Here is a 69,236-nt window from a genome sequence, read left to right as displayed (position 1 = left end):
TCCTCTTCCTCTGGTGATCGCAAAAAAAGGCGCTCGAGATCACGGTCACCCGAAAGGTTTGGGTTTATGTAGAATAAGAATGGCTGTATTGACATGTGTGATGGTTTATTGTAGTTATCCAAGGACTGAGATTCACTGGGAAACAATTGAATCTGAGCAGTTATTCTCATACTAAAAGTAGCTTCCTCACTTGCCCTACTCTTACTTTTGTTAACCCCTCTGTAATTGCTTTTTCTAAAATAATTTTCCCCCCTCCAATGAAAGTCCTCCTGGTAGGAGCATGTTCTGTATAAAGACCCGGCTCACACGTCTTTCAGTTTGTGACAGTGTTAATGTGTTCATTATTGAATTATTGGATTATTTTCTTAAGTAAATACTGCATTGAAATAGAAACTGTTTTCTACTCTCAGTATTAAACTTAGACTTTTAGTGTTAAATTAGCGGCTTAAAGTTACTTGCATATTCTTGTAAGGCCCCCATGAGATATACTTGGCTTCCAGCTATGGTAGGATGCTGCTCAAAGTGGGTGCCAGGATGAATCTGAGCTCATTTCTGTGCATGCTTTCTCCATTTGTATCTTGCAGACGCCGCAGATCTTCCTCCGGATCCTCCCATTCTGGTTCCCGTACGAGTTCTAAAAAGAAATAATGTGTAAAAGCTCACACTTACAAAAACCCACCAAAATTCCAGTCAGTGCATGAGACATTTTTAAGAAGTTGGTGTCTTACTTGGTCAGAAGTGCTCAATCTGCTAGTAGAGGTGCATGTCTGTCCTGGCTTTCTGGCAAACTGCAGCTTTGTTCATCCATCACCCAAACCCGCAGTAGCATTTTAAGCCATAAACTCCCCGGCACAGGGGGAAGTTCTGTGGTGTGGGGGGGTTTTATTGGTTTTCAAGATCAGTTCCTCCACTCCTGGCTCCCTCAGCTGGAGGAGTAGGTTGGGAATGTCCTGGCACAGCTCTTTGTGCAAGGAAGAAGCCGTGAGTTTTCCAGAGCAGGATGGAGCTCCCGTGGGACCACAGCAGGGGCAGGGCTGGGGGCACCTGGGGCCAGCAGTGGGGCCTTGGGCTGAGCAGTTTTTGTTTTGCCACGTAGCAGTGCCAGTGCAGATGGACACCCCTCTCTAGCAGCTCAAACCCCCAGTCCATCATGATTCCAGAGGGAATTAGCTTCATTCCGGGCGAGGGAGGACGTTTGCAGCCAGCACAGTGCTGTGGCTGTGGTGGTTTCCAGAGCCCGGACTCCGGGATCCCTCCTTCCAGACGGATCAGTTGGGATCTGCTCTTGGGCTGGAGCAGTACGGAACTGGCTCCTTGGAATCGAGGGAAGCTTCTGCAGGCCGCCTGTAAAATTTCCTTTGGGGCTGACTAAAATTTTCAAGGTATCTTAATTTTATTTTTTTTTAAAAATGAGAATGAATAAACTGTGTAGAAAGTCCTGGCATCTTCAACGTCTTCTTCATCGATCATTCTTTTTCCCTTCAACATAATTTATGGCTTAAAATGCTTTATGGAATCCATTTGAGCATAAAACTTGGTCTCTCTTGAGCTCCGTTTGGTTAAGAAAGGTTTAAGTTTCTTCAGTGCCATCACAAGGTAAGTATGGTAAGGAAAACTCTTTAATCAAGCAAAGAGCAATATACCTTCATTTATTTCAGTAATAAAACTGCCAGATTTGCTGCTTGTTTTGATAAACTGCACAGAAACAAACGGAGCAAAATGGAAAAACTCCGGCTTTTTTTTTCCTCTTCTTTTTTTTTTTTTCTTTTTTTTGAACCATGTCGTACGGACTGGTCTAGAAGCAAAATGTTTTTGGTGTAGAGGTATTTTGATAAATCTCTTTGCAGAAAAATGCAGTTTCTTCTTTAATGCTTTCTTTTCTCTCTAATTTCCATGCTAAATGTGTGTAGGTTGCACAAGAGCAGGTTAGTCTGTAACTGTGCCTCTGACTTCAAACTGTAAAACCAGATCAAGTAGATGCTCTGTTGTTAGCCTTGGGTTTTCTTGTGCTTTGTATTCCAATTGTTGCTGTACTTAACAGATGGGAGGTTTTAAATTTAGCAACTGATAGGCCACAGGCAGAGGAGGAGGAGGAGGATGGTCCATTTGGCTTAGAGAACGTGTAAGGCAAAATGATGCTGTAGACAAGTGTAAATAAAACCTGTGAGTCAAGTGTGCTCGAGTGCTTTGTCTTGGGGACACTCAGACTTCCCTGTCACCCGCTCTGACCCTGATCCCTGTCACCTGCGCTGACCCTGATCCCTGTCACCCACGCTGACCTTGATCCCTGTCACCCACACTGACCCTGATCCCTGTCACCCACACTGACCCTGATCCCTGTCACCCGCACTGACCTTCATCCCTGTCACCCACACTGACCCTGATCCCTGTCACCCACACTGACCCTGATCCCCGTCACCTGCGCTGACCCTGATCCCTGTCACCCACACTGACCGTTATCCCTGTCACCTGCGCTGACCCTGTTCCCTGTCACCCGCACTGACCCTCATCCCTGTCACCCACACTGACCTTGATCCCTGTCACCCGCACTGACCCTTATCCTTGTCACCTGCACTGACCCTGTCACCCACACTGACCCTGATCCTCATCAGCTCACCTGCCCCATGGATCCTACATGTTCACATCGTTGCAGTCCTTTAAGTCTTAAAAACGATTTCTAATTTTAACAGCAAATGAGCTTTTACAAAACTTCCAGGTGTTCTCACAGGCTCATGGAATATCTTGGGCTGGATGTGACCCACAGGGAACATTGATCCAGACCCCCCCAACAATCCCACTCTGGGCATCTCTGGCAGCATCCAAACTCTTTCGGAGCTCTGGCAGCCTCGAGGTCGTGCCCATTCCCTGGGGAGTCACTGGGCAGTGCCAGCACCCTCTGGGAAAGAGCTTTTCCTGGGCTCCACCCTGCCCCTCCCCTGGCCCAGCCTGGGGCCGTTCCCTCTCACAGAATCACAGAATGATGAGGTTGGAAGAGACCTCTAAGATCATCAAGTCCAACCCATGCCCTAACACCTCAACTAGACTACAGCACCAAGTGCCACGTCCAGTCTTTTTCTAAACCCATCCAGAGATGGTGACTCCACCACCTCCCTGGGAAGACAATTCCAGTACTTTATTATTCTCTCGGTGAAACATTTCTTCCTAACATCCAACCTGTACCTTCCCTGACGTAGCTGGAGGCTGTGTCCTCTTGTTCTGTCAGTGCTGCCCGGGGGAAGAGACCGACCCCACCTGTCCACAGCCTCCCTGCAGGGAGTTGTGGAGAGCCATGAGGTCACCTCTGAGCCTCCTCTTCTCCAGGATAAACACCCCCAGTTCCTCCAAACGTTCCTCACAGGGTTTGTGTTCCCAGCCCCTCTCCAGCCTCGTTGCCTCCTCTGGACGCGCTCAGGAGTCTCAGCGTCCTTCCCAAACTGAGGGGCCAGAGCTGGACACAGCACTCGAGGTGTGCCCTCACCAGCGCCGAGTAGAGGGCAGAATGACCTCCCTGCTCCTGCTGGCCACACCATTCCTGATCCAGGCCAGGAGCCATTGGCCACCAAGGCACACTGCTGGCTCTCCTCCTGTCCCTGTTCCCTGGAGCACAGCCCGACCCCCCGGCTGTCCCCTCCTGGCAGGAGCTGTGCAGAGCCACAAGGTCCCCCCTGAGCCTCCTTCTCTCCAGGCTGAGCCCCGTCCCAGCGCCCTCGCTCCCTCCCCAGCCCGTTCCCGCTCCGCTCCCTCCGGCCCTGCCCGCTCCCGCCCCGCCTCTCCCGGCCCCGGGGCGGCTCCCGCCCGTCCCTCACATAAAGCGGCCGCGCGGTGCTGCCGGCTCCGTGCCCGCTCCATGCGGGACCTGCCGGCTCCGGGATGAGCCCCTGGCAGCAGCGCCCGCCCAACGCCAGCGCGGCCGGCGGGCCGGGCCCGCGGGGGAACGGCACGGGCCGGGCGGCCGAGCGCGGCAGCGCCGTGTCCGTGGCCATCCCGCTGACCATGATGCTGACGGGCATCGTGGGCAATGCCCTGGCCATGCTGCTCGTGTCCCGCAGCTACCGCGCCAAGGGCAGCCGCAGGAAGCGCTCGTTCCTGCTGTGCATCGGCTCCCTGGCGCTCACCGACATGCTGGGCCAGCTGCTCACCAGCCCCGTCGTCATCTCCGTGTACCTGTCGGGCCGGCCCTGGGCGGCCATGGACCCCTCGGGCCGCCTCTGCGACTTCTTCGGCTTCAGCATGACGGTGTTCGGGCTGTGCCCGCTGCTGATCGCCAGCGCCATGGCCGTGGAGCGGGCGCTGGCCATCCGCGCCCCGCACTGGTACGCGAGCCACATGAGCCCGCGGGCCACCGAGCGCGGCCTGGCCGCCATCTGGGCCGCCGGCGTGGCCTTCGCGCTGCTGCCGCTGGCCGGGCTGGGCCGCTACGCGCTGCAGTGGCCCGGCACCTGGTGCTTCATCAGCACGGCCGGCGGCAGCGCCTTCGCCGCCGCCTTCGCCGCGCTGGGGCTGCTGTCCCTCGTGGTCACCGGCGCCTGCAACCTGGCCACCATCGAGGCGCTGGTGTCCCGCTGCCGCGCCAAGGCCGGCGCGGCGCAGCCCGGCTCGCGGTGGGGCCGCATCGCCACCGAGACGCTGCTGCAGCTGCTGGGCATCATGTGCGTGCTGTCGGCCTGCTGGTCACCGCTGCTGGTAGGTCCCGGGCCGCGCGGCGACCCCCGGGCTGCCCTCGGCGGCCTCTGGGGCAGGAGCCAGCGGGGGAGGCTCCGGGGGTCACTGCTCCCGGGGACATCCACGGACAGCGCCTCGGGGGGACCGCGGGGACGGGGACAGAGCCGCGGGTGCAGAGGGTGGGACGGGGTAGGAGAGGAGCTGGGAGAGGTCCCCGAGGAGAGCCGAGTGCAGGGAAACCGGAGATTAAAGGAGGAGAACAAGGTTCTTGTGCGGAGGAGAAAGGGGGGATGTGAGCAGAGGCTCTGGGAGCAGGACGCTGCAGCCAGGTGGGATTTAGGGGCTTTTACTTGCTCCCGCCTTGCAGCAAAACTTCAGACAGTGGTTTTTGAGAAAACGCACAAGCCGTGACTCTGTGAGTGCCTTGTGGCTGGCAGCCCGCTGTGTTGGATTTACAGCAGCCTTCTGGGCTTGTCCAGCCTGCTCTTTAAGGATCTTTGCATTGCTTTCCACTATTTTATTATTCCTTCCTTAAGACCCCCTCCTCCTGGTGCAGGAGTGGGGGAGGCAGAATCCACATCTTTGCTGTGTGGGACCAGGGCACACCCGGGGGTCTGGAATCCCAAAAGGCTGGGTTATTCTGTCAAGGACTAATAGGATTTTAGGAAAATTGGTTCTTGGGCTCTCTGAGCAGGATGGGCTGAAGCTGGTTGAGGAAATGCTGAGGTTATGTGAAAGGTTCTTTCTGGACAGAGAAGGGGTTTTCTTGTCCTGTCACCCCTGAGTGTTCCACCAGCCTTGCAGCATGAGAGGAGAGCCCTGAGATGGGGGAAGCATTTCCTCCTCCCTCATAACCAGGTAAATCAGTAAGGAAGCAGAGATTCCGCTTGGTGGTTTGGTGCCCTGGGCATTTCTGTGGTTTCAGAGGCAGGAGTCAGCCCACAGGCACGAGGGAATTCAGCAGCACTTCCCTTCCCTCGGCAGCAGCAACACTTGGAGGTGTGGAACTTCTTCTGTGGAGTTCTCACAATCCAGACTCATGGCTGCAAGGATATTTTTATAAATACACCTCCATTTTTATACCTTAACCTCCATTTACATGCACCCCAACTTGTTCTGTGCACCTCTGAAGTGCAGGTCAGGAAGTAGAGACCAGATTTTTGGAGAAGTGACCACGGAGAATGCAGAAGCCTTTTCAGTGAAAAGCCAGCTCGTAGCAATCATTTAACCCGTAGCTGCTGCACTCAGCAGTTGTAAGAAACAGAGCTGAAATGGAAATCTGGCACTTTACAGAGGAGTATTTTTTGTTTCTGTGGTTTTTTTTAAATCAACTGAGTTTTGTAACTGAGAACTGATGGATCCTGGCAGCTGCTGCTGTGAGGTAAACAACGCCCTCGCCATACACACGGTATTTTTAGAGCTGATCTGTTGATGCAAACGACAAAATCAACTGTGATTTAGCAGCAGAGGGAAAGCTCTGACATTGTGGCTGTGCTCTGGAGGGCTCCTTGGAGTGTCCTGCACGTCTGGTTCTGTGCTGGCTTGGGAAGGAGGGAGGAGAGCAGACAGTGCAGGAATTGTTTCGTTTTTCCAAGCACACAGGAGCTTGCTGGATTCACAGAGAACACCCCAATCCAGTGTGGTGTTGCTGGTTTCCAGCTCACACTGACCTTCTGTTTGTTTTGGAGCATGCACTGACAGGACACAGGGAATGGCTTCCCAGAGGGCAGGGTTAGATGGGATATTGGGAAGGAATTCCTGGCACAGGTGCCCAGAGCAGCTGGGGCTGCCCCTGGATCCCTGGCAGTGCCCAAGGCCAGGTTGGACACTGGGGCTGGAGCTCCTGGGACAGTGGGAGGTGTCCCTGCCATGGCAGGGGTGGCACTGGGTGTGCTTTAAGGTCACAAACCAGTCTGGGATTCTGGAATTGCCCCTGAGCTGGAGGGAAGCAGACAGATGACGCCGAGGTGAAATGGAGCAAGCTGTTCCTTGATTTCACAGAAACGCCGCTGCAGCACAACCGGGAATTATAATAATAATTTCAGAGTCCCGGGCTACAAAATTATTCCTTCCCAGAGTTGTTCCCAAGTTATTTAAAGCCAAAATGCTCAGAAGTTCTGCTGCTCTTCCTGTTAAAATACTTCTGCTCCTTATCCCTCCTGGCAGACAGAAATTACAGACGTCTAAAACCACACTCATGATAACAGTGAAGTTTTAGCTGCTCTTGTTGAATAAATCCAATCATCAGCATTTTGAGCCAGATTTTTAATGGCATGAATTATGTTGACTTTATTCCACCTGATGTTCCTCTGCCTTGTGCAGGCTTTTAATCCATTTAGAAGACCAATATAGGCCATGATAAACAACCTCTAATGATACCAAACAAACAAAATTTCCAGTAGAGCAGCTGTTGGCCCAACAACTGCTCCAATAAAGGGATATTACGTAATAAAACCAGAAATGAGCAGCAGCTGTGTGCTTGGGAAATGTATTTTTATTAGCCTGGTAGTTTTGGAGCTCCAGCTAAAAAAGAGATGGCAGAGTCTGGACAGGGACAGTGTGTGAAGAGCCAGGGAAGGGGTCAGGTTCTGGCAGTGTGGGTCTGGTGCTCTAGTGGCTCCTGATGTGCTCTGGGTCTGCATCCATGTTTTTACAAAGCTCTACATCCCTGTTTTCACAAGGCTCTATCGATGGCCACTTCTGTCAATGAAATGTCGTGGGTGGAATCTTCAGCTGCTTCTGTTTAAAGAAACAAAAACAATTCTCCTGTGCTGTCCATGCTGCCCTGCCCTCCAGACTCAGCCCAGGCTTTCCAAGGTCAACAATGGTTATTGATCTGGCACCCAAAATATCCCTATGCATGGAAAAATCCTCCCTGGAGCCTCTGCTCCCGGTCACTGTGGCTCCGGCAGTCCCAGCCTTGGGGGACAGCAGCAGCCCAGCTGTGACCTTTGTGGTGACACAGCTCTGAGGAGGCTTCCTGTGGGATTGCAGGTTGGCCTGGCTCTTTCCAAAGGCCAGGACTGGCAGCGATTCCCAGCGCGAATCTGCTCCCTCGGGCTGTTCCCAGCAGTTTTGGGCCTGGCTGCCAGTTTATCTGGGGGCTGGAAGGGCTGGGAGTGCTGGAGGTGCCCCGGGGCAGCGCTGGGGGTGCATCCATGTCCATGGCACTGGGAGCACACACAGCACGATGGACAGCCCCAGTTCCACAGGGATCCCAGGCAGCACGCTCGGACAGCTGGGGCCTCCAAGCCATGCCCAAGAAAGATCTGAGAGCAGAAAAAGGATCTGTTCAGGAAAACGAGGTGTTCAGGAGCCCTCCCACAGAGTCCCAGTCCCGTACAGGCTGGGGTTGGGAGGGACCTTAACCTCATCCAGTTCCACGGGCAGGGACACCTTCCACCAACCATCCCCGGCTGCTCCAAGCCCTGTCTGGGCCGCTTCAGGGATGCAGGGCAGCGCCACAGCCGTGGTGACAGGCAGGCAGCAGCCCCTTACCCGTGTCCCTTCTCCGTGTCCCTCCCCAGATCACCATGCTGAGGATGGTGTCGGAGCCCGCGGCCGGGCCGTGCCGGGGCGGCTCGCAGCGCTGGGAGCTGCGCAGGGAGTGCAACCTGCCGCTGACGGCCGTGCGCCTGGCCTCCCTCAACCAGATCCTGGACCCCTGGGTGTACCTGCTGCTGCGCCGCATCCTGCTGCGCAAGTTCTGCCAGGCCGCCAGCGCCGTGTCCCACTGCTCCAACGCCGAGTGCGGGCACAGGGACAGGGCCCTCACCCTGTCCGAGGAGATCCGCCGCACCGCGGCCCGAGGGGACATCCACCACGGCCTGAGGGGACATCCACCGCGGCCTGAGGGGACATCCACCACGGCCTGAGGGGACATCCACCGCGGCCCGAGGGGACATCCACCATGGCCTGAGGGGACATCCACCATGGCCTGAGGGGACATCCACCACGGCCTGAGGGGACATCCACCATGGCCTGAGGGGACATCCACCGCGGCCTGAGGGGACATCCACCATGGCCTGAGGGGACATCCACCATGGCCTGAGGGGACACTGCACCGCGGCCTGAGGGGACATCCACCATGGCCTGAGGGGACATCCACCGCGGCCTGAGGGGACATCCACCACGGCCTGAGGGGACATCCACCATGGCCTGAGGGGACACTGCACCGCGGCCTGAGGGGACATCCACCACGGCCTGAGGGGACACTGCACCGCGGCCTGAGGGGACATCCACCATGGCCTGAGGGGACACTGCACCGCGGCCTGAGGGGACATCCACCATGGCCTGAGGGGACATCCACCATGGCCCGAGGGGACATCCACCATGGCCTGAGGGGACATCCACCATGGCCCGAGGGGACATCCACCATGGCCTGAGGGGACACTGCACCGCGGCCTGAGGGGACATCCACCACGGCCTGAGGGGACATCCACCACGGCCTGAGGGGACATCCACCATGGCCTGAGGGGACATCCACACTGGCCTGAGGGGACATCCACCATGGCTTGAGGGGACATCCACACTGGCCTGAGGGGACACTGCACTGCGGCCTGAGGGGACATCCACCATGGCCTGAGGGGACATCCACAGCGGCCCAAGAGGACATCCACGCTGGCCCGAGGGGGACATCCCACAAGGTCCTGAGGGGACACCCACCGCGGCCCAAGGGCACATCCACAGCGGCCCAAGAGGACATCCACGCTGGCCCGAGGGGGACATCCCACAAGGTCCTGAGTGGACACTGCACCGCGGCCTGAGGGGACATCCACAGCGGTCCAAGGGGACATCCACAGTTCCTGAGGGGACATCCACAGCGGCCCGAGGAGACATCCACAGTTCCTGAGGGGACATCCCCACAGCCCTGGGAGCTGAGGCGCACCTGGAAGCCCTCCTGGGAATCTGCTCCGTGCTGGCACCCCCTCACGGTGTCACTTCTTGGACCCAGAGTGCCAAATTCTTACTGCAGGATGCCAGAAGCGCTGGGATACAGCAGGACAGGATGCTCCATGGTCACTGGTGGCTGAGCTGGGATGAGGACATTCCACGGTGCCTCATGGCAGAATGAGATAAAGACATTCCATGGTCACTGCAGAACGGGATGAGGACATTCAATAGTCACTGCCACTCGTGGCTGAGATGAGCAGTGGGAGGTCTTGTGGGCCTAAAGTAGAGCCTGATGGGGCCTCTCTTGCTCTAAGGTGGAAAAAAATTACTTTGCTGACAGGCAACAGATTCTGGAGATGGATCTACTGAAGGGACTCACTCCTGAGAATGTTTAGTACTAACTTTGTCTCCTTCAGACAGTCCTTCCTCCTTTTTTCTTGAGGGGCAAGGGGAGACAGAGAAACCACAGGAACAAGGGGAAAAAAATTTTGATTGGATTTCAGTGTCTTAAAACTGAGCAGAGGTTGTGGCAGTGATGGAAAACCCATCCCTTCCAAGAACTGAAGGCAGCTCGAGAGTCCTGAACCACAGATGTGTCCTGATAAACACTCGTCCACGTGGCAGCTGAAGGGAGCTTGAGGAGGATTAGCAGTCCCAATCCATTTGTGCCACATCTGGGGCTTGTTTTTTAAAAAGCTGTGTCTTAACGCATTTTCTTCACCCTTTTGAAGCTGATGGCCTCTCATGTCTCCTGTTTTGTGGCCTTCTGGGTGAAGTTAAATGCAAATACAATAAAATATACTTGATATTCCATGTGCCAGGTACTGTGGAATTCAGGGGTCTTACAAGCAAATGAAGTCCTGTATCTGTGAGGAATTTATTGCACAAAACCTTTGCTTTTGCTCTATTTAATTTGTTTATAAAAGTAACTCCTCAGCAAAGAATCTGTGCCTTCACTTTTTTTCTGCATTGTCTGATTCTTGTCCACATAAATCTGGTTTTATCCAGGTGATGTCTGAGTCCAGCCTAAAAGCCAAGGTTTAGCTTTAATTGAAGACCCAGCCTAAAACTAATGGATGAAAAGCATTTTTTAGTTAGAGTTGCTGGGCCCTGCTCTGTGCTGAGCTAGTCCTGGGTGTAACAGCTGCAGGTTCATCAGTGCTTCAGTTACTGGGTGGTGCTTTGAGGGAAAATACACGCTCTTTCTGCTTTAAAAAGTGCCTTGCTGTAGTCAGACTGTTTTGCTGGAATGATTTGGGGCTGGAAAAAGCCTGTGGTGTGCAGAGGATCCCTGTTGTTCCCTCTGTGTACTTTTCCTTTGGGAAAGAGCTCAGCAGAGCCGCTCGCTTGTGAAATATGTCGGGATGACCTCAGCTGCCTGCATCAGCCCTGGCCGGCACATTCCTGGCGCCGGGATTGTCTGGGATCAGGCTGGGATGGAGAGGAGTTCTGGGAGGAACAGGGAATCCACCCCTGGGATCCGCTCCTTTATAGGAAGAGCGGGGTGCTGTGTCTCTGAGCACCATGGATCCTGCATAAAAAACCAGGAATGTGACAGTGGAAGGGTCCTCAAGGGATTCAGGGCAGCTGATTCTTAATTTTGGGGTGGTTTCTCTCCAGTTCACATAAAACAATGTCTTTTTCATGCATATTCACAGCGTTTGGGATGGGCACTTCTGTCCCTCCCTGCTGGGGTAAAATTAAGAAGCTTCTTCATCAAAATGGGAAGGGATGGGAGCTTTGTCCAGATGGGAAGGGATGGGAGCCTTGTCCAAATGGGAAGGGATGGGAGCTTTGTCCAGATGGGAAGGGATGGGAGCCTTGTCCAAATGGGAAGGGATGGGAGCTTTGTCCCAGTGGGAAGGGATGGGAGCTTTGCTCAAATGGGAAGGGATGGGAGCTTTGTCCCGATAGGAAGGGATGGGAGCTTTGTCCCAGTGGGAAGGGATGGGAGCTTTGTCCCAGTGGGAAGGGATGGGAGCTTTGTCCAGATGGGAAGGGATGGGAGCTTTGTCCAGATGGGAAGGGATGGGAGCTTTGTCCAGATGGGAAGGGACGGGAGCTTTACTCAAATGGGAAGGGACGGGAGCTTTACTCAAATGGGAAGGGACGGGAGCTTTTCTCAAATGGGAAGGGATGGAAGCTTTGTCCAGATGGGAAGGGATGGGAGCTTTACTCAAATGGGAAGGGATGGGAGCTTTGTCCCGATGGGAAGGGATGGGAGCTTTACTCAAATGGGAAGGGATGGGAGCTTCCCGTTTGTTTACAGGAGAGGAGGAGTGGGAGCTCTGCCCTCCAGCCATGGCTCTGTGAGGGGCTGCCCTTCCTAAACCCGATCCAAGGAGCTGGAGTGCCCCTGGGAGCTTCTGTTGCCATGTTCATGGCACGGGAAGCTGTGTTCGTGGTGTGTGTCTTTAACGATGCCTTTTCAGCCTGCTCTCTCTGTGTTGTTCCTCTGCCTGAGGCACTTTGGGAGCTGTAGGGTGCCTACAGAAGATCCACCTGGACATGATGGTTTGCCTGCAAGCCACTCCTGTGTGTCCCAAAGCCGAGCGTGTTGGACCAGTGAGAATAAAAACCGGAGTGACCCTGGCAGTGCTGGGTTTGCAGGAGCTGCTGGAGGTGGGGCCAGAGCAGATGTTATCTGCCCGCTGATCCAGGAACTACCTGTGGGAGCTGCTCTGCTGGGAATTCCAGCCCAGAGATCCCTGGGGAGCACAGCACCTGGACCCCAGTCCAGGGATCCCTGGGGAGCACAGCACCTGGACCCCAGCCCCAAACCAGCCCAGGGATCCATTGGGGAGCACATCACCTGGACCCCAGCCCCAAACCAGCCCAGGGATCCATTGGGGAGCACAGCACCTGGCCCCCAACCCCAAACCAGCCCAGGGATCCATTGGGGAGCACATCACCTGGACCCCAGCCCCAAACCAGCCCAGGGATCCATTGGGGAGCACAGCACCTGGACCCCAGCCCCAAACCAGCCCAGGGATCCATTGGGGAGCACATCACCTGGCCCCCAAACCCAAACCAGCCCAGGGATCCATTGGGGAGCACAACACCTGGACCCCAGCCCCAAACCAGCCCAGGGATCCCTGGGGAGCACAGCACCTGGACCCCAGCCCCAAACCAGCCCAGGGATCCCTGGAGAGCACAACACCTGGACCCCAGCCCCAAACCAGCCCAGGGATCCCTGGGGAGCACAGCACCTGCACCCCAACCCCAAACCAGCCCAGGGATCCCTGGGGAGCACAGCACCTGCACCCCAACCCCAAACCAGCCCAGGGATCCCTGGAGAGCACAACACCTGGACCCCAGCCCCAAACCAGCCCAGGGATCCCTGGGGAGCACAGCACCTGCACCCCAACCCCAAACCAGCCCAGGGATCCATTGGGGAGCACAACACCTGGACCCCAGCCCCAAACCAGCCCAGGGATCCCTGGGGAGCACAGCACCTGCACCCCAACCCCAAACCAGCCCAGGGATCCATTGGGGAGCACAGCACCTGGACCCCAGCCCCAAACCAGACCAGGGATCCATTGGGGAGCACAGCACCTGCACCCCAACCCCAAACCAGCCCAGGGATCCCTGGGGAGCACAACACCTGGACCCCAGCCCCAAACCAGCCCAGGGATCCCTGGGGAGCACAGCACCTGGACCCCAGCCCCAAACCAGCCCAGGGATCCATTGGGGAGCACAGCACCTGGACCCCAACCCCAAACCAGCCCAGGGATCCATTGGGGAGCACAGCACCTGGACCCCAGCCCCAAACCAGCCCAGGGATCCATTGGGGAGCACAGCACCTGGACCCCAACCCCAAACCAGCCCAGGGATCCATTGGGGAGCACAGCACCTGCACCCCAACCCCACACCCACCTCAGGCTCTGCAGTATCCCAGCAGAGGTGAATCATCTGCAACCCCCCTGCCAAGGCTGTTCCCATGTTTTTATCCCATTATTCCTATTATTTTACTGGTTTTTTGCATTTTGGAATTTTAATGGGAATTTTGTGAGCTCCTCAGGCAGGTTGACACAGGGGACAAGCACTCTGGGATGGGCAGCCCAGCCCAGCAGAATGGGAAATCCCTGATTGCCACAGAGTCTGAACTAACACAGGAGCTCCAGACAGGCAAATCCCAAAATCCCTGAGGTTGGAAAAGCCCTCCCAGACCACTGAGTCCAACCAGTGACCAATCTCGAGCTTGTCCCCAGTCTAGAGCGCTGAGTGCCACATACAGGCCTTCCCTGGACGCCTCCAGGGATGGGAACTCCACAAAATCCCAAATTAAATTTCCCAGGTGATGCCAGGAACACCTCAGAGACAGCCCCAGCCCCCACTGAACAGCTGGGTTTGAGTTCCCCTTTATCAGTTTGATCTCAGTTTTTTTTAAAAAAAAGCAACAAAAGGCAACACAGAATTCAGGTATGAAAATGAGCAGAACACAGGAGAGCTGTGAAGGCAGAGACAGAGCTGGGACCACAAAAGGCAAATCTCTCTGATCTTCAGCAGCAGCAGGAAGAGCCTGAGCTGATAGGTTTGGTTGCCCAGAGACAGCAGAAGGCTCCCCAGAATTGTGCTGTCAGGACAAACGGCTCCTTCCAGGTGCACCACGCTCTGCCCAGGGTTACAGGAGCCTTGGAGGGATCCCACAGAATCCCAGACTGGGCTGGGCTGGGAGGGACCTTAAATCCCACCCAGTGCCACCCCTGCCCTGGCAGGGACACCTCCCACTGTCCCAGGCTGCTCCAGCCCCAGTGTCCAGCCTGGCCCTGGGCACTGCCAGGGATCCAGGGGCAGCCCCAGCCGCTCTGGGAATTCTAGTCCAGGGCCTGCCCACCCTCACAAGGAGGAGTTCCTTCCCAGTATCCCTCCATCCCTGTGTTACAAAAGTGTGTTTTCCAGGATCACACCCTGCTCCAGGTCCCTCATGGAGTTTCCACCCCGCTCCAGTGCCTTCCCCGGCACACTTCCCAGACCTGCTGAGGGCTGCAGGATGGGCCAGGTGTGTCCAGGCTGGGCCCTGCAGCTCCCCAGGACTTTCTGGGGCCGGAGTCTCCCAGCAGCTCCCGCAGTTCAGGCTCTGCCGGTTCCTGCTGGGCACCATCAACTGCAGCTTTTCCCTGCGGAGCGTGGTTTACAGATTAACCCTGCTGCTGCTGCTCGGCGCTCGGCTGGCCCCGGGCAGAAGGAAGCGTGGGCAGCGCCCGGGCAGCGCCTGGGCTCTGCTGGGAGGCTCTGTGCTGCTCCTGCTGCTGCAGCTCCATCCCAGCCCTGTATCCCAAGGACTTCCCCTGCTCCCCGAGAGCAGTTCTGCCCTTCCCAGCCCCGCTGCCATCCCCAGAGAGCCCTGGGTGTCCCGCTGGGTGTCCCGCTGGGTGTCCCGCTGGGTGTCCCCCTGGGTGTCCCGCTGGGTGTCCCGCTGGGTGTCCCCCTGGGTGTCCCGCTGGGTGTCCCGCTGGGTGTCCCCCTGGGTGTCCCGCTGGGTGTCCCGCTGGGTGTCCCCCTGGGTGTCCCGCTGGGTGTCCCGCTGGGTGTCCCCCTCGGTGTCCCCCTGGGTGTCCCGCTGGGTGTCCCGCTGGGTGTCCCCCTGGGTGTCCCCCTGGGTGTCCCGCTGGGTGTCCCCCTGGGTGTCCCGCTGGGTGTCCCCCTCGGTGTCCCGCTGGGTGTCCCCCTGGGTGTCCCCCTGGGTGTCCCGCTGGGTGTCCCCCTCGGTGTCCCCCTGGGTGTCCCGCTGGGTGTCCCGCTGGGTGTCCCCCTGGGTGTCCCGCTGGGTGTCCCCCTTGGTGTCCCCCTGGGTGTCCCGCTGGGTGTCCCCCTCGGTGTCCCGCTGGGTGTCCCGCTGGGTGTCCCCCTGCTCCCTGCTGCACACGCTGGCTGTCCTTGGCCAGCACCCTCAGCCTCCCTTTGCTGCGTGTGTCTGTAATTCCTGGGAAGCACAGCAGGAGTTTTCCTCCCAGCTGCTGCTGGGGCTTTGGGAAGGGACCTGGGCGTTATCCCGGCACGGTGAAGGGAACGAGCCCGAGCGCTGGGGAGGCTCCAGGGGCTCTGCCCCGGCTCCAGCACGCTGCCTGCTGTGCTCCTGCCTTTCCCCTGCATTCCCTGCGAGCGCAGGGAGCAGCAGGAGCGCCGGGCACCCTCCCAGCACTCTGGGCTGGCCAGTGCAGCCCCCCGGGAGCCAGCCCTGCCCAGCTGCCCCAGCCCGGGGCTGGCCCTAGCTCCCTCCAGCTCTGCCCTCCCTCGGAGCAGTTCGGGTTTTTCAGGGATGAAGCCAAAAGGAGAATTAATCCTGAGCTCGGCCAGGCTTCTCAGCAAGACAGAGCAGCCCCAGCGCTGAGGGGGGAGCAGGAGCTGAGCCCCCCCTGCACTCCAGGGCACAACATGAAAGAGCTGCTCTGAATATGAAATATTTCAAATATGCCCAAATGCATTTTGTAAAAGACAATGTATTTATGTTTGGGGCTGCTTTGTTTGAAGAATCCGTCGTGGCCAGGGATAGAAGCCCCAGTTATTTTTGTTTCTGTAAACACAGTGGTTGGACAGACCTTGCCCCCCCTCCCCACACAGGCTGTTTGCTCCGAGGAGCCACAGCTCTTCCATGCATCCGTCAGGACACATGAATTCAGCATTTATAACAGCTCTGGGGCTGGCAGATGAAAGGAAGTGTTCATCCCCACTTGGAGTGGCTTTCCAGTGGAGGGTGTCATTCCCAGCAGTTCGAGGTTTATGTGACAGGTTGGATTTTGCCTGATGTGTTTGTAGTTCCCTGGCTCTAAACAAGCCTCAAGGAACAGAGACAAAAACAGGCCTGGAAACCCTCTGCCCACATTTGGGCACGGCTTTTTCCCTTCCTGGCCTTAGGGGGAGGTCAGAGCCTGGCAGTGCCACCAGAGAGCTGTGCCCAGCCCCACCCCGAGGAGCTGCACATGTCACCAGCATCCAGGGCTGAGCCCTGCACAACGCCCAGCCCAGAGAGGGTTCACTGAGCCAGGGGGCTGCACCTGCAGGGGTTTGGGCTGGAAGTGCCCTGGCACAGAGCCCAACCACCCCAGGGCATCACCCCGGAAGGGGAATGCTCCAAACCCGCCTGGATGCCAGCCTCCCTCCAGCCTCTCCCTAGTACAGGCACTGGAGCCTGTTCTCTTCTTGGGACTGAGAGGGATCTGCAACCTCTAAAGGCCACAGCTTTAAACGTTCAAACCCAAAGGAAGGGTCTGGGGACAAGGTGGGGATCGGCCAAAGGTTTAGCTCAGTGATCCTGGTGGTCTTTTCCAACCCAAGTAACTCAGTGATTCTGTGGCTCTCTAAAACGCTAAATCAGCTGTGGCACACACGTGTCCCAAGGGCAGGGCAAGGCCAGCTCCCTGCAGGACATGTCCTCTGGCTGAGTGAAAACCAGCAGGGCTCAGTGGCCCAGAGCAGAAGCAGCCCCCGCTGCCCAGCTCCACCTCCCAGGATGTTTACACTGTGATAGCCAAGAACTCCCTGTCCTTGTGTCCCCTGCCGCGGGTGACAAGCGAGGACACGCTGGGTGCCCGCAGCAGGACGTGGTGGTGGCAGTGGCAGCTGCCAGGGCTGCCCAGGCCGAGCACGGGAGGGACAGGTTCCCTCCAGATGTCACCCTTGCAGGGCTCCTGCCGGAGGTGGCTCTGTCCCACCCCTCTGGTGGGGACATTCCCCTCAGCAGTGTGATCATGGCATGTCCCACTCCCTGTTCAGGGTACAAAGGCAGCCCCAGCACAGCCTGACAGCAAAAACAACCAAGAGTCAAAGCCAGTTAATACCACGGTTCAAATTAGGATTTTCTCTAAAGATACAATGGAAAAAGCCCCAGAGCATGAATATCCATCCAAACCTGAATTTCCTCAGGTCAGCTCAGCTCACATGCTTCAGAGTGGATGGATCAAGGCCGCGGCTCAGGCACAGCCCAGAGCCCCGGGGAGCACACCTTGGCTGATGGAAATGCCCTCCCTGCCACCCGTTAGGGAGGACTCGGTCTCCCCGATCGGGGGCACCGCGCCTCTGCCAGGGGCAGGACCTGGCCGCGGGGCAGAGCGGCATGCTCGGGTTGAAGCGGCCGTTCCCGGGGCTGCTCAGGGGCCCCATCGGGAGCTCCGAGCAGAGGCACCCCCGAGGGTGGCGACAGCCCGCCCGTCCGTGCCCCGCGGGTTTGACAGGGTTTGGGGGGCTCCCGTCAGTTCATCCGCGTCAGTCTGTGGGGAAGCCGAAGCAGAGCCAGCGCGCCGTGTCGCAGTTTGTCCCCGTTCCCTGCTGGCACCACCAGCACAGCCCCCCCGGCCGGCTCTGGCCCCGTGCCCCCCCGGCTCTGGGAAGGAGCGATCGCAGCGATTTCCCAACAATGGCACAGTTAATCATTCAGCCGCTGCTCCTGCAGCCGTGGCACTGCGGGGGCATTCACAGCAAACAGCTCCCGCAAAGGACACCGCTGTCCCCGCTGTCCCCAGTGTCCCGGTGTCCCCGGTGTCCCTGCTGTCCCCGCTGTCCCCAGTGTCCCTGCTGTCCCCGCTGTCCCCAGTGTCCCGGTGTCCCCGGTGTCCCCGCTGTCCCCGGTGTCCCTGCTGTCCCCGGTGTCCCTGCTGTCCCCGCTGTCCCCGGTGTCCCTGCTGTCCCCAGCGTCCCGGTGTCCCCGCTGTCCCCGCTGTCCCCGGTGTCCCCAGTGTCCCCGCTGTCCCCGGTGTCCCCGGTGTCCCTGCTGTCCCCAGTGTCCCGGTGTCCCCGCTGTCCCTGGTGTCCCCAGTGTCCCCGCTGTCCCCGCTGTGCCCCCAGTGTCTCGGTGTCCCGCCTGTCCCCAGTGTCCCCATTGTCCCTGCTGTCCCCGCTGTGTCCCTGCTGTCCCCGGTGTCCCCAGTGTCCCTGCTGTCCCCAGTGTCCCCACTGTCCCCGCTGTCCCCAGTTTCCCCGCTGTCCCCAGTGTCCTGGTGTCCCCGGTGTCCCGGTCTCCCTGGTGTCCCCGCTGTCCCTGCTGTGTCCCCGGTGTCCCCGGTGTCCCTCGGGGCTGGCAGCCAGCACTGAGCCGTTTCCCAGGGCTGAGTGCAGAGCAGGTGCTGTGGGACACTGAGGTGTCCCTTCCTCTGCGTTTTTCACCCCAAACAGACACAAATGGAGGTGACTGTGCACAGCCTCCCGTGGCTCCGGCGGTGGCACTGAAGTGTCCCAGCCCCAGCCTGGCTACTGTGATGGTTCCAAACGCTCTGAGGAGCAAGGGCCAGGCAGGGTGAGCTGCATTCCCCGTTTGGGAATGTGCCTGCTCACGGTGACCGTGTCACTGCACCCATGATGTCGCTGCACCCACAGTGCCACTGCACCCATGTCCCACGTGTCCCCAGGGCCTGCTGGCCACTGGCACAGCTCAGAGCAGATGCAGGTGAGCTCAGAAACCTCTGCAGTGCCCTGGGAAGTGCTGACAGGAGTTTCCCAGTGTCACTGCCTGCTGTTGGGCAGAAGGTCCCCATGGGGAAGGGTTGGTGTCCCCACGTGTCCCCTCTGCTCTGTGCTGGGCCCTGCAGCCACCAGGCTCACCCCAACCAGATGCCCCTGGCCAGGAGGGCATTTTAATTCCCGTTTTCTATTTGATCCAAAGGCCCCCATCCCACCTGGACATCAGTTATCCTTGGCTCATGGAGTGTAAGTCTGGAATTAAATCACTCGGTGCTGCTGGCTGATCTCGTGCTGTGATTCCGTGATCTTCTCCAGTTCTGTTTAGAAACACCAGAGACCAAATTCCCCTCATTTTTACACAAATAATTTTAATTCGCATATTAAAATAAATGTCTAAACATTACCCTGCCACCTGCCTTCAACTGCATTTACAATGCCCTTCTCCCGTCCCTAACCTCTCAACCTGGGATCCCCAGGGAGTGTCCCAGGGGTGTCCCTGGGGTGTCCAGGCAGGCATTGCACATCGTGGCGAGTTCCCTGCCTGCATCCAGACCTCGGTCCTGCCCGTGGCTGTGACTGTCACAGCCAGAGCTGTTCCTTAGTGCTGGGGATTCAGAGCTCTGTTGGGTTTGAAGGAAGAACACGGCAGGAGCTCCACGGCCTCTGCAACACCAGCTGCTCTCTCCTGACAAAACAAGCATTTAGCAACCCCTGGCACCCTGATGGCCTTTTCCTTCCCAAAATACCCAGGGTGAGCAACACCCCAAAAATGAAAGCTGTTCTCTCACATCAGAGGGGTTTGTGCAAGCGTGACCCTGGATTTCTCAGTGGCAGCAGACACGGGGTGCCCACGGGACATTCCCAATCTGCTTCCCAGCAGCACCTCTCAGGAGACTCACCCTGGATTCACTCCAGGCATGACCTTTCCCAGAATGGGAACTGCCACCGTTGGGAAAGGGTGGTGAGAGTGCAAGGGCTGGTGTTCCAGGGGCTGGTGTGCCAGGGGCTGGAGTGCCAAGGGCTGGTATTCCAGGGGGCTGGCATTCCAAGGGTTGGCATTTCAAGGGCTGGCATTCCAAGGGCTGCTGTTCCAGGGGCTGGTGTGACACAGCCAGCAGTGAGGTGTCACCAAGCCCCACCCAGGCCGGCCCTGTGGGCTGTCACTGTCACTGCCTTGCTGCAGCAGAGCCCAGCTTCATTCCCAAAACCCTTGGGTTTATCCATGCCAAGTTGTCATCACGTGCTCCCAAACCCAGCCCGCTGGGGACACCAGTGCCGCAGTGCCACCTGTGGCCTTCCCACCAGTTCCCCTCCCTTTTTGTGTCCAGCACCACAGAGCTGGAGCCAAAGCCCCATCAGATCCCCCCTGGGATGTCCCTCAAGTGCCCCAACCCCTGCTTTGGGGCGAGCTCGGTGGGTGCTGCTGGTCACTGCTGACCCTGGTGGGGATTTACCTGCGGCAGGTGACACCTGCCAGGGGATTTGGGCGCAGCACAGCTGCAGGAGTGACCCGTGGAACTCCCTTTGGGGTTTGGTTTGTAGTTGCAGCTGTTTGTGGCTGATCCTCCCGCCTGAGGACACGGCGTTACTCTGGCGCAGGGAGCCGTGCTGAAATCCTGGAGCGGTTTCCCAAGATCCTGGCAGGCTCCAGCAGGGCCGGGTTGTGCAATGGCGGGGACATCACTCGCTGTGTGTGCCACAGGGAGGGCACAGCTCAGTCTCCTGCCACCACCTGGCTCTGCGAGGTGTCCTGGCACAAGGAACGGGATGGGCTCTGCAGTCCCTTGCAGCCCAGCCTGTGGGAACCCAGAACATCCCTCTGGCTGCCCTGGCTGTCTCCAGACCCTGGCAGGGGGCTCGAAGACCTTGGCACGAAGTCAAAAACACCTGTGGCTTCCATTTTAGCCCATGGAAAAAACTGCCAACTTTGTGTGAGGAATTACAAGCCACAAGGGTTTGAGTAGTGTGGTAGTTGAATTAACACAGAGTGAAAAAGTAGAATTTTGGGGTTTTTGGAATGTAGTTCAGGGGGACAAGATGGAGGGATCTGGGCGTGTCCTGGCCTTCTTCTCCTTCTCCTTGCCCTCCGTGTCTTGCTGTGATGGTGACACTTTTCTGTTGGTTTGAGGTACAGACACACTGTCCAACAAAAATGACAGACATTGGCACGTTATTGTAAACATGGCACACGGAGTTTTTGGTATAAAATGTGAACACCGCCCTGAGGGCAGACAGAATGCCATGGCCGACCTGCTGGACAGAGCTCAGCAGGGCAGAGAGAGAATGTTCTGGATAAGGGAAAATAAACAACCTTGAGAAGCCGACCCTGCGCATCCAGACTCCTTCTTTGGCTGCATGGGCTGGGAAATGAGGACTTTTGCACTCTCGGGGTCACCTCGACACCCAGACCCCGCGACAGTCGAGGCTGTGATTCTGGGGTTAGAAATCCCCGAAGGTCTCACGGATTTCCCCTCTCCTGGGTCAGGTGAAGGTGCCCCTGCGGTCACACCTGGGTCAGGTGAAAGTGCCGAGAGCCGTGGGTGGGGCTGAGCTGAGCTCACCGTGCCCTGCGGGGCCACCCCTGCAGCAGCACCCCGAGCCCACCGGCACTTCCCGGGGGAACATCCCCGGCTTCCATCCCCTATTTCCCCCTCCAGCTGGGAGTCAGCACCGTGCTCGCAGGCTCTGCGGTGTTTTTCCCTTTTGGCGATGGATTTTGCCGTTTAGAGGGACCAGCCCAGCCTGTTCCTGGCCCAGTGCAGGGTTCAGCTCTCCCAGTGAAGTGGGAGCCAGCTTCCCGTCCCGTCCCAGCTTCCCCAGGGAGCGGGGCCAGCTCTGGCTCTGTGCCACTGGAATCCCACAGAACACGGGCGGCGGGGCAGGAGCAGAGCTCAGGACAGGAGCAGAGGGAGCCCTGGCAAGAGCAGAGCTCAGGGCAGGAGCAGAGCTCAGGGCAGGAGCAGAGGGAGCCCTGGCAAGAGCAGAGCTCAGGGCAGGAGCAGAGGGAGCCCTGGGCAGGAGCAGAGCTCAGGACAGGAGCAGAGCTCAGGACAGGAGCAGAGCTCAGGACAGGAGCAGAGCTCAGGGCAGGAGCAGAGGGAGCCCTGGGCAGGAGCAGAGCTCAGGACAGGAGCAGAGCTCAGGACAGGAGCAGAGCCCTGGGCAGGAGCAGAGCTCAGGGCAGGAGCAGAGGGAGCCCTGGGCAGGGGCAGAGCTCAGGACAGGAGCAGAGCCCTGGGCAGGAGCAGAGCTCAGGACAGGAGCTGAGCTCAGGGCAGGAGCAGAGGGAGCCCTGGCAGGAGCAGAGTTCAGGACAGGAGCAGAGGGAGCCCTGGGCAGGAGCAGAGCCCTGGGCAGAAGCAGAGCTCAGGACAGCAGCAGAGCCCCAGCCGGGCTTCCACAGGATTTCCCTGCCCATCCAGGGGGATGGAGCGTCTGTGCGGCCGGGGGCAGCATCCCACCTGCAGGATCCAGGGATGAGAGGGATGGCAGCGCTCCGGGAGCAGCAGAACAAACCAGAGAGGCAAAAATCCCAGCGGAGAGATCCCCTCTGACAGGGAATGCCGAGGGATGACGATGGCCACAACCCTGGAGCAGGAGCTGCTGCCAAGCTCTGCCGGGGAGGAGGCCGGGCTGAGCCCCAGGGAAGGGAGCCTCACTCAGGAACACCCAGACCAGCACTGGGAGCACTGGGAGCACTGGGAACGGCAGGAATGGCAGGAATGGGGACAGACAGGGCTCGACCCCCTCTGTGCACACCCCATGCCTCAGCCCCGGCTCCTGGAGAGCCCCTCACTTGCACCAGACCCACAGGGGAGAGCTGTGGCTGCCCCTGGATCCCTGGCAGTGCCCAAGGCCAGGCTGGACACCGGGGCTGGAGCAGCCTGGAACAGTGGGAGGTGTCCCTGCCATGGCAGGGGTGGCACTGGGTGGGATTTAAGCTCCCTCCCAACCCAAACCAGTCTGGCATTCCAGGATTCCATGATCTTCCACCTGTTGATTTCACTTTCCATTCCCAGGGTTTCCACACTCCCCCCATGGATGGAGTCCTGAGGGGGGGCTCAGGCTGTCTGGAGGGCCCTGCTGGCTCTGGAGATGGGGTTTGTGGTGGATTTTGAGGGTTGGGGATCACCAGGATCTCTGGGATCACCAGGGCTGGAGCAGGACCATGCACAGGGCAGGGAGGGGGCAAGGCTGGGACCCCAGAGCCCCCCTTGGGCGGCCTCTCCTGGTCCTGACCCCACAGAGCTCTGGGGACCCTGACACCCCAGAAAGTGCAGTGGGAATGGGCTGGGCGGGTGACTGGATGCAATCCCTCCCTGCCCTGTCACGTTTTAAGGCATGACTCCAGCAGCAATTCCCATTTTCTGCGCAGCTCCAGCGCCATTCCCAGCACGCTGGGTGTCCTGGAAGCTGCTCCTGGCAGGGACACGGGGGACAGCCCAGCCCCAGGGCTGCACCTTGCGTTGCCCAGCAGGATCATGGAGCACTGTAAATTAAGCACAAGAGCCACAATTTATTCCTTTTTTGGGAAGCTTTTATGTCTCCTCCAAAACATCCCCGCTGCAAATCCTCCCCCTCCGAAGGCAGAGGGGAACCCAGCCCACGAGTGCTGAGCCCGAGGCAGCAGAGATTTTATTTGTGCTTTGTTCACTATTTATGGGGGTTTTTAATTATGTTTTCTAATGTTACTTAATACCCAAGTACGTTTAATTTCCTTGAGGTCCCAGTGAGGCTCTCCAAGGCAGAGCAGCCCAGTGGTTCCCAGCAGGATCGACAGCCACAAAATGCCCTTTTCTGCCATATTCTGTGGCCACGCTGAAAAAAACTCTGAAAAAGGACGGTTTTGTCCTAATCTCACCTGTTTTTTCCTTTTTCCCCCTCAGTCTCAAGTGTCTGCTGAGAGCTGGGTGAGCTTGTTCCCTGTCCCACTGCTGGGAGCTGCAGCCATTCCCTGGGAACAGCAGCAGAATTCCATCCCTTCCACAGCACCCACGGGCCCAAAGCCGCTCGGGAAACAAAACAGCTCCAGAGGCTCGATGTTAGGGCAGCTCAAGTACCTGGGAAGAGCCTGACCTGGCTGAGGCTCAGAGGCACCAAATCAGGGCTGGCTCCTCGTGTCAGGACCTCAGCCAGCTGCAGAGCTCAGCTGAGGAGAGGAAGGATGAGCACAGCCTGAAAAAGGATGGAAAAGAACTTTAAAAATAAACATAAAATATAAAAAAGCAGAAAATCTACTTCAGTCACAGCGTTGTCCAACTTCCAACCCTACTTCTAGTTCCAAGTTTTAAATCCACCCAGTCATGGGAAAAGGGGAAACGCTGAGCCCTGGAGGGGCATTTCCCAGGGAAGAGAAGGATGATCCAGACATTCCATGGCAGAAGGTGAATCACAGTGATGTCACGGTGATGTCATGGTGATGTCACAGTGATTTATGGCAAAGGCCACCGCAGCCTTTGCCTTCAGCACCTCCCACATGGAATGCAGGTGCCCCCTCCAGCACCTCTTCCCAACACCCTGTGGGGTTTCGATTCCATGTTGGATTTCATTTCCAGTTGGATTTGAATTCCAGTTGGGTTTGGATTCCAGTTGGGTTTCATCTCCAGTTGGGTTTGGTGTCCATTTGGGTTTGAATTCCAGTTGGGTTTGGTGTCCTTTTGGTTTTGGATTCCAGTTGGGTTTGGTGTCCATTTGGGTTTGGATTCCATTTGGGTTTGGATTCCAGTTGGGTTTGGATTCCAGTTGGGTTTGGTGTCCATTTGGGTTTGGATTCCAGTTGGGTTTGGATTCCAGTTGGGTTTGGTTTCCAGTTGGGTTTGGATTCCAATTGGGTTTGGTGTCCATTTGGGTTTGGATTCCATTTGGGTTTGGATTCCAGTTGGGTTTGGTGTCCATTTGGTTTTGGATTCCAGTTGGGTTTGGATTCCATTTGGGTTTGGATTCCAGTTGGGTTTGGATTCCAGTTGGGTTTGGTTTCCAGTTGGGTTTGGATTCCAGTTGGGTTTGGTTTCCAGTTGGGTTTGGATTCCAGTTGGGTTTGGTTTCCAGTTGGGTTTGGTGTCCATTTGGGTTTGGATTCCAGTTGGGTTTGGTGTCCATTTGGGTTTGGATTCCAGTTGGGTTTGGTTTCCAGTTGGGTTTGGATTCCAGTTGGGTTTGGATTCCAGTTGGGTTTGGTTTCCATGCTGGATCCGAGTGTCCCCCGGATTTTGTGGGGCACGACCCAATCAATGACATTTGATGTCTGTCCCTTGTTTTCCTGCTCTTTCACTAAGATTTTTTTCTCCAGGGATTTCTGGACAGGGGCTTTGGGAAAAGCTGCCTCTCCAAGGGCTGGAGCCTGTCCCGGGCAGTGCTTGGAGCTCCAGCCTGGAGCGATGCCCACTCCCACTCATGCTGGGATGGGCACTGGGATGGGCCCGTGGGACCCTCCCCTGCTCCTTCCAGCCCCACAGGCTCTGGGAGACAAGGCAGGCGGCCCTGGAGGGGAAAGGGGTTGGAATGCTTCCCATTTCCCAACAGGAAGGACAACTCAGGGAAATTCAGCCCCTGCACCGCTGAATTATTCCATGGGCTGGTTTCTGCAGCCTGGGAGAACACAAACAGCACATTTACCTCCATAAAGACATTAATAATTCCTCAGGCTGGAGTCTGAAAGGTGTTTCTTTTATTCTAAGTGTTTGCAGAGTGAAATTAAACTGCTGTAAGCACTGAAGAAAGGTAATTTATTTTTGTTTCCATTTTCCCTTTCAACCATGGCATTAAATATGAACTGCGGGGTATTTTACCAAGCACATCAATTCATTTCCTGTGGGGGCAGAACCAAACAGCCTCCACGGGAGCTCTGATGGCCTTAATGAAACCCCACATTAATCAGAGCAGTGGAGCAGACCCTGAGCAGTGGCCTCGGGTGGCAACAGCCCTCGAGCACCCGGATTTCCCGGGAGCTGCTCTCCTGCCTCCTCAGATCCTCCTTCCTCAGCAGCCTCGTGCCTCTCCTGAGGCTGAGCTGCTGGAACCTGGGCTTTGGACACAAGGGGGACACGAGCCACTCCTCTGCTCCTTGGGGTCAGCCACATGTGGGGACTGACCCCACAAACTCCCTGAGCCCTCGGGGCTGAGCCCACACCTCTGCCAGAGCTCCTGGCTGAGCTCAGCCCAGCCAGGCTTCTCCCAGAGCCCAAACCCGCTCAGTTCCTGCTCCTGGGTTTAAAGCTGGGCAGGAATAGAAGGAGGAAACCTCGAGCCTCAGCTCCAGGGGCCTTTGGGTGGCTTGGTGCCCCCTCAGCAGGAATTCAGCTCTGAAGGGACAATTTCTCTTCCCAAAGGACAGCACAGCCTCCAGTGGGGGTGCAGATGGGGAACAGGAGCGAAATCTTCATTGTTTTTAGAACAAGCCATGGGAAAGGAAGAACCTGTGAATTCACAGAATTTATAAGGCTGGAAAAGCTCTCCAAGAGCATCAAACCCAACCTCTGACCCAGCCCCACCTTGTCACCAGCCCAGAGCCCTGAGTGCCATGGCCAGTGCCCCATTCCTGTTCTCATCTGGATTTTATCTGTAACACATCTGTACATTTCCACACTTCCCTGTGAATATTGAAGATTGTGCTTGATGATCCCTGTGGATCCTTTCCAGCTGGAGATATTCTGTCATTCTGTGATTCCCTTGGTTCCAGCGTTGCTGTTTTCTTCCAGACTGGATTGTTAAACCAAAGTATGCACAGCAGCATCCTCAAACAACAACAATAAAAAAAAAGCAATGTTCCATCTGTCAGGGTTTTTTCAACCTTCTACAGGGCTGTAAAATCACAGAACAGTTTGGGTTGGAAGGGACCTTTGAGGTTCCTCTAACCCACACCCCAAAATAGATCAAAAGAGGGTGGAGGTTGGTTTTGCTTTCCCAGCAGAGATGCACGTGGCTTGTCTGTTATTAACTTATTCTTTAAACTCCTTTTTTTTTCTTGCAAAAAGCCCTGACTCAGAGAGTTTTTGAACAGGACAACTTCCCTCATTCAAAATAGCCACAGTTCTTTGAAAAAATACAACCCTCAAACCACTTCCTTCCCTCTGAAGTGAAAGCTGCTGGAACAGTGGTGCCAGGCAGCACTTGTGGTGCTCGGGGACTGCTCCTGCTCCTGGCTGCAAACTCAGAATCTGAAATGCTTGAAGCCCCTAAAAGCAGCTGCTGAGGGGTGCTGTGGCTGTGTCAGCCTGGCCTCCACCCCTGCAGCTCCCCCAGGTATGGAAAATAAACAGATTGAGGCAATTCCAGCTGCAGTTTGGCTTCCAGCAGTTTATTCCTCTCTCTGTGCAGCACTTGAACCTGGGGACAGCAGGAGCAGGCACTGCTCCCCCACATCCTGCCTTTATTGCCATTTATTTCTCTCCATTTGTTTATTTATTGATCCTTTGGAAGCAGCAGTTGCCATGGCACTGAACATCAGCAGTGCCAGTGCTCTCCCCTGGTTCATAAATACCAATTATGGCAGAGCAGCTCAGGGTTCTCCATCTGGATAATTCCATCCAGTTTCTCCCCCATTTTCTCTCCACAGGACATTCTTTGCTTTCTGATCAGGATTTACCTTTTTAAGCTCTTTTATTTCCACCCCACTCAGTCCCTGGGCAGGTGTGGGGCCATCCCATGGCCCGGATGTCCGTCAGGATCCAGGGCCAGGAGCTGCCTGCAGGCTTCCACTGGAGCACAGGGAGGGAATCTGGGAGTGTGGGGAAGGGAACAGGGCTGCAAGTGGAGCTGAAGCAGCAAAGCTGGCAAAAGCTTTTGGCCATTTTCAGAAAGAGGGGATTACCCAGAAACAGGGAATCCCAGACTGGTTTGGACTGGGAGGGGTGTTGCAGATCATCTCATCCCATGGCAGGGACACCTCCCACTGTCCCAGGCTGCTCCAGCCTGGCCTGGAGCTCCAGGGATCCAGGGACGGCTTGGGAGCATCCGCAGAGAGCCAGGAGCGCAGGGAAAAGGGCAGAAGGTGAATGTGGGACTGGATCTGCAGCAGCAGCCCCTCAGCACACAGGCAGTGCTTTGAGCTGATCCCAGGCTGAGCTCAGAGCCCAGCCCTGCCCAGGCAGCCCTGCCAGGCTCTGCAGGGCACCAGGGCAGCCTCACAGCTCCCAGCCTTGGAGCTCTGCATTTTCCTGGGCTCCTGCTCGAGGGATTCTGCTGGACCTCAGCTGGGTCTGCTCAGCGAGAGGCTGGCTGGAAATGCAATTAAAAAATAGAGAGATAAATAAACAGATAATCAACCAATCTCCAGCAACAGGTGCAGCCCTCTCCCAAATTAATTTAGGGTTCTAGAATTATGGAATCTCAGACTGGGTTGGGTTGGGAGGGACCTTAAATCCCACCCAGTGCCACCCCAGCCATGGGAGGGACACCTCCCACTGTCCCAGGCTGCTCCAGCCCCAGTGTCCAGCCTGGCCTTGGGCATTCCAGGGATCCAGGGGCAGCCCCAGCTGCTCTGGGCACCTGTGCCAGGGCCTCCTTTTCTCCCCTTCCCCCTCAGCCCTGGCACTGAAGCGTGTCTCAGCTGTGCCCCTGGCCCTGTCCCCGGGGCTGCCAGAGGACAATTCTCAGTGTGAGCTGATGTCCCCAGGCCCCTCAGCCACAGGAATGTGCTGAGTGGGCAGGGGTCTGTGGCAGGCACATTCTTCTCTCTCTCAGGATTTTTTTATAGAGGAGCACAGAGAGAAGAAAAAGAAAATTTCTATTTCTGCTCCTTGTTTTTTCCATGTGGAATGTTTTTGGAGAATTGTTCACCTGGGGTGATTGCTTGGTTGGATTCTGGTGAGGATTGTTTGAGCTGATGGCCGATCCAACCCACCTGTGGCTGCACTCAGAGAGGGTCACGAGTTGTGAGGAGTTAGATATGGCAGTTAGAACAAGTAGGTTTGTAGTTTTAGTATCTCATTTAAATAGTATATTAATGTATTATAGCATAGTTATAATAAAGAAATCATTCATCCTTCTGAGCTGGAGTCACACATCAGCATTTCTTCCCCCGGGTTCATCTGTGTTTACATTAGGGGTCCATCCTGCCCCAGCCTGCGAGCCCGAAACAGCAGCAAAAATCACACTGGTGTTACCTCCATCACCAACGATCCCGGGAACACTCCCTGCCCTTCCACCTCAGACCTCTGGGAAATGGCCTGATTTAAACCCAGCCTCCTGAGCTGTCCCGTGGGGTTTATTCCTTCTGGCCAGCCTGGAAGGTTGCTGCTTCTGATTTTGTAAGATGCAGGATGGAGGAGGGGACAGAGGAGCCTGCAGGCATGGGAGCGGTTTGAAAGCTCTTCCAGAGCTGGGTTCTGGGGACATTCACCAGGGCTTGCAGCACCAGGAGATTGTTTTTGTCCCCGAAAATCAACAACAGTGTTTGGTTCAGCAGGATCTCTGTACAGCACTGGGGATGGAAAGCAGCAGAGGAAGTTGTTTAAAATAAATAAATACAAAGAAAACACAAGTTTTTCCCCTTGTTAGGGAGCCAGGTTCTGTTCTCCTGGATATCCTGCCAAGATACACGAAATGTGACAGTCCCAGGAGTGCAGGAGCACCAGCACTCCGAGCTCGGGGTGGCCTCGGTGCCACAGAGCAGGGGACACTCCTGGGCTGCTGGGGTGTCACACCCCGGAGCTGGGGGTGCTCCCTGGCACATCTGGGGCTCAGGTGCCAGGAGCCAGCCCAGGGGAAGCCCTGGGGTGCCAGGGCCGTGTCCCAGTGCAGAGGAGACTGTGCTGCTGCTGCTGGCTGAGCGCGGGGCTGGGACAGCCCTGGGGGGAGCAGGAATCGAGGCTGGGGGCTCTGAGGTCCCAGTGGCACCCGTGGGACAGCGGGAGAGCCGAGGTGCCCAGGCTTGTCTGTCCCCACACAGGAGGGAGCGGAGCTGGGCAGCACCAGCCCAGCCCAGCCAGGAGGGGACACCACCCCAGTTGCTGGCATGCCCTTGTGCCCTCTCTGCCCTCAAATCCACAGCCTGGCTCCAGCAGGAGGGGCACAGAGAGGAGCTGAATGTCCCCAGGAGCAGGGGACAGCAGCAGTGGCACACGAGCCCTCCTGCCTCCTCTCCGTTTATTTCTGTGTCTCAGTTTATTTAGCAGTTCCTATCTGGAGCCTGTGTGCCAATTTTCCTGTGCAGGGCACAGATTTTCCAGCAGATTTTCCATTCCCAGCTCTTTCCAGGGGGTTCAGCACACGAGACCCAAGAGGTTCAAGCTGAACGTGTTGAGAGAAAACACGACGTTCTCCCACAAAGCTGCTCTGAACAGGAGGCCTTGCAGAACCCCAGGACTGGGGAGTGAGGCTGGAAAAGACCTCCAGGATCATCGAACCCAGCCCTGGAGTGAAAGGGGATGTGCTTTGCTGAGCATGGTGGCAGGGACCAGTTGGAAAACGTGGCTGGGAGGGTCGGAGGCTTTCCCTGAGGCACAGCACAGGGGGAGCTGAGGCAGCTCCGGGAGTCACCAGCAGCCAGGAGAGGCTGAACTCCCCCGGGGCGATGGACACAGAGTGTCTGCACAGGGCTGGGCCCTGGGGAGATTCCTGGAGAGCCTGGAGCACTGGGACAGGCCCTGGCCGGGGGAGCTGGGGCTGCCCCATCCCCGGAAGCATCCCTGGACATCCCCAGCAGCGTCCCTGGACATCCCCAGCGTCCCCACAGTGTCCCCAGCTGAGGTGACATCTCCAGCCAAGGGTGAGCTCAACCCCATCCCTCTGCAGCTCCCAAACCCGGGACAGCCACAGAGATTAATTCCCTTCACAATGGACCAGCAAGGAAAAAAACACCTCCCGGCCCTGGAGAAGGAATTTCCATGTGCACAAGTTTTCCAGATAAAAAATACAGGGATTTGTTAACATGTGTCACTTCTCTCTGTGGTTGTATTTCACAGAGGAAAGCTTTCAAAACAACTTTGACTTTTATTAGAGGACACACGTAAAGAACTTCTTAATTTTTTTTCTTTTAAATGAATCAGCTGTTCCATCTCCCCTGAGTCCAGATCCTGAGAAGCATAAATTCTGCAGAAGATGCCTTGGGGAACCAAGAACTGAGGATGGATTTGAAACAGTTGTTTTATACCCTCAGGGAAAATTGAAATCCCGGATGTTCAGGTTCTTCCCTGCTGGAAAGGAGCTCAGGAGGTCTCCAGCCCAGCCACCTGCTCTGAGCAGGGAGCTCTGGGCTGCCCAGGACCTTCCCAGCCTGGTGTCCAAGGACAGGCACTGCAGAGTGCCCCCTGTGTCCGGCCTGGAGCTCTGAGTGGGAGCCCTGGGAAGTGTCAGAAATCCCGGCAGCCTGAGCTGATCCCGGGATAAAACATTCCCGGTGCTGGCGGGAGGCTGCAGCTGCAGCCCCCTCCAGGGTCTCGGGGAATGTCCCACTCCTGTCACCTCCTCTGGGGGACATGTGGAGAACTCCCCTTCCAAACCCCCTGGATTTTGTGTTGTCCCCCCTGCCCCTCACCCTGCGGTCCCGGGGTGTTTCAGACAAAGACTTTGGGGTTGAGATTTTGCCAGCCAAGGTGACCCCAAGCTCCAGCCCCTTCCCAGCAGCCGCCACCCCGATCCAGAGCCCGACTCCCGCAGCAGGGAACGTTCCCCAGTTTGCAGTGGGGCCCTGGCTCCTTCCCGGGCAGCAGGGAGCTGGGGCAGAGCGCCCTGCTGGATGTCACCCAGGGCCACCAAAGCCCTCACCGAGTTCATTCCCAGAGATTTCACCGAGCCACACTCAGTTGTTCCTCTCCCATTTCCCCCCAGAGCCAGCACAGGGCTCCAGCTGGGCCTCCCCCCCCCAGCCAGACCCTCCCTCAGCCCGTCCCAAGGTGAATTATTCCAGTTCCACCCTTCGGAGGCACCCGGAGCAGGAGCCCAGCTCTGGCTGCCCCAGTGCTTGTGCTGGCCCTTGCCCAGGATGGCTTCTCTGGGTGTGATTTGTGCCAGATGTAATACAGTAGTTCAGCATGAAGATGATGGGAATGTGGTTCTTCTCTCATTTGTAAATTACAGGAATTGTTTATTTTCTTTTTATCAAATACATCTTTTGCACCTATCAATGTTATTGTTATATGCACTGATCTATTTCCAGCATCGTCTTCATTTCCCTGGGTGCCCCCAGAGCACCAGCAGTGTGTGAATTCCTGGTGATTCTACAAACTGGAGATCTGGAAATCCCAAATTTGATTTCCCCCCGTCAGCAGCCACAAACCCGTTCTGTTACAAACCAGCAGTGTCGGCGCCGCCGCCTGTGCAAAACTGGTCCCAGGCACATCAGAGCCCCGGCAGCCCTGGGGGAAACGGTTCCACCCAAAAAAACTGCGAGGAAAATGCGAGCAGGCGAGGGGAGGGAGCTGCCAATGAGACAGAGTGAAAATTGAACAGGGCAGAAATCCATCTGGATTTAGGTGAAACGTGCCGCTTGGAGCTTGCTAACGTAAGTAAAATCTGCTGTTTAGTCTGGTAGCTGCAGCACTAGCAAAACTGCCCCAGCTGAGGAGGAAAAATGCGAATTTCCAAGGTAAAGAGATAAGAGATAAGAGATAAGAGATAAGAAAGACTCCTCAGACCTTGAAACAGACAGCGCAGAGTGACCCAGAAGTTCTGTCTGTACTTTCTGACAAAAACTGAGAACAAGTGTAACTAGCTGTAAGTGTAACAAAATCAGCAGAATGAATATGCATGAACCTATTGTGAAATTCTATGCATATGTAAATTAGTAAGAATAATAATTTTTAAAAAATCAGAAGTTCTCAGACACGCACATGTCCTTTAAAGAGAAACAATTCCCACGTGCGCCCAGCGCTGCAATAAGCACACCGTCCCTACAAATCTTTACTAAAATTGTGAGGTTTTGATTTTTCGTCCGCGTTTCGCCAGCCCGGCAGGGAGCAAAGAGCCAGGGCACAGAGAGGGGGCAGGGAGCGGGCACCGCCTCGGGGCGAGGTCACATCCACCGGGAGGAGCCGGCAAAGCTCCCGCGGGAGCGCTGGGATGGGGACTGGGAGAACTGGGATGGGGCAACTGGGATGGAGGGGCTGGGATGCAGTACTGGGATGGGGGACTGGGAGAACTGGGATGGGGGACTGGGATGGGGGAACTGGGAGAACTGGGATGCAGTACTGGGATAGGGGACTGGGAGAACTGGGATGCAGTACTGGGATGGGGGACTGGGATGCAGGGCGGGATTCTGGAGCTGAGATATGGGACTGGGATGGGGGATTGGAATGGGGAACTGGGATTCTGGAGCCGGGATGCGGGAGCCGCACAGCCCGGTCCCCTCGGTCCCCCTGCCGCCGTCAGTGCCCGCAGCCCGCCGGCCCCGCAGGCTCTCCCTGCCCATTTCCCATTGCCCGTTTCCCATTTCCCTTTGCCCGGCTCCCCAAAGCCCGGCGTGCCCAGCCGGGAGCTCGGGATGCGCCAGCACCGCCCGCGGCTCTCCCGGGCAGCGCCGGCCCTGCGAGCCGCAGGCAGCGGGATCCGAGCGGCTTCTCCCGGCCCCGCTGTTCCCAAAACACCGCCCGCAAGAGCCGGCTTATCTCCTCTTCACCCCGGGCGCTGGGCAGGGTGCCCGTGCCAGCCTGGAGCGCCCAGGATGGTTCTGTGCCATGGAAAAACAGCGGGCTCTGGGATGTCGGGAGCACAGAGGGTCCCCAAAGCCCAGGGATTTACTGAAAAACAGCCCCGAAAACACACTGGGGTTCTGATTTACCGCCTCTGCTGGCACTTCCTTGAGAATTGCAAGGAGGCTGTGGCAGCAGGAGGGCTGGTCCCGCTCAGGAGCTGTCACAGCTGCCAGCCCAGCCCGGCTCCTCCAGAGCCCGGAAAACATCCCAGCCCAGGAGCCGCAGGCTGGGAATGCGGCTTGGAACCGCATCCCTAACCACCGAGTCTGGGGGGCTTTGTTCTCAAGAGCAATTTAAAACCACAGGAGAAGACAAATTACCGGGCTTGGGCTTCAGCCTGGCAGGGAGGGAGCCGGGAGAGGGATCCAAGCCTGGAGCCGGGAGGTTCCTGGCACTGGACGGGGCACACAGGAGCAGGGACAGCCCTGCCAGAGGACACCGGGGGCCACCGGCGCTCCCAGGGCTGTCCTGACCCCCGACACCCTCGGGGCATCACCCCAGTGCCCCCATCCCTGTCCTGGGGGCTCAGAGCCAACCCCAAAACCCCTCACCATGTGCTGCTTATTGACAGAAACCCCCAAAACCCCTCACCATGTGCTGCTTATTGACAGAAACCCCCAAAACCCCTCATCATGTGCTCCTCATTGACAGAAACCCCCCAAACCCCTCATCATGTGCTCCTCATTGACAGAAACCCCCCAAAACCCCTCACCATGTGCTGCTTATTGACAGAAACCCCCAAAACCCCTCATCATGTGCTCCTCATTGACAGAAACCCCCCAAAACCCCTCATTATCTGCTGCTCATTAAGAGAAACTCCCCAAAACCCTCATCATGTACACCTCATTGACAGAAACCCCCAAAACCCCTCATCATGTGCTGCTCATTAACAGAAACGAGGATCATCTGTAATGAGGATCGCCCTTAATGAGACTTGCCCTTAATGAGGATCACCGTTAATGAGGCTCCTGAGCCACACCCAGCGAGGCTCGTTCCCTTTGTTAAACAAATTCAGCCGAGGAGGTGCCAATATTTGCTCAATATTGGTAAAATAAGCACCCTGAAGTGGGAAGGGCATTGCTGTGAGTGCTTTATGGACACGATTTAATTAAAAAAAAAAAAAAAAACAAACACCTAAATCAGTCCAGAGGAGGCTCTGGAGCCAGGCTGGGAGAGCTGGGGCTGCTCACCTGGAGAGGAGAAGGATCCAGGGAGAGCTCAGAGCCCCTGGCAGGACCTGAAGGGGCTCCAGGAGAGCTGCAGAGGGACTGGGGACAGGGCAGGGAGGGACAGGACACGGGGAATGGCTTCACTGCCAGAGGGCAGGGATGGATGGGACATTGGGAATTGGGAATTGTTCCCTGGCAGGGTGGGCAGGGGCTGGGATGGAATTCCCAGAGCAGCTGTGGCTGCCCCTGGATTCCTGGCAGTGCCCAAGGCCAGGCTGGAGCAGCCTGGGACAGTGGGAGGTGTCCCTGCCATGGCAGGGGAGTGGGATGAGCTTTAAGGAGTGTTTTTCAGAGGAATGGACATGATATAAATTAGAGATGTGAATCAGCTCTTTAAGCAGGGAATTTGATGAATAACAGCTCCTTGGAGCAGTGGAACAACAGGAATTCAGGGTAGAGGAAATTCTTTCCTGTAGAGGGGAGGTGCAGTGGGGGTTGAAAAACAGGGAAAAACACAGCATAAAACACTCCCAGGCACGGGCAAGGGGGGGGATTTTGGGGTGTCTGTGCAGGGCAGGAGTTGGATCAGTGATCCCTGGGGGTCCCTTCCATCAGGACATTCCATGAGCCTGTGATAAAACAGCCTGAGCCACAACATCCATCAGTGCAGGATGACACCCCAAAACCTCGTCCTTTAATCCCTCCCACTGAGCCAGGCCTAGCCAAGGTGGGATTTAATTCATGGCTTTACCTCATCAGCCCCGGGAGCCGGGGATTCCTAAGCTCTTCCCCCCGGTTTTGGGGCACACGCCGTCCCAAATGAACGGCGTCATCTCAGCTGGAAGACGTGAGCACAAGTGGGCAGCCCATAAATATCCATTATTGCTCCGTGGCAAACAGAAATGCCTGCAGGAATATGCACGTGGCCTTCAGCAGGAGGAGCTCCCACCCTCTGAGGGACACGGGAATTATTTGGGGCATGGCAGGAATGTCTCCCCCCTCATTCCACCTCTTTTATCCTTCTCCTGGTCTTTAGGATCCTTCAGACAAGAGAGCTCATTTGGAAAGCAGAGGAATTGCCAGCACAGCACGGGGGAAGCACAGGATCAGCAGGCTGCTCCGTGGGATGAGCCATGGAGGCTGGCTGGGCAGCTGGATTCCCGTGGATTTGGGTTATCAGGAGCCTCATTCCAGCACCTCCTCTGCCTCCAAACAAGGCCTGGCGAAAGCCGAGCGTGGCATCCATAATCCCATCCCATCTGGCCTTCCCAGCTCAGGAATTCCTGGTTTGGGACCTCCCTGTCCCAGCGCAGGGCTGAGGCACAGTGGCACCGTGTGGGACACTCCTGGGAATGTCCAGCGATGGTGGCAGGAGAGCTGGTGCCACCCCGACCCCACACACAGCACAGGGGCTCCAGCTGCAAAGCAGCACTGAGACCCTAAAGCCCCTCACGTGGCCTTTGGGGACCCTCAGCAGAGCGGGGACCACGTGGGGCAGGTTTGGGCATCCTGTGGCAGGCACATTCTTCTCTCTCTCTCAGGATTTTTTCACAGAGGAGCACAGAGAGAAGAAAGAGAAAACAATTTCTATTTCTGCTCCTTGTTTTTCCCATGTGGAATGTGCTTGGAGAATTGTTCACCTGGGGTGATTGCTTGGTTGGGTTCTGGTGAGGATTGTTTGAGCTGATGGCCAATCCAACCCACCTGTGGCTGCACTCTTGAGAGGGTCACCAGTTGTGAGTAAGATATAGTAGTTAAAAAGGTTTCAGTATCTCCTTTTAATAGTGTATTAATATATTATAGCATAGTTATAATAAAGAAATCATTCATCCTTCTGAGCTGGAGTCACACATCAGCATTTCTTCCCTCCGGGTTCACCTGCATTTACAATACATCCAGGTGGCAGGGCCACCTTCCACAGCCCAGGGTGCTGCGACTACATTTGCATGAATTACCCCGGAGGTTTTTGACAGAGAAAAGATGCAGAAAAGCGGAGTTAAATCATTCTCCCGTCGCAAATCTGCCCAGGGGAACAGGAACATCCTGTTTGTACTATTATGAGATAATAATGGCATTAAACAGGACATAATTATGGCCTCATTAGTTATGGTCCTACACATTTATTTGGGGGATTAAATCTCTCCTTTCAGACCACAGACTCGACCTGGCCTAAAAAACCCACTGAAATGAAAAAGTTTTCCCTTTAAGTAAAGTCTAAGAGTCAATAAAATCTGCGGGTAACCAAACAAGCACAATTCCTGCCGGGATCTCTGTGCCAGGGCTGTGGCACTGTGGACGTGGCTGGGACAAGGTGACACTTTTCTCCTGGCCACATGTGACACAGAATCAGGGGATGGTTTGGGTGGAAGGGACCTCAGAGGTCCCCGTGCAGGTCCCTGCAGGCCCTCCCCTGCGATGGCATCTCTCAGATGTTATTTATGTCCTGCTCTGGCTTTTTTTAATAGAGGAGGAAAACTTCCATCCCCTCCCTTCCTCCTCATTTATTACAGGCATTAAGTTAAACATGGTTTCCTCTTAAACTCGACCTAATCCAATTAATATTAATATTGCCCTGAGCCAGGCTGATCTCATCAGTGTCGATATTTAATATCATTTCTGCGAGTTGTGCTGAAAATGAGCTTCTTGCTCTTCAGCAACTCTGGAAAGAAGGAGCAGCATTTTCTTCCCTTGGGGAATCTCAGGGTCTGCAGTGCTGGGATGACCCCGAGAGTGTAAAAGTCCTTGTTTCCCAGCCCAACAGCCAAAGGAGGAGTCTGGATGCGTAGGGTCGGCTTCTCAAGGTTGTTTATTTTCCCTTATCCAGAACATTCTCTCTCTGCCCTGCTGAGCTCTGTCCAGCAGGTCGGCCATGGCATTCTGTCTGTCCTCAGGGCGGTGTTCACATTTTATACCAAAAACTCCGTGTGCCATGTTTACAATAACGTGCCAATGTCTGTCATTTATGTTGGACAGTGTGTCTGTACCTCAAACCAACAGAAAAGTGTCACCATCACAGCAAGACATGGAGGGCAAGGAGAAGGAGAAGAAGGCCAGGACACGCCCAAATCCCTCCATCTTGTCCCCCTGAACCCCATTCTAAAAACCCCAAAATTCCATTTTTTCCACCCTGTGTTAGTTCAACTGTCACACTACTCAAACCCTTGTGGGTTGTAATTCCTCATACAGAGTTGGCAGCTTTTCCCACGGGCTGAAATCAAAGCCACAGGTGTTTTTGACTCCGTGCCAAGGTCTCCGAGCCCCCTGCCAGGGTCTGGAGACAGCCAGGGCAGCCAGAGGGATGTGCTGGGCTCCGACAGGGGAGCACGGGCGGGATGGGGGGAAGGAACGGCCTGGGGCAGGGGGTGCTGGACCCAGGGCTCCTCTGCACCCCGGCCCGGCAGGAGAAGTGTTTGGGGGTGACCTGGGGGCCTGGGCCAAGGAGGGAATTACGAGGAACCGCCGGGATAAAACGTGCGTCCTCCTCGGGGCATTCCCAGAACTCCGTGCCCCGGCCGGAGGAGCCGACTGGGGACACTGGTGCGACACCAGCGGCGGTGGCCTCCCGCAGCTCCTCCTGCTCCGGCAGGGATGCTCCGGGCACGGCTCGTTACCGCGGGGGGATGGCTCATTAACAAAGCGCTCATTAACACCCCAAAGGTCAGGGATTCCATTTATTCAGGGCTTGCACAGCTGCGCGGTCCGCAAGGAGCTCTGTGCTCGCCGAGAATTAAATCCAGGGAATCCAGGATTCCTGCAGCAGCACGACGGGCTCGGCAGGAGCCGTGCAAGGACTTTCAGCCCTGGCTGTGTCATCTGCTCCCCTTCCCTTCCCTTGGAGCAGCTGCCGAGGTCAGGGACAGGGTTTGGAGCAGAATCACCCCAGATTTTGGTTGCAGCAATAGCAGCCAGTGAAACAGGATCCCTGTTATTCAGAACAGAACTCCATTTTTGGTTTGGATCCAGCAGCAAATAACAGGGACCCATGGAATGCCATAAAGTCACAGCCTGGTGTGGGTTGGGAAGGACCTTAAAGAACAAGATGATCCTACCCAAACCGTTCCATAATTTGCAAATAATTTCCTTTCATGTGCAGGGCCTGTGGAGATGATGCAATGAAAACTGCCCAGTTCCAGCCCCAGGGCTCAGTGTTAGGTGTGTTCATCCTCCTCCTCCTCCCAAACCACAAAACGAATCTTTCCTTGCCACGACCTCCTGGTTTTAGGCCAGGCTGCTTTTGTTCACCTCTGCCCCTTCCCACCAGGTCCTGGCTGGAGCCCAGAGCAGCCCTGGTTCAGCAGCGACAGCCCCATCAGTGCTGGCAGGAGCAGCAGCAGCTCCACCTCGGCCCTGCTCATCTCTGCAAACCCGTTTTTAGGGAGTTAATGCTGTGTCTCAGCCCCCAGAACAGAACAGTCACCAGTGGGGCACACATGGGACAACCCCACCTGAGCCCAGGGGGAATAATCAGGGTTTTGTTTGTGGCTCTTCATAAAATGGCCAGGTTTGGATCGGGAGGGACCCAAAGCCACCCAGTGCCACCCCTGCCCTGGCAGGGACACCTCCCACTGTCCCAGGTGCTCCCAGCCCCAGTGTCCAGTAGCCACAGCTGCTCTGGGCACCTGTGCCAGGGCCTCACCTCCCTCACAGCCAGGAATTCCTTCCCAATATCCCATCCATCCCATCCCGAATGGATCCATCCGATCCCTGCCCTGCCCCACGGGCAGCCCCTGCACCTGGATGACATCCTGAGATTTCCAGGGGCCCCTTGTGGAGCTCGCCCAGGTCCCTGAGGCGCCAAAACAGAGCTGGCAGCGGTGGGATTCGAACCCACGCCCCCGCAGGGACTGGAGCCTTAATCCAGCGCCTTAGACCGCTCGGCCACACTACCCCGGCAGGGCGCTCCCTGGGGATGGCACTGGAGCCGGGATCCGCCCCTGGGCACGGCGCCTTGCCCATCCCGGCCCTTCCTCGGCCGCCTTCTCCCGCTGCAGATCCTTTGGGCTCTCCTGCGTTCTCAGGAACTCCCCGGCAGGACGGAGCCCTCCCAAACCTGCCCTTCCTTACAGTGCGGGACCGCTGCTCTGCCCCTTCCCTTCCCTTCCCTTCCCTTCCCTTCCCTTCCCTTCCCTTCCCTTCCCTTCCCTTCCCTTCCCTTCCCTTCCCTTCCCTTCCCTTCCCTTCCCTTCCCTTCCCTTCCCTTCCCTTCCCTTCCCTTCCCTTCCCTTCCCTTCCCTTCCCTTCCCTTCCCTTCCCTTCCCTTCCCTTCCCTTCCCTTCCCTTCCCTTCCCTCCATCCCGTTGAACAAGACCCAGACCCGATTTTCGTGCTGGATTTGTGCCCTTCCTGCCGTGCCCAGTCCCAGCGATGCAGAGGGACCAGGGGCTGAGGTGGCAGTGACAGTGACAGCGCTGCTGCTCGGTGGCTCTGTGGCCCACAGAGATCCCAGACTGCCGCTCTGGGACCAGGGAAGGCGCCAAAATCTGCAGGAAACCTCCTGCCAAGTGCTGGGAGCCAGACCCAGGGAAGTTCTGGAGTTACATAAATATTTTTCTTCCGCGGTTAAACACTGCCACTTTCTCCTTCCTCAGCACGGCGATAAAAGCACATTTCAATAAACAGGGCTTCAAAGGGATGTTTGCACTTGGCTCCTCTTCCAGCCTTTTTCATTCACTGGAACAGCTCCTGGCTGTAGGAACTGCGGGAGAGACCCCCCAGCTCCCTCAGCTCCCTCTGGAAACTCGGCACCTTCTCCCAAATCCTCCTATCCCCGGACACATTCTGATTTAAACTATAAAAATAACCAGTGATAAAAAGGGGATGTCTGTAATTCCTTGCTCCTGGGGTTTTTTGATCCACGTTGCTCCAGTCCCAGGAGCCCCTAGACCCAAATCCCAGGATGGGTCAGGGATCCCCTGCAGAGATGATGAAACTCCAGGAGTAAATTGATTATTTGAGGATAATAATTGGATTTTCATTAAGGGGACACTCACAAACTGCTGCAGGTTTCTGAAAGTCGATTTATTTCCAGCCAGCAGTTGCCAAATCATTCCCAAATAAATTCCAGCCCCAAGGAAGTTTTACAGCTCCATTTGGGATCCCATGGATCTGGGGACCCGGATCTGCCCCAGGAGAGCTGGGAACATGCAGGATTTGAGGCATTTTGCACCTCATTTTGTGGCAGGCGTTGGGAAACCTTCCCAATAAACCTCCTGCAGCGCTGGGGAGGTTTGGAATTAAACCCCAAACCACTTTAATAAATACAATGGGATTATTTCAATTGAAAAGAAGTGATTACAACAGCCCTTAATTTCTTATTAGGGCATTTATGCAGCCCCTATTAAAATATTAGAAGATACTGAGCCTTTGTAGGGCTCTCAAAAACACTGTTTGGAATATCCCTGGTTACAATTATTTCTGTTTAAATACTTCTGCCTAAAAATTACATTAATAAAATTGGACATCCCTGTCCAAATTTGGGACAGCAGCTTTGAGAAATCCTGAGACCTCCCCAGGGATCACCCATGGCCATGGAAAACCCAACTGGGTTTGTAGAAAATGTTTTTATTCCCCTGAAACAGAAGAAAAACCCCTTCAATATTCCACGATCTGCTCATTCTTGTGTTCTGCAGCAGCCCAGCCCAGGGCCAGAAGCTGCCAAGAGCAAATAATTCTCATTTCCATAGATGAGGAGATGAATCATTCCTGGTATTTTTAGCAGGTCATTAAGGGATATTTGCAAACTGACTTGTGAGGGTTTGCACTGGTGTAAGCACAACCTTGGAGAGAAAACATCAACTGGGAATCAGAACAGAGGGAGTGGGAATTGCATCTCCAAGTCTGAAAATGACAGGGAGGGATGGGGATAAATGGGGTTTGTGGGAGCCTGGGCCCCACTCCACTGAAACACGGGATAGGGATTTGTCCGACCCCATGGATGGATGGATTTGTCCCATCCCTGGGGAGGGATGCTGCAGGCACTGGGACAGCTGGGTCCCGTGGGGTTGGATGGAAAAGGAGTTTTCCCACTGGTCTGGGAGCAGAGAAGTTCCCTGGGAGTTCAGAGGAGCATCAGGGTACCTCAGAGTCATGGAATGGGTTGGGAGGGACCTTAAATCCCACCCAGTGCCATCCTGCCCTGGCAGGGACACCTCCCACTGTCCCAGGCTGCTCCAGCCCCAGTGTCCAGCCTGGCCTTGGGCACTGCCAGGGATCCAGGGGCAGCCACAGCTGCTCTGGGTACCCTGTGCCAGGCCCTGCCCTCTTTCCCAGCCTGGAATTCCTTCCCAAAGTCCCATCTCAGTCTCTCCTCTTTAGTTCAAAACCATTCCCTCGTGTCCCATCACCATCTGCCCGTGCAGAATTCACTCTCCTGGCACAGGGGGAAGAGCTGCTCACCCATCAGTGGAGCAGAGCTTCCAAAAATGGGCATTTAATAAAGAAAAGATACTCACATATTAATATTCATATTTAACAGCTCCTTCTCCTTGTCTGTGCTATTGGGGTACGATGAGCACCGCTCAGGGGAAATCCAGGGAATAAGCCCTGCTGGAAGGATCCCAGGGAGCCTCTGGCAGCGGGAGGGCAGCTCACACATCCTGACAACCCCGGGCAGCCCAGCTCTGCCACGGCCCAGGCTGACAGGGCTGCACATTCCTTCCCAAATGTGGAGGGACTGCTTGGGAATGGGAACCAAGGAAGGCTGTGCCAGGGCCACCAGCCCTCAGCTGCCTGCATTTCCCTGGAAAACCCAATTAATCCAAGGCATCTGTCAGGGCTCCACCCTCTCCACCCTCTGCAGTGCAGGGATGTGTGGGGGCACCACCTCCACTGGGACGGCCCATCCACCCCAGCAGGGTCCAGGGACCAATGAGGATCTTTGGGATCCTCTTTGCACAAAGACCCTCACATTTGGGAAGACTTCTGTACTTCTCCTCATTTGTGATTTGATGGTGGAGCTGCTCCTGCTGTTGCTGTCCTGAGCCATTGTTAGGCAGCACAGCCCATCCATCGTCCATCATCCATCATCATCCATAATTTTCCATCATCCACTGTCCATCATCATTATCCATCATCCATCATCGTCCATCACTGTCCATCATCTATCATTGTCCATCATCCACTGTCCATCATCCACTGTCCATCATCCATCATTGTCCATCACTGTCCATCATCTATCATTGTCCATCATCCATCATTGTCCATCATCCACTGTCCATCATCCATCATTGTCCATCACTGTCCATCATCTATCATTGTCCATCATCCATCATTGTCCATCATCATCCATCATCATTATCCATCATCATTGTCCATCATCCATCATTGTCCATCATCCACTGTCCATCATCCATCATTGTCCATCATCCACTGTCCATCATCCATCATTGTCCATCTCTGTCCATCATCTATCATTGTCCATCATCTATCATTATCCATCATCCATCAGTGTCCATCATCCATCATTGTCCATCATCATCCATCATCATTATCCATCATCCATCATTGTCCATCATCCACTGTCCATCATCCACTGTCCATCATCCATCATTGTCCATCACTGTCCATCATCCACTGTCCATCATCATTGTCCATCATCCATCATCGTCCATCATTGTCCATCATCCATCATTGTCCATCATCCACTGTCCATCATCCATCATTGTCCATCTCTGTCCATCATCTATCATTGTCCATCATCTATCATTATCCATCATCCATCAGTGTCCATCATCCATCATTGTCCATCATCATCCATCATCATTATCCATCATCTATCATTGTCCATCATCTATCATTATCCATCATCCATCACTGTCCATCATCTATCATTGTCCATCATCTATCATTGTCCATCATCTATCATTATCCATCATCTATCATTGTCCATCATTGTCCATCACTGTCCATCATCTATCATTGTCCATCATCTATCATTATCCATCATCCATCAGTGTCCATCATCCATCATTGTCCATCATCATCCATCATCATTATCCATCATCCATCATTGTCCATCATCCACTGTCCATCATCACTGTCCATCACTGTCCATCATCCATCATTATCCATCATCATCATCCATCATCATTGTCCATCATTATCCATCATTGTCCATCATTATCCATCATCCCTCAGCAGCCAGAGCCACCTGCTCCTGCAGAGCCAGGATGAGTGCAATGCCAGCAAGGGGAGGTGTCTCTGCCTGAGCCGGGGTCACCCGTGTCACCCCTAGGGCCAGCCTGGCAGTAGGAAGGTGGCCCTGGATCTGGAGTCTCTTCAGGAGCTGGAGGGAAAAACCATCAGGAAAACAGGCACAGGCTGCACCCAGGGATTCTCACCTTGTTGGGAAACAATGGATCACAGGAGACAGGAAAGCCCTGCCTGGCTGCCTATCCCGAGCTTTCAGCAGCTCCAAGGTACAGCTGGAAAAGGACCCCCACGCCCAGCCCAGGCTCGGCTCTGGCAGCAGCCCTGGAAGGGTAAATCCAGCTCCAGCTTCATCAGCTCCCTCAGCACTTGTCAAATTAAGGGCTCTGGTCGGAGCCTCAAAGGCAGAGAGGCTCTGCAGCAGCCAGGGAAGGGAGCTCAGGGAATTGCAGGAGCTGCCATTGCAGGAGATGGAGTTAATGTCTTCTCTGAGGGGGAAATCTGGTGTCGGAGAGGAACAAGGTGATAAAACACAACACAGGGAGCCTGAATCCCCGAGAGGGCAGAGCTGGTGCCTTGGTATCTGCCACTGAACAGAATCCCCAGGGCCTTCATTCCCAGGATAACAGAGCTCATTCCTCACCAGGGAATGAAACAGCTCCATCCACCCACAGACAATCAGGGAACGGCAGGATCAGCTCTGGCCCTCCCCACATCCCCTCGGAGCCCAGTGCTTCTGTTTGCATTTTTCTTTGAGGAATGGATTTAATATGGAGTAAATTGAGTGGAACCTTTGCTGTAAATGCAGGCATTTGTTTCGTGGAGTCTCAGGGGAGTTTCCATTAATAATCCTCAGCCCCATGGCCAAGCTGGAAAGGAATTTGTTTCCGAGGGAAAAGAAGAAAGTCACAGACACATGCAGGGTGGGTTTCAGACACAACAGAAGAAAGGAACTTGAATCAGGGTCTAGGATCAGAAGTGATCAGAGTTTTGCCAGCTGCAAAGTGTCTCTGAACATTTTAGGCCACCGGGCAAGCTGGGACAAGGACAGGCTGCTCCTGCAGGATGGCAGTGCCCAGCCTGGGCTCAATCCTCCCCTGCTCGTGATCCTCCCACCCCCAAACACACCATGGTTCCTGCCAGCTCTCCTGGAGCTCCCCTCCAGCCCAGCCCAGAGTCTGGGGCAGCAAAACTTCTTTTCCAGATTCCTCTTTTCTCCTGAGCAATGCTGAGGTGGAACTGAGCCCCACAAGTGGTCCTTCACCTTCTGCTTTGCTCCATCAGAGGCTGGAGGTGCAAGGAGGGCTCTGGGGGCACTGGACTTCTGCCAGAGAGAGCCTGGAGCTCCTGGTAAGAGCTTCCAGAGAATCCATGCTGGATGCAGGCAGCTGGAATGCAGAGCTGTGGCTGCTGGCAAAGGCTCGGCTCCAGATGAAGCTCCCGGGAATTGCTGCCTGTGCCTCATGTGAGATTTGGTATTAGGAACCAAAGTGAGTCCAAAACAAACCTTTGGAAGAGCCAACAGCATGGATGAAAACCTGGAAAAGTAGGAGACCAGCACAGTTCTCCAAGTTCAGACATTATCTGGGAGAAAGGCAGGGAGCAGAGGCTGAGGGAGCTGTGGCTGCCCCTGGATCCCTGGCAGTGTCCCAGACCAGGCTGGACAGGGCTTGGAGCAGCCTGGGACAGTGGGAGGTGTCCAGGCCATGGCAGGGGTGGCACTGGGGGGGATTTAAGCTCCCTTGTTATTCCTGTCACCTCAGGGAAGGGGGAAGGACAAGGGGAGCTCTCCCCCACCACAGGCAGCACAGAGCCCAGCCTCTGAGGGAAACACACCTTGATCACAAGGAGAGCACAGCACATCCCAAAAGCGACCACAGAAACCCAAGGTCAACAAGCCAGATGTCTGGAAACAAGCAGGAGCAGCTCCACGTGACCTCCTGGGGCACCTCCTTCTTCAGACAAGTGTTTGTTGTGCAATCTCAAATGGAGGTGTCCAGAAACTTTGAATCCAAACTTCCCATTTCCCGATCCAAGATGCTGCAGAAATGAGTTGAGAGCTGGCTCTTTGGATGAAATCCCTCCCCAAAAGCAGCCCATGGGTTTGACATGGAGCTTGGGAACAGAGCACACGGCTTATGGCTGGAATGGCTCTGTTTCTGCTCTTCCCTGTGTGTCCAAGCAAGAGAATTCCTTTTACGTTCATCTGTCCTCTTGGAAGCCTGGAAGAGGAGAGATAAATGATTATAAATGATTAACATCATCTAAATAGAATTCCTTCATTCTGAGAGCCTTTGTGACACACTCCCTTGGGAAATACTCCCAACTGAAATGGAATTCTGCTCTGCTCCTCACAGATCTCGCATTGCTCTTGTGAAACACGAGGCATTAAAAGTCAGCAGTAACAATGTCAATAATGGTGTCCTGGTGAGAACCCAACAAGCAGCTTGGAAATGCAGGCAGACAGGGAAACACTGGGAAAAAACCCACCCTAAGGGGTAAACTTTCCTTCCCAAATCCTGCAGCTGCTCTGGATAAACATCCATCAGGGTGGGATGTGTGTGAAAAATGGGGTTTACAACAGAAGGAAAATGAATTTTCAGTGGTGTTTAAAGAGTTAGAAATGATGGCAGAAAACCTGGGGGGGAAACATCTTTCAGTTCCTGCCCTGCCCCAGCATCCCAGGACCCAGCTGGTGGAATACTGTGGGACACAGGGTGGGATTGCTGGGGTGTCTGTGCAGGGCCAGCAGCTGGACTGGATGATCCCCGTGGGTCCCTCCAACTCTGGGTATTCCATGATTCTGTCAGGCTGCCAGGGTGGGAGCCATGGCTCCAACTCCATTTCCCAACATCCTTACGAAAGACAGGAGAGAACCAATAATTTCCTACTGATTAGATGATAAAAGGGAGATGATAAAAGGGAAGAATAAAAAATTGCATTTGTCAGTCAGCTACTGCACACAGCAGCAGATAAAATAATTACAGAGCACTCATGGGGCTCAGGCTCATTCCAGTGATTCATGGGGATGTTGGGAAGCTGTGCTGGGACTGAAGGGCGTCTGGAGTTTGTGCCTTGGAGTCCACTCAATCCATAAACGTGTGGGATGGGAGCTGTGACTCGCAGCCCTGCTTGGCCCTGCAGCAGCAGCACCCCAACTCCCACGTCCAGGGCCAGTGGCACAGAGAGGGGCAGTGCCAAAGCCCCCAGAGTGGCCCTGGATTGGGAATTGTGAGCTCAGCATTCCTGGATGCCCAGTTCCTCTCCTGGTGACACAGAGGAGAGCAGTGACAGAACTTTCCTGTAAATGAAAGCCGGAGTTACTAAGAACTCTTCTGACTAATGTGGCTCGGTCTTGGCTGGAGGACACAAAGCCTTCATCAAACACAGTGAGAAATGCCAGAGAATGCTCAAATCCAGGGAATGTGAGGCTGGGAGGGAGCAGGCTGACCCCAGCACTCAGAATGCTGGGGCTGGGAGCCAGGCCCTGCCTCAGGCTTAGCTGGGCAGGATTCAAGGCTTAGTGCTGGTCCTTTGTTTCTCAGGGATAAAGATATCCCCGGCCAACACGAGGGATCTGGGCCTCAGCATGGAAACAGAATTGCCCTGGAAGTGCAGTGAATCTGAATCCAATCTGCAACATCAAATCCAAGGAAAAACACATCCTTTGGGTTTCAGAAAGATGGATATGGGAAATACAACCCAGACCTGGGATCAGCCTGGAGCAGGGGCACAGGGTGGCTCCAGGGAAGTGATGAGCCACGAGCAATTGAAACATCCCAGAGGATTCTCTCCTGCTCAGGGGATGGAATCATGGACTATCCTGAGCTGGATCCCACAGGACCATCCAGCCCAGAGGGATGGAATCATGGACTATCCTGAGCTGGATCCCACAGGACCACCCAGCCCAGAGGGATGGAATCATGGACTATCCTGAGCTGGATCCCACAGGACCACCCAGCCCAGAGGGATGGAATCATGGACTATCCTCGGCTGGATCTCACAGGACCACCCAGCCCAGAGGGATGGAATCATGGACTATCCTGAGCTGGATCTCACAGGACCACCCAGTCCAGAGGGATGGAATCATGGACTATCCTGAGCTGGATCTCACAGGACCACCCAGTCCAGAGGCATGGAATCATGGACTATCCTGAGCTGGATCTCACAGGATCACCCAGTCCAGAGGGATGGAATCATGGACTATCCTCGGCTGGATCCCACAGGATCACCCAGCCCAGAGGGATGGAATCGTGGACTATCCTCGGCTGGATCTCACAGGATCACCCAGCCCAGAGGGATGGAATCATGGACTATCCTCGGCTGGATCCCACAGGATCACCCAGTCCAGAGGCATGGAATCATGGACTATCCTGAGCTGGATCCCACAGGATCACCCAGCCCAGAGGGATGGAATCATGGACTATCCTCAGCTGGATCCCACAGGATCACCCAGCCCAGAGGGATGGAATCATGGACTATCCTCGGCTGGATCTCACAGGACCACCCAGTCCAGAGGGATGGAATCATGGACTATCCTCGGCTGGATCCCACAGGATCACCCAGCCCAGAGGGATGGAATCGTGGACTATCCTGAGCTGGATCCCACAGGATCACCCAGCCCAGAGGGATGGAATCATGGACTATCCTCGGCTGGATCCCACAGGACCACCCAGTCCAGAGGGATGGAATCATGGACTATCCTGAGCTGGATCCCACAGGACCACCCAGTCCAGAGGGATGGAATCATGGACTATCCTGAGCTGGATCTCACAGGATCACCCAGCCCAGAGGGATGGAATCATGGACTATCCTGAGCTGGATCCCACAGGACCACCCAGTCCAGAGGGATGGAATCATGGACTATCCTGAGCTGGATCCCACAGGATCACCCAGCCCAGAGGGATGGAATCATGGACTATCCTGAGCTGGATCTCACAGGACCACCCAGTCCAGAGGGATGGAATCATGGACTATCCTGAGCTGGATCCCACAGGATCACCCAGCCCAGAGGGATGGAATCATGGACTATCCTCGGCTGGATCCCACAGGATCACCCAGTCCAAGGCCTGGCCCTGCACAGACACCCCAATGCTGCCACCCTGTGCCTGAGCCTTGTCCAAGCAGTCCCTGAGCTCTGGCAGGTGTGCGAACGGGAGATAAACTCTGCATAATCAGTGTATGAGGAGGTCACTGCATTCTCCCACAGGCTCCCTAAAAAGAGACCAGGTCCTGGCAGGTCCAAGCGCAGAGCCAGCCTCAGTCTGATAGCCCACGAGTCAAGAAACGCATGGAGCAATTCATTGAGAATTTCCCTGCTGGCAGAGGGATCTGTCCTTCCCCCAGATAAATGGGATAGGGGAAATCCAGGGCAGCAGGGGGCGAGGGAGCACAGCAGCTTCCATTCAATGGGAGACGTTCCTGTGACTCAAAGCAGACCCTGCTGCTCCCCACAGACCAAGCATCAGCTCCAGGGCACAGCAAGGGCTGGGCTGCCTGGAAAATCATCTGGAACTGAGGGACTTCCATGGAGGGGCACTGTGAGCTGACCTGGTGTAACCAGGATCCCACCCTCAGGGGAACCAGGGACAGGGGAAGGCACCAGGGACAGGGGAAGGGACCAGGGACAGGGGGCAATGGCTTCACACAGACACAGGGCAGGGTTAGACGGGACATGGGGGAGGAATTGTTCCCTGGCAGGGTGGGCAGGCCCTGGCACAGGTGCCCAGAGCAGCTGGGGCTGCCCCTGGATCCCTGGCAGTGCCCAAGGCCAGGCTGGACACTGGGGCTAGAGCAGCCTGGGACAGTGGGAGGTGTCCCTGCCAGGGCAGGGGTGGCACGGGATGGGCGTTGGGATCCATTCCCTCCCAGAGCAGTCTGGGATGCTGTGGAATGAGGAGGGTTACGTGGGAACACCTTCACTCTGGTTTGGTCAGGATCCAATCCCTCGGTGCAATGAAGGTTATTCTGGGTGTGGCCAGTGCAGAACTGTCCTGCCCCAGCTCCAGCCTTTCCTCAGCTCCATTCCCTCTCTCCTCAGCTCCATTCCCTTTCTCTCTTCAGCTCCATTCCCCCCTCTCTCCTCAGCTCCATCCCCTCTCTCTCCTCAGCTCCATTCCCCCTCTCTCTCCTCAGCTCCATTCCCCCTCTCTCTCCTCAGCTCCATTCCCCCCTCTCCCCTCAGCTCCATTCCCTCTCCCCTCAGCTCCATTCCCCCTCTCTCCTCAGCTCCATTCCCTTTCTCTCCTCAGTTCCATCCCCTCCTGCCTTCCCACAGGAGAATTCCAGCAGCTCCAGGGTCACTCCCATGCCCTGATTTTGAACACAAGGAGCAAGTGCACAGGGGAATAAATGCAAGGAAAGGAAAAGTGTGTTTTAATTAAAAGTATTCCAATCATTCCCACAGCACATGATTTTTTCCAATGACAAAGATTCCTCTTTAGGAAGTTATTATTTGCCAGGTGTTGGATTTCACTTCATCTTCAATGTTGCACAAGCATCAAGAGAAGGAAAAGCTTTTAAGCAAATCTCCAGCCTAATTAAAATAAATCTAAGTTCAACCAAGTTTTTGAGCCGAGCTGAAGGGTGAGAAGAGAATGACCTGAGAGCAGTAGCAGGAAGCAGCCCCTGTGCCCCAAGCCCTGCAGGAGCAGGAGGAACACTGAGCTCTGCTGGCAAAGCAAAGGCAAAGCAAGAGTGGTTTGGTTTCCGTGTCCTCGTCCACAGCCATGTCCAGTTCCAAGTTCCTTCTTGAGCCTCAAGGTTTATGCAAACTGCAGGAAGGAAAGGGAGGATCATTGTGCTCTGCCCCTCTATCAGCCACACATTTAATTCTCCTTTTTATAAACTGAAGTCACATTTTAGCATTTGATTTTTCTGAATCCCTGGGGAACTGTGCCTGGCACACCCCAGCTGCCCCTGAATCCCTGGGGAACTGTGCCTGGCACAGCCCAGCTGCCCCTGAATCCCTGGGGAACTGTGCCTGGCACACCCCAGCTGCCCCTGAATCCCTGGGGAACTGTGCCTGGCACAGCCCAGCTGCCCCTGAATCCCTGGGGAACTGTGCCTGGCACAGCCCAGCTGCCCCTGAATCCCTGGGGAACTGTGCCTGGCACACCCCAGCTGCTCCTGAATCCCTGGGGAACTGTGCCTGGCACACCCCACTGCTCCTGAATCCCTGGGGAACTGTGCCTGGCACACCCCAGCTGCCCCTGAATCCCTGGGGAACTGTGCCTGGCACAGCCCAGCTGCCCCTGAATCCCTGGGGAACTGTGCCTGGCACACCCCAGCTGCCCCTGAATCCCTGGGGAACTGTGCCTGGCACAGCCCAGCTGCCCCTGAATCCCTGGGGAACTGTGCCTGGCACAGCCCAGCTGCCCCTGAATCCCTGGGGAACTGTGCCTGGCACAGCCCAGCTGCCCCTGAATCCCTGGGGAACTGTGCCTGGCACAGCCCAGCTGCCCCTGAATCCCTGGGGAACTGTGCCTGGCACACCCCAGCTGCCCCTGAATCCCTGGGGAACTGTGCCTGGCACAGCCCAGCTGCTCCTGAATCCCTGGGGAACTGTGCCTGGCACAGCCCAGCTGCCCCTGAATCCCTGGGGAACTGTGCCTGGCACACCCCAGCTGCCCCTGAATCCCTGGGGAACTGTGCCTGGCACACCCCAGCTGCCCCTGAATCCCTGGGGAACTGTGCCTGGCACACCCCAGCTGCCCCTGAATCCCTGGGGAACTGTGCCTGGCACACCCCAGCTGCTCCTGAATCCCTGGGGAACTGTGCCTGGCACACCCCAGCTGCCCCTGAATCCCTGGGGAACTGTGCCTGGCACACCCCAGCTGCTCCTGAATCCCTGGGGAACTGTGCCTGGCACAGCCCAGCTGCCCCTGAATCCCTGGGGAACTGTGCCTGGCACACCCCAGCTGCTCCTGAATCCCTGGGGAACTGTGCCTGGCACAGCCCAGCTGCTCCTGAATCCCTGGGGAACTGTGCCTGGCACACCCCAGCTGCCCCTGAATCCCTGGGGAACTGTGCCTGGCACACCCCAGCTGCTCCTGAATCCCTGGGGAACTGTGCCTGGCACACCCCAGCTGCCCCTGAATCCCTGGGGAACTGTGCCTGGCACACCCCAGCTGCCCCTGAATCCCTGGGGAACTGTGCCTGGCACACCCCAGCTGCCCCTGAATCCCTGGGGAACTGTGCCTGGCACACCCCAGCTGCCCCTGAATCCCTGGGGAACTGTGCCTGGCACAGCCCAGCTGCCCCTGAATCCCTGGGGAACTGTGCCTGGCACAGCCCAGCTGCCCCTGAATCCCTGGGGAACTGTGCCTGGCACAGCCCAGCTGCCCCTGAATCCCTAGGGAACTGCCTGGCACAGCCCAGCTGCTCCTGAATCCCTGGGGAACTGTGCCTGGCACAGCCCAGCTGCCCCTGAATCCCTGGGGAACTGTGCCTGGCACAGCCCAGCTGCCCCTGAATCCCTGGGGAACTGTGCCTGGCACAGCCCAGCTGCCCCTGAATCCCTGGGGAACTGTGCCTGGCACAGCCCAGCTGCCCCTGAATCCCTGGGGAACTGTGCCTGGCACAGCCCAGCTGCCCCTGAATCCCTGGGGAACTGTGCCTGGCACAGCCCAGCTGCCCCTGAATCCCTGGGGAACTGTGCCTGGCACAGCCCAGCTGCCCCTGAATCCCTGGGGAACTGTGCCTGGCAGGGCTGCAATCAGGGAAGCTTTCCATGCCCAGCCCAGGGCCCATCAGGAGGAGCTGGAGGCTCAGCCCCTGGGCAAGGCTGGCTGGGGATCCTTGTTGGAGGGGAGCTCCCCACTCACCGCAGCCTCCAGGGCCCGGTCCAGGTCTGCCTTCAAATCCTCCTCATCCTCCAGCCCCACCGAGAGGCGGATCAAGGTGTCACTGATTCCCAGCTCTTCCTTTATCTTCTCAGGCACTGAGGCGTGGGTCATGGTGGCCCTGCAAGGACAAAAACCATCTTTATCCCAAGAATTTGGGAGTTTTACTGGTAAAACCAGCCTGGCTGGTTCCCTGCCAGCACCCCCGGAATGGCAGCAGGCTCTGACACCTCCTCTGTGCCACCTGTGTGACCCCAGGGATGCAAAGAGCTCCTGGCAGCCGTTCCTGGAAATGGTGGGAATGCTGACAAGTCAGGGAGTTGCATCTCCAGGCTGTATTTCCAAGACACAAATGATTAACAAGAAGTGGATACTTTAAAATCTGGACCTGACGAAGGAGAAAATCCTGATCCTCTTCCTTCCAGAGCTGTTCTTTTATTCCACAGAAGCTCTGTAAGCTCTGCATGTGGGGAATGTGCAACCTCCAGTATAAAATCTCCTGGTTCCATTCCTGGTTCCTCAGATCCCTTCTCAAACTGTCCTAAAGAACTCTGGAGGGTTTATTCTCTCCAGCCACAGAGCACACAGGCAAGAAGGGATTTCCCCATGTGCCCAGTCACCGGCACCAGTTCCTTCCAGCTGCTGGAGGGGTTCAAGTTTTGCTGTGAAATCATGAAGTGAAATGATTTAACATTTAAATAGAGTCACTAATTTCCACGGACCTTTTCAAAAAGCAAACTGGTTTTGAGTAAAATAATGCAATTCCATGAAGATGCTGTTCTGAGCAGTTTAAAACGCCCCAGGAGGCCCTGCCAGGGACCAGAGGCAGCTGGGTGCACACAGTGACCCCGGGCATTCCTCAATCCAAGCTGCTCCTCATCCCAACACTGCAGCTTCTGGGATTGTCTTCATGGACGCCAGCTGGGCCTCAGCTCTCCAGGCAAAACTCCTCTGTCTCTGCACTCTCACAGAATTCCCTCCCTCTGGAATCTCCCCTGGCTTTGTGCTGCACAACTGTCCCTGAGTTTTGCTACAGGCAAAACAGCAAAACAGCGTTGGGGGCTGGGAAACTCTGGGAATTTTGTGGTGCTCTGCAGCTTTTTGAGGCTCTGAGGATGGGAGGATGAACTTACGGATGCTCTGCCAGGCTCTCGTAGGCACCCAGATTATAAGCCAGGGTGAACACCTAGGGGAGAAAGGGAAGGCAGTTATGGATTCATGGAAAGAGAGCTCACAGAATCAGGGAATATCCTGAGTTGGAAGTGCTCACAGGGATCATTGATCCAACCCCTGGCCCTGCACAGACACCCCAACAATCCCACCCTGAGCATCCCTGGCAGAGCTGTCCAAACCCTCCTGGAGCTCCATCAGCTTTGGGGCTGGGACCTTGTCAAGGACATTGAGGAAAAATGGAAAGTTTAGGCACTTTATTCCCCCCAAGTTTTTCTATAATAACTTTCATATTATAAACTGTATTAGCTGCAATTAGGGAATAATTTGCACAACTGGCAGGTAAGAGCTAAGATTGGAAACAGACTCATCCTGCCCCTGGATCCCTGGGAGTGTCCTTGGTTGGACCCAGCCAGGCACTCGCAGAGCCAGGGGCTCCCTCTGTGCCCCACGAGTGCCTTTCCCTCCTGAGGGCACCCTGCAATGTTCCAGCAGAGCTGCACCAGCCCCAGCTCCCCAGCCCTGCGGAAAGCCCTTTGCCAGAGCAGCTCCTGGGCTCAGCTGGACACGCCTCACCCTGGGAGCAAACAAACAAACAAACACTTCCAAGGGGCTGAGGCGTCCCTTCCTTCCCTCTCATTAACCCCATGGACAAATTATCCCTGATTTAGAGTGGGGCACAGCCAAAGGACTTGGCAAGAAAAGGCACTTCACCCTCCCCTCAGCAGGGCAATTTCAGCTCCCTCTGAGGGTGATTTTATTGCCTTTACCTCCAGGTTCTTGAGAAAGGCAAGGGCATTTTCTTTTGTCCCTTTGATGTAGAAGCTGATGACTCCTGAAACACCCGTGCACTGCCTCTTCATCACCTCGTGCTGAGGGTGGGAAGGCAGCCCTGGAATGGGGAGAGTTGGGAGAATTCCCCGTGAATTCCAGGGCACAGCTGGGCACCCAGCCCCAGTCACGGGGCACCGCAGCTCCCAAATCCCTGCCCTGGGATGCTTCCAAATCCCTGCCCACCCACCTGGGTAAATGACCTTCTTCACCCGGCGATGGTTTTCCAGGAACTCGGCCACAGCCAGGCCGTTCTGGAAGTGCAGCTTCATCCGGATGTGCAGAGTCTTGAGCCCCCGGTTGCACATGTAACAGTCAAATGGGGAGGGGACAGCTCCCAGGCCTAGGAGGGAATGGGAACAGAATTCCACAGAATCCCACAGCAACGTTTGTGTTCTGCATTCAGCAAAGCCAAACACATCCTCATCTCCAGCATTTCTGAGGTTGGAACACGTGGGAGGACACCCGAGGCAATCTCTGTTCCTCATCTCCCACATTGGGGAGCCAATTAATGAGGCCAATTAACAGGCTCAGGCCTCAAGGGTTACATTCATTGGGCACAATGCACCTTCACTGCAGAGGGCAGAGCCATGGACAGGAATTTATTCCTGGCAATGAAGAGGCTGGAAAATTGCTGGAATCATCGGAGATAAGAAAATTCTGCACCGGGCACATCCTGATGGGTGAGGGAGTTCCAAACCCCCCAGACTGCAGGGGGCACCTCAGTGGGTTCAGGATGGGCCCCAGTGCTCTGCTGAGCGCTTGGGAAGTGGAGATCAACGTCTCTCATTTTATTGTCCTTTTACTTGTTGGAGGCTTTTTTAAATTGAACTTTTTTCAGTTCTGCCCATTAAAGTCACATTCCCAGGCAGATTTCCCACTCGTGTGCATGCCCACCCTCCCCAGCAGGAGCTGTGGATGTGAACAGGATTCCTGTCAGGAATTCCCTGTCTGGACTTACGAGACTGCAGGTATTTGAGCCTCTCATAGAGATCATCCCGGTTTACAGAGACCAGGCCCATGAGGACATCGCAGTGCCCTACAAATGACAGGGGACAAGAATGGGATCAGCCACTCCAGGCTCCTGCCACAAGCCCCCAAGTGTAAATAAAACCCCCGGGACACCTCCCACCATCCCAGGCTGCTCCAAGCCCCAGTGTCCAACCTGGCCAGGGATCCAGGGGCCTCCCCACCCTCCCAGCCAGGAATTCCTTCCCAATCTCCCTCCATCCCTGCCCCAAGGATGTGCTGAACTCTCAGACTCACCATTGATGTATTTGGTTGCAGAAGACATACAGATATCAGCCCCCAGGGACAAAGGACGCTGAAAGGAAAGGAAAATAACGTCATAATTCAAGTTTGGCTGCACTCGGGTTCATTCCCAGCCATTCCAAAGGGCTCTGAGCTCACACAGGAAAAACGAGTGGAGAAACAAACACAAAAACCTGAGGGTGACAACAGAACATGTGCTAAAAGCAGCAGTACAGGGAAGCACTCTGAATTCAAGGTAAGCACAAGAAAATGGGATTTAAAAGCACTGCTCCAACTCCCACAGGCTCCAGGGAGAGAAGAGACTGAGCACATCCAACAGCCACTGCAGAGCTGGGAAAAAATGGCTCTACTGCTCGGCTGAGGCAGGGACAAATCCTGGCATTGACCCCACAAAGTGCATTTCCATGGGAAAGGAAGGACTCAGACCGCAAAGCAAAAGAACTGCTTTGCTTTCCAGGTGCTGCAGATCCTGCCCTGGAGGAGCTGAGAACACGAGGAAAGGAGGTTCCTTTGGCAGCTCCCTCTCCCCTCAGCTCCCAGCTCTCTGCCCAGGAGCCTCCTGAAGCGAGACAAACCAGGAGGTGGATGGGCAAGAGGTGCTGAGCAGTGCCAGATTTTTAATCAATCACTAATTAGGGCACTTTGCACATGGTATCAGCACATTCTAAAGAGTGAGGGGCATCACTGTTAAAATGGAACAAAGTGGGCAGATTCTAGCCCACAGTAAGATCAACAATGATTAGAAGTTCATTATTCTGAAGCATTTGTAAAACTTAAAACAATCTCATTTCATGTCTTCCAGTTATCAATACAGGAAAGTTCTGGTAGTTGTTATGAAGGAAGTTATAAACTTCTGAGTCATATATTCAGTAAAATACTGAAGAAAAAGGTCAACTGGATGTCTCCAGGAAAGACTGGACAAAGTTTGCTTGGTTTAAGCTTTTCTTCCTACTGTTTTCTACCTACTGTTTTTTACCTTTGCGGCTCAGAACAGCCCATGAACAGCATCTACAGAAGAACTGATGTAAAAAGGCCAAAGTGAGGGAACACTTTTTAACTGTCCTGATTTCCATCAGGAAGAACAGAATTCCATCATTCCTGAAGGACAGACACCCCTGCCCCCTTCACTGGTGCACCAGCAGCAGCGCCTGGGCTGGGGCTGAACCAGAGCAGGTCATTTTACAATGCAGAGACCAAAACTGCAGTTCCTTGGTGGTGCTTCCCTTCCCAACAGGGATCTCCAGCCCCACTGAGACAGGTGACAGTCCTGTAATTTCCCCACACACCTGGAAATATGGAGACATCAAGCTGTTGTCCACTGCCACCAGCACATTTGGGAACCCGTGTGCCACATCTGAACAGGCTTTGATGTCGATCACCTTCAGCATGGGGTTCGTGGGGGTCTCGAGCCAAACCAGCTGCACAAACCCAAAAACACTGCAGGTCAGAGTTGCCAGTGCTGGGCTGAGTCCCAGGGGCTCTGGGGGTTCAGTGGTGGCAGCTCCCCGTGGGGTTTGTGCAGTGGGGACGGGCAGTGGCCCTGCCAGAGCCAGGGGAGGCTCCGGCTGGTTCCTCCAGGCTCAGGGAGGTTTCCCTGGGCTGGGCTTGTGCCACCCCAGTGCATCCCAGCTGGAGAAGGCCTCACACAGCCAGGACAGAGCCTTTCCCAAAGCCTTTCCCAGCACACTTCCCTTCCCCTGGAGCAGGGGATCACCCAGCAGTGCCACGGAGCACCCCCGGCTCCGCGCTCGGCGTTCCCTCTGCTCTTCCTCACCTTTTCCCTTTTCTTTCCTCCCTCTCCAGGGCTCTTGGTCACTTGTTCAATTGCATGTTTCAGCTTTTTTAGGTCTGTGCAGTCAACATAATCCACTTTGATATTATAATCCTTATATAGTTTGTCAAATAATTCCCTCGTGCCTAAAAAGAAACAAAAATCACAAAATGAAACAACTTCTGTAATGTTCATTCCCTGCTCTCCAGCCTCCTGCACCATGCAGGGACAGTCAGGAGGGCACAGCTTTATGCTGCACACCAGAAATGGCACATTTATATTTTCCTTATTTATACAAAGTTTAAAGATTGTTGTGGGTTTAATGATCATGAGATAGCAATAATGGGAATATGGGATCAGAGTGATTTAGGAAGTACTTGAAATCAATGTAGGGTTTATGATCAGGAAATTAAACAGAGAAGAATGAAGGGGAAAGCTCCAGCTACTGTTTTCCATCACTCCAATAAAAATGATTCCTTCCTGTCCTTGAAGCCTTTCCCTGGGAAGATCAGGATAATCCAGTAGCAACAGGGGATCAGTGGATGTGCAGCACTCACTACCAGGAAACACTGCCTGCATTAAAAATTTATGGATCTGGCCCGTTTGCCAAGGTGACCCCCAGGGACTCAGTTTTCCATCTGAGCATGAAGGGATGGAACATGGAGGTGGATTCTGCGAGCTGAAGGAAACATCTGAGTGATGTTTGGGTGGTTCTTTTGTGAGAAACCCTTTCTTTATAACAAACCAAGGCAGAGGAGGAATGAAATTCACCCCTGCAGAAAACAGCCCAGGCTGAGGCTGTAAGGAGCAGGGGAAAGTTCCCAGGAGCTGCAGTGAGCTCACCCTGCTGAAGGACTCTGGCAGAGCTGGGTGCACTCTGCCACTGGGCAGTTGTGAGGAAGAGAGGATGGATAAAAACAGGCTTCAAAGGGGAAATTCAGAGTTCCTGAGAGCCACAGACAGGTTTGATCCCCTGCACAAAGAAGGCTGAAGCCACAGAATGCTGTACCCACCTCCATAGACATCATCAGTGCAGATAATTGCATCCCCTGGCTTCAGCAGGTGACAGATGTTCAGAATTGCTGCCATGCCAGAGGAATAAGCCAAGCCTGGAGGAGAAAGGATCATCAGTGTTTGATGTGACACAACAAGTCAGACTTGCCTTGGCCTTTCTCGCTTTGTCTCTGAAAAGAACCTGTTCTGTCACTGCCTCACAGGGAACGCGGAGCCAGTGGAAGCAGGAGATGGATGTGCACAGCACGGAACCAGCACGGACACTGGGACAGACCGGGACAGACTGGGACAGGACTGGGACCAGGGGCTGCCTGCTCCCACTGCCTCCGGTGCTGCTGCACAAGGATGGATCCAGCTCAGCCCAGGCATCAGCCACAGTGAGGAAGCAGGAGAGACACCCAGGGATGGAGCTGGAATTTCCTGAACCAGAAGTGTTGGGCTCTTCCCCACCTTGGAGCTGCTCCTGCCCACAGCCAACAGCCAGAGCCGTGGTCACAGATCCATGGAATGGTTTGGGATGGAGGGACCCCAAAGCCCACCCAGTGCCACCCCTGGCCATGGGCAGGGCCACCTCCCCCTGTCCCAGGCTGCCCCAAGCCCCGTCCAGCCCATGAGGTGCTCACAGTATTTGGCTCCATCAGCAGCAGCCAGGCTTGTCAAACCCGTGCGCTGCTCTCGGTGTTTGGCTCCATCGAGGGCGGTCATAACCTTTTCCAGGACATGCCGGCTTGGGTTCCCAGACCGGGTGTATGCATAACCCTGGGGAGGGAATAGGAAACAAACATCAGAGAGGGCACTGGGAAAGTCTGGGATAACAGCAGTTCTAGGTTCCTTAAAGAGCCCTGGTTGAGGGAATCCAGCTCCTCCCAGAGCAGCAGGAGGGTGTCCTGGCTCAACATCCAGCTGAAGAGGAGCCTCCACGCCTCCCTCGAAAGCCCCGCTCCCGGCCAAACGAGATGCTCGCGTTGGCGCAGGAGCTGCCACGAGGGGAAACATCCGCGCCGGGAGCTGCCTGCCCTGCCCAGGACCTGCCGCCTTCCGTTCCCCCGGCCACAACACGCCGGGGCCGGAGTGGGGCTTGGTGGTCCCACCGTGGCCATACTCACCTTGTTCTTCCCAGGTGCCTCCTGCTTGAAGGTGGCAGAGAGCGTGATGGGCGGCACCACGGCCCAGGAGCTCCACTGCTCGGGCTCCTGGCCGAAGTGGATGGCGCTGGTGGCGAAGTGCTCGAAGGGCGGCAGGTAACCGGTGCACCTCCTGCAGGACATGGCAGCGGCTCTGTGGGACCTGCCCTCAGCGCGGCTGCTTTTATTGGCCCCGCGGGCCCCGCAGGGTGGGGCCCTCACGCCTCCTCATTGGCTGTGGTGCCAGCAGGGCGGGGCCCTCACGCCCTCCCATTGGCTGCCGGCGGGGTGGGGCCTGCCCTGCACAGCCAGCGCCCACTCACTGGGGGGCGCCGCGCGCTGCGGGGCCGCTCCCGGAGCCTTCCCGGGCAGGAACCGGGAATCATCCGGCAGCACCGCAACAAGCCAACTGAACGGGCAACAGGCCAGTGTGTTCTGGGGTCCTGGTGCTGTTTTATCTTCCCTACCCTCCAGTGATTCCCACTCGGTGACCAGCAGCGTGGCATGCTGGGCTGGTGAAACAGAGAAGAGCCCTTAAACCTGGGAATGGGCTCCCCCTGCCATTCCAGACACTGCCCGCGTCCAGCCCGCATCGCAGCGTCAGCCTGGCGGTGCTCCCATCACAGCCCCTGTAAACACGCCGAAGCCACCAATTAGGTGGGTACGTGCCATACCCAAACCCAGCCTTAGGACAGAGCGAGGTGAAGCCAGCAGAGATGCGACCTTCAGTGCACAATTATTCAGAGGTGGGGCAGCAGCCTTAAACCCTGGGGAGATCCCCAGCAGGGCAGCACTAATGCATAGTCCCATAAATCATGTCTGAGGGATGGCCTGGGGTGTTCTCCCTGGCCATCCCAAACACACATGCCAAGCACCAGCATCAGCCTATTAGTGCTCTTCAGAGCCTAATTGATGCAGCCCTCAAATGAGCCAACAACAATCAGGGAGAAAATTCTCCAAAGCACATCAACAACAACAACAACAGGTTGTTGTTGTTGATGCAGTTGTTGATGGAACCGAATCAACAACAACAGGCTCCCGGGAGGAGCAGTAACCCTTTTCCTCCCCAATAGCAGGAGTGAAAAACTGAATAAAATCCAGATGGCATCTGGGCCTGCCAGTCCAGCAGGTAGAAGCTCATCAGCCTTGTGCTCCACTTGTTGACAGGTGTGGGACAAAACACAAAATCGGTGCTCGGTGGATTTGTCCTTCCTTTCAATGGGGCAACCCATCCAGGCAATCCTCCCCATAGGTCGGTTTTATTTTTCCTTTTCAGAAACTAATGCTGGGAATGATGCTGACACATCTCCACTGAAGATGAAGTTCTCCTCACAGAAGAAATCAGCAGCAGCATGAGCCTGACTGGACACGAGCATCACCAAGGCCGACCTCTGGGAGGGACACTCTGCCTTTTCCTGTCTGTAGTGGTCACTCTGCTAACAACTGTGCCTGCACTGGAGCCTGAATGCATTTCAAGGACCATTGCCAATGAAGGCAGCGCTCATTGTACAAATCTAGGATTAGCTGGAGCTAACAACAAGGATTCGACAGAGGGAAAGTTCACTGCAGTATGTAGAACACCACCTCCAACCACTGAATTCACTCCCTCAGTTTCCAGCAGACCTCCTTGGAGGAGCCGGGCAGATGTTACAAGAAGATGCTCTGTGAGCATTACTCTGAATAGACTGAAAGGGAATGCTCTAGGTGCAGCCCAAGCCAACACCTCTCGCTCTCAGCAGCTCTCACCTTGCTGCTGCAGCAGTTCTCAGGGAGGGCTATGAATGTGCACTGCTCACCGAAGTCCCAAGGGTAATCTGGGATAAATGGCAAGCTGTCGGTGCATGTATTGAGTGAGAATAACTGGGATTTATTGGTGAAAGTAACACTATCAAGGCCCAAAACATTTTGAAATCCATCTGATGAAATTCCCAAAACTGTGCTGATACATGCTGGAAAGGACTGTGTTTGTATGAGGATTCCTTGTGATCTACTCACAGACTACACCACTGCAGAATAAGCAATCACTCAAACAGCTGTGTTTGTAACAAACAGGGGATGCAACCTCAACAATTTCACTCCTGTCACAACCCCTGAATTACTGCAATCTACATACACATCCCATCAAGGTTTCCTGCTCGCTCCTATTGGAATAAACTCGGCACTGGTGAAAAAATTCCTGCAGCATGAGCCATGTCAACTACTGGAACATGTCTGAAGTGTTGGACACAGCTCTAATCACTGCTCATCAGGGAACAGGGGAAACACACCATGCGTTGGAACGAGTGAGAGGAGATGGAGAACATCAGTGGTAGGACATTTCGTTCAGGTGGTCACTAACTACAAGAGGAATTCCAGATCTGATACTGCACCCTCTTTTAATTTTGCTGATTTTTGTCTTATTCTGCTCCTTGTTAAATGTTGTCCTTATTGTTGGAGTGTGGCTATCAGCAAAGCTCCCCTCACATATAACATTGTTCTATCACATTCAAAGAAGCCACAAAAATGTAACCTGATCAAAAATCTCCCTCACTTTATACCTGGAACATAATCGAATCTCCATTTATAAGCACAGAGGCCAGAGGTGGCCCCACAGCCACTCTGTGGAGCAGAAGTTGGCTTTAGTCACCAGGTGGATAATGGGGGTGCATCCCCTTTTCCTGGCCACACCATGATCTCTGAAATGCTCCTTCAGCCTCGATGAGCAGCCCCTGTGCTCAGCTCCTCTGGAGCTGATCACAAACACCAGCTGCTCCCCAACCAGCTCCTGGTTTCTCTAGGAGCAGCCCTGGAAACTGATTTTCTTGCCCAAACACCACAACATCCCTGTTCTCACACTTTCCATGGATGTGCAGCTCTCGGGGTCTGGGTGTTGGGATGACCCCAAGAGTGTAAAAGTCCTTGCTTCCCAGCCCAACAGCCAAAGAAGGAGTCTGAATGCGTAGGGTCGGCTTCTCAAGGTCATTTATTTTCTCTTATCTATAACAAACTTTCTCAAGGAGCTGCGGTCTGTCTAGCAGGTCAGTCTGCAACAGACTCCCACCCCCTTGGGGTGGTGTTCACATTTTATACCCAAAACTCCGTGTGCCATGTTTACAGTAACGTGCCAATGTCTGTCATTTTTGTTGGACAGTGTGTCTGTACCTCAAACCAACAGAAAAGTGTCACCATCACACCAAGACATGGAGGGCAAGGAGAAGGAGAAGAAGGCCAGGACATGCCCAGATCTCTCCATCTTGTCCCCTTGAACCCCTTCTTTTAAAACCCTAAAATTCCATTTTTTCACCCTGTGTTAACTCAACTACCACACCACTCAAACCCTTGTGACTTGTAATTCCTCACACAGAGTTGGCAGCTTTTCCCACAGGCTAAAATGGAAGCCACAGGTGTTTTTGACTTCATGCCAAGGTCTCCGAGCCCCTCGCCAGGGTCTGGAGGCAGCCAGAGGGATGTCCTGGGTTCCCACATGCAGCCAGGATGAAACATTGCTGTGACTGAAGCCCCTCTCTTGGGGCCCTACAAACAGCGCTCCAAAAGAAGCCCCTTGGAGCTCTCCTGGGCCACCTCCCTATGAGTGGGACCTTGTGGCAAGCTCATTTCTCTCTCTCTCAGGATTTTTCATAGAGCAGCACAGAGGAAAGAAAGAGAAAACAATTTCTATTTCTGCTCCTTGTTTTTCCCATGTGGAATGTGCTTGGAGAATTGTTCACCTGGGGTGATTGCTTGGTTGGGTTCTGGTGAGGATTGTTTGAGCTGATGGCCAATCCAACCCACCTGTGGCTGGACTCAGAGAGGGGCACGAGTTGTGAGGAGTTAGATATGGGAGTTAGAACAAGTAGGTTTGTAGTTTTAGTATCTCCTGTAAACAGTATATTAATGTGTTATAGCATAGTTATAATGAAGAAATCATTCATCCTTCTGAGCTGGAGTCACACATCAGCATTTCTTCCCACCAGATTCACCTGCATTTGCAATAGGGCCTCTCTGAACCAGGAACTCTCCTCTTTGCTGCACTCAGGGGAGCCCCAAAGAACAACGAGTCCTGGGCTGATTCCCTCATTCTTCGAAGGCTGACCCGCTGGGGGATGGCAAAGCATCCAAAGTGAGCATTTCCCTGTCCTCAGGGGAGTGCCTCCCAGGTACATGGCACTGACTGACTGTGTGCACGCAGAGTGCCCGTGCTCTGGCCAAGCTGGCAGAAATGCTGCTCCCTGAGGGGTTGGAGTAGCTCAGGTATCTCACTAAGTTAGGCCTGTGAGCAAGGTTAAGTCATGAGTTATAAGCTAACTGAAATGCTGCCAAGTGACTTTGATTTCCTAAGTTCAGTTAGGAGCTGTTAGGTGTCATTCCTCTGTTCATTGTTAGGGTTAAGCTGTAATGTTGTTCCTTTGTTAAATTGTTGGGTTTAAGGTATAATTTAAGCGCTATTAAGTCAGAGTGCTATGAAGCTTTTGGTCACGTTCCTTTTTATCTCCGCCCTCACTGGCCCTTTTGTCACAGACAAACACATCCCATTAATTCATTCATTCTGTCAGGGCTCTTCCTGCCATTCCAGACACTGCCCGTGGCCAAGCTCTGCACGAGCTCCAGCCTGGCCATCCTCCTGTAAACAGCCAAAGCCACCACTTAGGGCAGCACCTGCCTACCCAAACCCTGCCTTATCACAGAGCGAGGTGAAGCCACCAGAGATGAAGCCTCTGCATCTGAGCTCAACCAAGTTTTTGAGCCGAGCTGACGGGTGAGAAGAGAATGACCTGAGAGCAGTAGCAGGAAGCAGCCCCTGTGCCCCAAGCCCTGCAGGAGCAGGAGGAACACTGAGCTCTGCTGGGAGAACTGGGATCACATTCCCGGGGTGCCCACGGCTGCTCCCACACAGCTCCTGGCTCCAGGCATTGGCAGGAGAGCCCAGGCTGTGCCCAGCACACCCTGCACAGCCTGGGAGAGTCCCAGGAGCCAGGGCTGGAATTCCCAAAGGCAAAGCAAGAGCGGTTTGGTTTCCGTGTCCTCGTCCACAGCCATGTCCAGATCCAAGTTCCTTCTTGAGCCTCAAGGTTTATGCAAACTGCAGGAAGGAAAGGGAGGGATCATTGTGCTCTGCCCCTCTATCAGCCACACATTTTAATTTTCCTTTGCATAAGTTAAAGTCACATTTTAGCGTTAGATTCTCTTCAGCCTCTATGTTGACAAATAGAAATATGTGTAGTTACTGCTGATAGGTTTCCCCATCATAAAAAAACAACAACAAAAAAAATCACCAATATAAACCACACACAACAAAAGAAGACACGGGAACAAACCTTTCTTGCTTGTACAGAACATCCAACACCTCCAGAGCTGCTGCAGGTTCGCATTTCTCCATTGCCCCCCAAACCCTCCACGTCCCCTCCCTCAGAGCAAAGTCCCCATTCCAAACACCTTCACCTGCCCAACTCTGTATCAGGGTGGGGGTGACTTTGGCCAAGGGATGGAGGGACAGGACACAGGGAAGGGCTTCCACTGCCAGAGGGCAGGGAGGGACGGGAGATTGGGAAGGAATTCTTGGCTCTGGGGGCGCAGCTTGGGGATGGTTTTACCGCAGTCACCAGCGTCCCCAGCCGGTTATGGCCATAACTACAGCAAGGGGAAAAGTGGTGCTTAACATGCGGGAAAACTACTGTCACTGGTGGGGCTTGTTGTCTCTCGGGTGTATACACATAATTAGCAGAAAACAACTGTCATTGCCTGTCCCACACATTTGCCTGGAACCCCCAATTTCAAAGTTACACTGGTTTGGAGGGAGGGGTCTCCTTTCCTTCCAGGAATGCTCCCACCTTCCTTGGCAGACCCTGTCTTTGAAAGCAGGACAGGGTCTCACAAGAGCCCAGCAGAGAGGGAGAATCTCCTCCTTCCACCCCGTGGCCCCAAGCCTTTGGGGAAGCCCAGGATGGGGAGCAGCTCCCCAGCCACCACCTGGAGAGGCAGGTGGGGCTCACAGCCCCTGGCTCCCACGAGCCCAGCACGGAGCTCACCCACGGCTGAGGGCATTCACTGCCCTCAACTGTGTTCTTTCACCTGCCCTGCCTCACCCCGGGCACTTCCTACTGAGAGGAGCACTCCAGAGACCCCAAAAACCCTCAGCCAACCTCACAGCACACTACACCAGCACAGCTTTCACTGGGAGGTTTTCCTCTTTCCCAGGCCCTGCAGGGCTGTAACCTGGGGGCCACAAATACCCCAGAAATGCTGCATTTCACCTTAATACAGCCATCCACTGCTCAGACGCTTCAGCCACAGCACTTACACTTCTTTTAGAGACTACAAAGTCACCCAAATACCTCAGAGTTTATTCTAAGGAGGGCCAAGCCCTTGCTGCAGGGAGAAAACAGCATTACAGGGGGAGCAGAGCAGTGGGTGGCTGCAGCCAGGAGAAAACAGAAAATAAAGAGCCAAAGCAGCAAAACACACAAACCTGGCCTGGGAGCGGCTGCCCCAGAAAAAAAAACAGCAGATGGGAGGGATGCCTCTGCTGCTTTTATGCCTTTGCAGAAGTATTTGCAGGAGCCAGGCAGAGCTGGCCCTGGTAACTCCTCTCAGGTGTGGGAGCTGCAGCACCTGCTGGGAACAAGTCAGAATTCCAGAATTACTGATTAGAATAAGAACGTTGATTATTCTCTCATTAATGAAAACCCTGATGTTTTCACTTAGATTCAAATCCTTTCCATCACTGATATTTCACAGCATCTCCCTCCTGTTCTCCTTTCTAACCACAATGGGTTGTTGCCAGGACAGAAAGTGGCGCTGATTTCTCCCCTGACCCAGGCTGTGAACCTGGGCAAGAGGATCAATCAGTCAATTTATGGATTATCCCAGGGGAAGCTCCCCGGGTAAAGCCTGCAGAAAGGGATGGCTCCAAGTGTTTCACTCTGGAGCAGCTCCCAGCCTCCTTCTCTCAGGTCACTTAAAAACGTGACTCTGGAGGAGTTTACATCCAAGCTCGTGCTCCCCAGGGATGGAACACGGTGTCCAAGCCCTTCTCCTGGAGCAAGGGAGGAGCCTGCAGGGGCAGGGCTGGCGAGTGCAGTACCAGGGGTATCTGCAGTCCTTTGGGGAATGGGACAGTGCCAGGAGGTTCAGGTGGGTATTGGGAGCATCTCCTCATGGGAAGGGAGGTCAGACATTGGAACAGGAGTCCCTTTCCCCGGAGGATTTAAAGGCCATGTGGATGTGGCAGCTGGGGACATGGGACAGTGCTGGGAATGGCTGGACTCGATGGGCTCAGAGAGCTTTTCCAACCCAAACAATTCCTCATCCTCACTCTCCTGTAAGCAGCATGATCCTGCTGCAGCCTCCAGAGTTTCAATGACTTTCCTAAAGGACAAAGCTGGGATTCTCTCTGCTGTTACAGCTGGATTTCAAGTCTCCTCCTGCTCTTTCCGTGCTTCAAGGAAATGCCTCCACAGGGGCAGGAGTTGTGGATTTTTATCCCTGTACAGCCATGAAGCCAGCCAATCAACTGGAAGCATAGGCAGCCTTAAAAATGATTTAGAGCACCTCCAGGTCCCCTAAAATACTTTTACAGTGAGTTTTTCTGGCTGCACAATGAGTTTTCCTTGTGCTCCAGACTTCCTTTCCTTTCTTCTCAGTGTACAAACACCAGCTCAGGTATCCACCCACACTGGGGCACTGTTCACAAAGTTCCTTCGTGCTCATCTCTTCACATTTTCATTTCTGGGCAACAGCTTCTCCTCTTGTAGGCAAGGCAAATTGCCTGAGCTGGAGAGAAATGGAACAAGCAGCTTAAAAATGTGCAAGAGCTGAAAGATGAGAGTCCTTAACTCCCAGCTCTCATTGTGGCACTGAGATAACGAGGGAAGAGCTCAGCTGTGCATTTAAACATTTCAACAATCCCTTCCCCCAAGAAGATTATGCATCATTTTTTCAGGGTGCCAAAGAGTAAGGGCTGGATTTTAGGGTTTTTATGTGTGGTACAGACTTTAGAAAAGCAACATTTTCTAGACAAAGAACCCAATCCGGGCTGGATGTGCCTGGGGGGAAATGGACGTTGGAGCCAAACTGCAGCAATCACCAGCATTTCATTACAATAAAGGGGTTTTTTTCTTAGGAAAAAAATCTGTGGGATTTATCAGCTGCCATCATTTCAGCTGATTTGGTGCTTTCTCCAGCTGGAGGAACTGTGCTTGGACAGCGTTTCAGGGGGGTTGGTGTGGGAAGGGCAGCTGAGGACACCTCAAAGGCTGAAGAATTCTGCATTCCTGTCCCACTGAGCACGGGGTTGTTCCCTTTCCCTGGAGTGGGGATGGATCAGCTCCTCCTCCCGCTTGCCCCTGGCTCCTTTTCCCACTGAACTGCGCTGTTACCCGGCCATTCCCAGCCCCTCCTCTTGCCCAGCTGGGATAACAAGAGCCCCCTGAGCTGCCCGGGCTGTGCCCTCCATCCCCACCCTCTGCTCCCTAACCCGGACCCACCTGCCCAGGGTGGGCTCGCTGCCCGGGGTGCTGGCCAATGTCAATAACCCCGAGGAGGAAAAAGGAATTTTCTGTCCCAGCTCTCTGCGGGTGCTCCTGGCAGAGCCCTCCAAGGAGGGGACCCCACAGTGCAAATCCTTGGTGGTGCCAGGTAGAAAAATATTCTTTAATTCACTCACTGCTCTTAGTTCTGTTCCTCTCACACAAATTTCTGAGTAGCTCTTCTATAGTGTTTTATAAAACCACATGAATGTGCTGCTGGTTTATAAAATCATAAAGAAAATGTTGAAGTCATGAATAATATGACAATTTTTATGGCTGTAAATCCCTTAACCTTGTAGGCATTGAATTTATCTGCCTTTTATTACTTGAAGGATGTAAATATCTATTAACTAGAGTGTAAATTTTGAGCTGAATAAATACGTTGAGGAGGAATGTTTGGGACACTTAGTCTAGAAATAATAATCAATTCACAGCCTGGTATTTATTATGATTGAATGTAAGAGAAAAAAATCCTCTCAAGGGGACGAGAGGGTTGTGTGTAACAAAACATGGGCACAAACATTAATTTCCTACAGGGGGATGTGCACAAAGGGCGTTTGGCAGGAGAGAATTCATGTGATGCTCAATGCATCCCAACAATGAAAATGTCTGTGAGACTGTGCGATCTTTGGCTACTCAGAAATCCCGAGTTTGGTTTATTTGGGCTGGTTTCAAAGTCTTGAAGGAATGTTTAATCTATACTTAACAACCCCTGCTCGTAACCATCCTGGTGGATGGAGCTTTGATGAAAACCTGGTTTCTTTTCCATGCGATCCAAAGGTGCAGAGCACAAAAATGACAGAAAACGTG

General features: G+C 54.9%; 3 protein-coding genes and 1 non-coding gene across 4 annotated transcripts in view; 2 read left to right on the top strand and 2 right to left on the bottom strand.

Annotated features, from left to right (window-relative positions):
• Positions 1-703, top strand: part of ZRANB2 (zinc finger RANBP2-type containing 2) — a 9,686-nt gene extending 8,983 nt beyond the window's left edge. The window contains exons 9-10 of the mRNA XM_068198978.1: positions 1-56; positions 585-703. The exon at positions 1-56 is cut by the window's left edge and continues 109 nt beyond it. Of these exons, the coding sequence (XP_068055079.1) occupies positions 1-56; positions 585-648 (120 nt within the window). The 3' untranslated portion in view covers positions 649-703. The remainder of the gene's footprint in view (positions 57-584) is intronic.
• Positions 704-3,832: 3,129 nt separating this feature from the next.
• Positions 3,833-8,537, top strand: PTGER3 (prostaglandin E receptor 3). The gene is made up of 2 exons (XM_068199064.1): positions 3,833-4,683; positions 8,190-8,537. The coding sequence occupies exons 1-2, from the start codon at positions 3,871-3,873 to the stop codon at positions 8,535-8,537; spliced, it is 1,161 nt and encodes a 386-aa protein (XP_068055165.1). The 5' UTR covers positions 3,833-3,870.
• A 31,019-nt stretch (positions 8,538-39,556) lies between these two features.
• TRNAL-AAG (transfer RNA leucine (anticodon AAG)) lies at positions 39,557-39,638 on the bottom strand. Its single transcript has one exon. It is a non-coding gene; the product is annotated as a tRNA-Leu (tRNA).
• A 4,189-nt stretch (positions 39,639-43,827) lies between these two features.
• Positions 43,828-60,089, bottom strand: LOC137478889 (cystathionine gamma-lyase-like). The gene is made up of 12 exons (XM_068199049.1): positions 59,905-60,089; positions 59,461-59,557; positions 58,798-58,893; positions 57,823-57,930; positions 57,300-57,433; positions 56,008-56,065; positions 55,703-55,780; positions 54,932-55,084; positions 54,681-54,802; positions 53,874-53,926; positions 52,723-52,861; positions 43,828-46,119 (listed from the first exon to the last, which is right to left on the bottom strand). The coding sequence occupies exons 1-12, from the start codon at positions 60,064-60,066 to the stop codon at positions 45,880-45,882; spliced, it is 1,440 nt and encodes a 479-aa protein (XP_068055150.1). The 5' UTR covers positions 60,067-60,089; the 3' UTR covers positions 43,828-45,879.
• Between the last annotated feature and the right edge of the window lie 9,147 nt (positions 60,090-69,236).

This window comes from Anomalospiza imberbis, chromosome 9 (assembly GCF_031753505.1).
Source record: "Anomalospiza imberbis isolate Cuckoo-Finch-1a 21T00152 chromosome 9, ASM3175350v1, whole genome shotgun sequence".
NCBI lineage: Eukaryota > Metazoa > Chordata > Aves > Passeriformes > Viduidae > Anomalospiza > Anomalospiza imberbis.
This window is presented reverse-complemented; position numbering and strand designations above follow the sequence as displayed.

What these genes read in the sequence shown, in the direction of transcription:
- PTGER3 (XM_068199064.1), top strand. Translation starts at nt 3,871, where the DNA reads ATGAGCCCCTGGCAGCAGCGCCCGCCCAACGCCAGCGCGGCCGGCGGG. An exon ending in CCTGCTGGTCACCGCTGCTG is followed by an intron (nt 4,684 to 8,189) that starts GTAGGTCCCGGG and finishes GTCCCTCCCCAG; the next exon opens with ATCACCATGCTGAGGATGGT.
- LOC137478889 (XM_068199049.1), bottom strand. Translation starts at nt 60,066, where the DNA reads ATGTCCTGCAGGAGGTGCACCGGTTACCTGCCGCCCTTCGAGCACTTC. An exon ending in GCTCAAATACCTGCAGTCTC is followed by an intron (nt 55,085 to 55,702) that starts GTAAGTCCAGAC and finishes ATTCCCTCCTAG; the next exon opens with GCCTGGGAGCTGTCCCCTCC. An exon ending in ACCGGGCCCTGGAGGCTGCG is followed by an intron (nt 46,120 to 52,722) that starts GTGAGTGGGGAG and finishes CTCCTCTTCCAG; the next exon opens with GCTTCCAAGAGGACAGATGA.